The sequence below is a fragment of the Ananas comosus genome, linkage group 2 (genome assembly GCF_001540865.1).
Source record: "Ananas comosus cultivar F153 linkage group 2, ASM154086v1, whole genome shotgun sequence".
NCBI classification, from domain to species: domain Eukaryota; kingdom Viridiplantae; phylum Streptophyta; class Magnoliopsida; order Poales; family Bromeliaceae; genus Ananas; species Ananas comosus.
Window position 1 is genome coordinate 3,231,651 of NC_033622.1, and position 72,089 is coordinate 3,303,739.

The 72,089-nt window shown below is 37.1% G+C and overlaps 1 protein-coding gene, 1 long non-coding RNA gene and 1 pseudogene across 2 annotated transcripts in view; 2 read left to right on the forward strand and 1 right to left on the reverse strand.

Moving 5' to 3' along the window:
- The window catches only part of LOC109706930, a 979-nt gene extending 973 nt beyond the window's left edge, over window positions 1-6 (forward strand). The window contains exon 2 of the long non-coding RNA XR_002215380.1: window positions 1-6. This exon is cut by the window's left edge and continues 155 nt beyond it. This is a non-coding gene — a long non-coding RNA (uncharacterized LOC109706930).
- Window positions 14,550-32,957, forward strand: LOC109703991 (protein NUCLEAR FUSION DEFECTIVE 4). The gene is made up of 3 exons (XM_020224739.1): window positions 14,550-15,028; window positions 30,786-31,678; window positions 32,076-32,957. The coding sequence occupies exons 1-3, from the start codon at window positions 14,702-14,704 to the stop codon at window positions 32,560-32,562; spliced, it is 1,707 nt and encodes a 568-aa protein (XP_020080328.1). The 5' UTR covers window positions 14,550-14,701; the 3' UTR covers window positions 32,563-32,957.
- LOC109705929 lies at window positions 55,991-65,661 on the reverse strand (annotated as a pseudogene).

A 72,089-nucleotide genomic window follows, 5' to 3' on the forward strand; every position in this document is an offset into this window, starting at 1 on the left:
TGGATATCTGAGTTTTCAGTTTGTTTTGGAATGTAATAAAGGAATTTGTGTTTTCTTGAAATGGAAATGGTTTTCTACCCCTCGTGGTAGCGTTTTGAAAAGTTAAAAGTTCCTGTGTAGGGAACAGTTTTCAAAAGGTTTTCTGTGGATTTTGTATCTTAGTATTTCAAAACCTGTTTCTGTGGTTGGAAACATTGTAACTGATAGATGTTGATTTATATTTAAATAGCGAATGTAAATTTGTGAATCTGTGGTGAATGGTGTATGAATGTATATCTGTGGTTGTTTGTATATTCATCTGGTTGTGGTTGTTGTATGATTGAACTCTTGTACTTGTGCGACGCCGTGCAAATACAAGGGAGACTCTTTCCGTGTGAACAGTGGAACTCCTGTGTTTGTGGCGGATCTGGCACACTCTGGGGTCAGATTTTCAAAAAAAAAAAAAATTTCAGACGCTTTTCCGCTACCTTTTAAACTAAAAGGGACCCTGGGACGTGACAGTTTATTTCTAAATGTTTTTATACAATGGTTATGGGATTAAGGAAAAAATAAAATTGTCACTGATGACAAATTATCAAAAACAATAAATATAAGAAAAAACAATAAAAAAAGATAATTCTTATGTATGCTTATGATAATACTTTCTCGCTACCATAGTTAGTTAATTCGGATTCGGCAAAAATTCGGTACGGGTATAATTGAAATAAAATTCGTATCTCAATTTTTAAATTCGTTGAAAAATATAACTTAAAAAACGGATTCGTCAGTTATTTGGATATGCAATTTATACGGATATTATATGTTCAACAATTAACAATTTGGGATAAAATATTCGGCTATTAAACTAAGCTTTTTCTCTAGATTTATGTTACTAGCATACATAGTTATAAATTCTTAAAAATATAAAAAAAAGAGCTACAAAATAAAATAGATTAAGCAAAAAAAATAATGGCAAATTTTATTGTCGTCTCCATCTTTATCTTTTTCATAATCCACATATTTTGGAATTTTATGAAGCTTTTCAATAATTCGTGGATAATTCGTCAATAATTCGATAATAATTTGACAATAATTCGTCAATAATTTGAAAATAATTTGGAAAGAAATTTTATCCAAAATTTTGCACCTTTTTTGGCCGAATAATTCGGTATACGCGAATTATTTGCGAATAATAAATCTAATTCAAAAATTTGCATAATTATTCTAATTTTTTTGAAAATAAATCATATATGGATAGTTTTATTCGAATTTTTAATAATTAGTGAGTAATTAATACGCCAATTAACTAACTATGCTCACTGCACGCTTTTCCGGATACTTGGGCTGCTTTGGGAGAGCCTATCAAGTAGGAGTATATCGCACTTCTATGCTGTACTATTTGATGGATTGGAGCCAACTAAAAACCAAGTTGTGAATTGACTAATTCCTTATTGTTGGTGTTGACACTTTGAGGCCGTTTATTTGCATGCAATTAGGATGCAGTTGGGAATACAGTACAGTTAAAGATGCATACAGTTAAAGATATAACAGTTATAATATAGTAAAAAAATATTATAATTATAAATAACTTGTTTAGATACGTATAGTTGAGAAGTGAAGTTGTAAAATTTTATTAGTACCAAGCTCTTGGTACTATTGAGTTTTCTACCGTTAGATCTATCCTTTTATTATTTCCATCCGTTAGATTATACTATTAAACCAACCACTCACTCAACCCTAGGGAACCATTATCATCCTAACCGCACATCCTTTCATCCAACGGCCAAAAACTCAATAGTACCAAAGTCCTTGGTACTATTGATAGTATAGTAGTATAATTCTTTATATATATATGTATATATATAGTAGGGCTACTATACTCTTACGAGTATTGGGCCTTTCATATTCATAAGTTATTTTCGATGATGGGGCTTTCGAATCGACGACCACTCCGTTAAATATGATCTAGAGTATTTAAAATTTCTAAAATATAAATTTCGTAATTTTTCGAAATCATAATAAAGTCCATCAAACGGGCATAAAATGAACGGTCAAAATCGAACGACGTCCTAAAAATGGATGATCGGATCCTTTTAATTTAAGATCGGAGTTATTGATCTTTATCTAGGTAGTGAATAGAATTTTTTGTCAATAATTCAACATATTCTAATTCTTTTATATCATTAAACTAGCAAGTATCTCATACCGGCCGTTAAAAATTTATTAATTTTGTGAGTTTTTGATCGTAAGGTAAATGATGTCGAAAAATTATAAAATTTGATTTCTAGAAGTTTTAACTGCTCTAGATAATGTTTAACGGTATGGATCGTCGATTTGGAAGCTCTATCATCGAAAATAACTTATGAGTACAAGGGCGATCGTACTCATAAGAGTATAGTAACTGAATTATATATATATATATATGTATATGTTGGGGCTACTATACTCTTATGAGTATAGAATCCCTTGTACTCATAAATTTTTAACCGTTAGTTGATGGGATTTGTGGTTAGGATGATGGTGGTCCCCACTTAAAATGATAGTGTTCTCCTAAGGTTGAGTGTTATATAGAGTTGGTTAGAATACTATTAATAGCATTTGTCCTCTTTTACTATCAAATTTTAAGCTTTGGATAAATTGCTTTAATTATTTCTAACTATTGGATTAAATATTATAACCTAGTGGGGACCACTCAACCCTAAGAGACTGATATCATTCTAACCCTACAATTTCTCATACAAGGGTTAAAATTTAATAGCAAAAGAAGGGCCGAATAATATCAATAGTATTCCCGCCCAACTCTCTCTCTCTCTCTCTCTCTCTCTCTCTCTCTCTCTCTCTCTATATATATATATATATATATAAAATTTAAAAATTGATTAGGGAGGTAAGCTTACTTCTAGTTTAGAGTTACTTTGTCCGACTACTGTCGTTAGAACTACGGCCAATTTGGATATAATTTTAATTAATGCAGTTGGACCTTTTTGTATAGTTAGTTTAGTTTTTATCACCTATTTTTACCTAAAAAGTGAATTGTTACATTAAAAACTATGAGATGCATACAAAACAGTGAGGTGTAATGCACCAATGTTTAAATATATCAACTGTGAGCAACAATTTATCCAAGATGCAAATGAAACGAAACAAAAGTTCATGCAAGTATGTAAGCTCTTTAATTCTTTTTTATTTTAATTTTTACGTTAATCCTACAACTTTTTGAGAATAATAATCTCATAATGAATAAAATGAAATCACGACTCGTGCAAAATGCAGCCGGTTTTTTCACTTATTAGTTTGAGTTTTTTTTCTTATGTATAGTATTAAATTTTGGTTTACATTTTTTTATTTTAGCCAGCTCAGTGGCCGTGTGCGTAGCCTACTGCATTCTATTTTTAAAAATATTTATGAAGGCTCGTTTGGTATCAATGTTCTTTTTTTAATTTTTTTAGATAGAATTTCTACATAGAGTAATAAAGGTGGGAATGGTGGATTCTAAACAATGTTTATATACCTAAAATGCATGTTGGCAAAAAAAAAAAAAAAAAAAAAAAAATAAATTCTTTTCGTCAATATATCAAATTATATAGAATTAACATTTAAAAAATAAAAAAATAATAATAATACAGAAAAATTACTATTTTTCCCTTCAAATATGCTCTTTTATCATCAACAGTATTTCTTATTTGCCCTTGAGTTAAGGACAAAAAATATATTTTGACTTTTTGCCCTTTCAAATAAATCTTTCTGCCGTCACAAACTTTTCTTATTTGCCTTTAAGTTACGGACTAAAAAGGTATTTTAAATTTTTTTTAACTCTGATAGAAATTTAAATCGAGGTTAACTCAAGATGACTTAACAGGTATTAACAAGAGTTTATTTTTGAATAACAGATAATATATCCAAAGGATATATTTGAAATAAGAAAAAATATATATATATTTATAATCAATGCCATAACTGTGGTGGGTTATCATGGTCCTCTTGCCACTTGTAACATTAACATCACAAAAATTGGCAAAAGCATAAAACAAGAGCATATCCTACATGTATGATTCTCACAACATGTATTATGGTGACTAAACAAAAAACTCATAAAAAAAAATATGGGGACAGGTCAATTAAACTGGGAAACAATAGGAACCTGGTACCATAAACTATTCCTGGACCTGCTCCTACATGACCCATGCATCAGAGCCCTTAAAAAACTGTTACACAATAATTAAAAAGAGGATTAATTATATATAGGTCCCCGCAAATATAGTGAACTATAAATATATTCCTGTAAAGTTCAATTTTTATAAGTTATTTTTGTAAAAATTTTAATATTTTCATATATGTCTCTGTCATTAGAATCCGTTAGAAAAGTTTAGTTAATCATAGGCTAAATACTTTATCCGGATTAATTTTTGACACTTTTATCGCTCTTATATTATACTGTTGTAACTTTTGGAGGAATATATTTGTAATGGCAAAATTAAAAATATAAACAATTTTCTAAGGTTCTCTAACAGTAACAAACCATAGGGGCATATCTGAAAACATTATGATTTTTACAGGAATAACTTATAAAAGTTGAACTTTACAGAAATATATTTGCAATTCACTATATTTCCAAGAATCCATATACAATTAACCCTTAAAAAAAGTGTGTTTCTTTTCCTAAATAGTTTAATCAAAAGCTTAATCAAAAGTATAATCAAAAGCTTCTTTTCTACTTAACTTAAAAGCTTTTTACAAAAAAAAAAAGCTCCTTTTTTGCTTGCTTTGTTGTTTTTGCAATACCTGGTGGGTTTTAAAGAGTGGCACCTGCCCCAAGTGGAAAGATTTTTTTTTTTTTTTATGGAAAAATTTCCTAAATATCCTTACGAGAGGGTGTAATTTCACTGATGTCCTTCAAAATTCAAAATATCACAAAAACTTTTGTAAACATCAAAATTATTTTCAAATGTCCCTAGTAAATAAGAAAATATATTAGCACCTCTTAAAGTTTCTTTTCTTTTTTTTACCAACTTCGTAACTCATGACCTTCTAGAATTACATAATTTCAAGTAAACTAAAAAAATTTTCAAGTTCATTAAATTTTTTTCTCGAAATTTATTTATTTCTGGTAAATAAAACAAGAGTAGTTAACAATTAATAGCTAGTATAGTTACTCAACTTGATAAAAGTTGTAATTTAATTAATTAGAAATAACTCAAATAGATAAACTGAATTGAGGGGTTCCAATACATTTTTTTAAAAAATTTTCACAGTAACTGATTCCCTCTGATATCCATTTTTCATTTCTATAAATTTAAAAGAAAATAATTTATTAATGTGAAAGGTTTTGTCATTTACTGAATGAGGGAGATATGGACTAGAAATGGAATAAAAGGTAGATGTAATTATATTGTATTTTTAAAAAAATATATAACCATGGGTTTATTAGGAGAAATGGAAAAATTGAAAAAAAAAAAAAAAAAAATTTCTTCTGTGACATACCATAAAATAAAATGGAATTTTTTTAATTTTACTTTTGATACCGAGATTAGAAAAAATTTGAGGGAAATAAGTGTGGCTGAAAAGGGTTTTGACGTAAGATCCAAGTTTCGATATTTGATTACGAGGGGCTGTTTGGGTCCTCGCAAAAATTTGGAAAAGGATTTCCAAAATTAAGGTTTTCTATAAAGCCATACACCGTGTGCTGTTTACGACCATTCCGATCATAGACTCAACCACTTGCCCTCATTGTCGAACGTATCCCCACGTTGTAGTCTCTGTCACAAACAGTTAACATCTCATCTGATAAGTTGTTTCGACGAAACGGCTGGGTAACTCTTGATCTCGATCCATATTATTACCAGCTGAGATCTGAAAGGTCGACTATTTACAATTTAGTCATTATTTAGGGGCTGTTTGGTTGAATGTAGTTGCAGAAACAGTATAGTTGAAAATATATGCAGTTGCAAATGCTACAGTTGTAACTACACCTAGTCTGTTTAGTTTTACGCAGTTGCAACTGCTGTAGTTACATTTCTTCTGTTTGGTAATATGAAGCTGATAGTTGTATTTGTGAATTTTGTCACCTTTTCAGATAGAGTGGTGAGATTACCTTCACTAAACATAAAATAATTGTATAAGTTTATTAATCATTTAAATTTACTATTTATAAATAAATAAGTAGATATATATAATATTCTTCAACTTATTAATCGACACATTTAAAATTTTTAATTTATTTAATTTTAATATGTAAATCAAACTTTAAAATTTAAACGATTCTCTCATTTTTTTTATCAAATTTAATAATTATAATTAATTAAAACTTATTAAATTAACATACACGATCACATTCTATAAAAATTTTTAAAAAAAACTATATTTATATTTTAAATAAAATAAATTTAAAAAATTTAATTTTTTGCACAAAACTTTTATTGTCTAAAAAATTTTATTAGTATGAGTTTATTTACAAGTATTTTTATTTACCTATATACATATATTATTTATTTATTTAGCTATTTATTTATTTATTTATTATTGTTAATTTGTGGGTGATCCTATCCCTCACCAACTGCTGCAGTTGGAACTACGGCCAATTTGGATGTAGTTCCAACTGTAGCATTTGGACCTTCTTGTGTAGTTGGAACTGCGGCAATTGAACTCAACTATACTAAACCAAATAAAGGAATTGAGGCTGCACGCATTTGCAACTGCACTGCAGTTGCAAATGCGTGCAACCAAACAGCCCCTTAATGTATCGATATACCGGTCGGTCAAGCAGCAACAAGAGTTCAAGCTCAGTTCCCCGAACGGCATAACCAAAAAAATTTATCTCATGACGAATTTGAATTAAATTATTGCAAATTGGAATTAATTGAATTTTGTTTAGATTTGATTCTAAATAAACTTTGAAAGTTCTTTAAGCCCATTTGTAGATCGTGGTACATGCAATAATTTTCTCCTACATTTATTAAAGGGTCAAATAAAATTTTTAGTTCCTTTGATTTTACCCCTTGTACTAGCAATATGTCTTACTTAGGAATTTGCATTGCTTAATTGTCAATGAGTATGCGAGAACTATAATAAGAGATAGAAAAGTGATTGAGACATTTGCCCTTTTTTGCTTCTTGTAGATGCAACATGGTATTGAAAAAAGATCTCAATAATCTGCCTTTTTTCAGAAGACGCCCACTATTTGAAGGGCGATCATTTCGACCTACCTCACAATGGTGGAAGAACGTGTTAGACTCGAAAGACGTATTCAAAAGTGGTCTAAGTTTTGGGTTAGGAGATGGACTGCTCATTGATTTTTGGTTTGACAGATGGTGTGGTGACACGTCTCTTAAGTCTCGCTTTTTGGACATTTTTGCCTTTGTTGACCATAAAGAGGCGCGAGTCGGTGAATACTTCTCTCTCTCCGGATGGAGGTGGCGAAAGATGCTGAGAGGGGCGAGAAGTTACACGCAACACAGTAGACAGAGAATCAAGGAATTAAAGACCGTTCTCGCTAACTTTCGAGTTACCAATCAACCTGATATCATCTTCTAGAGATGGAACCCCGGATATAATTTTACTGTCAAATATGTAAACTCGGGGGTCAAAGATGTTGCAACGCCCGCCATTTGGAAATTGCAAATCCCGACAAAAGTCAAAATCTTTCTCTGCTGGTTAACCTTAAAAAAAAGACTACCTACTGTGGACAATTTGCTTAAAAGAGGATGGACAGGAAATAACTGGTGTGTCTTGTGTGCCGACAGTCTAGAGACAGGTGATCACCTGTTGCTCGGAAGTGTCATTAGCAAGTTCATATTTTTTTCGCTCCTTAAAGACTTCCATGTTTCCCCCTCCACTGAGGACGTCACTACTGCATGGGAGTTGTCAGGGAAGGGGTCACCGGCTGACATTGTGAAAGCTCAGATAACCGTGGCAGCCACGTGGTCGTTGAAAGAAACAATGTGATTTTTCGGATGCTACTAATGAATGCTATATCTATTGCCCATCGTGTCGAAGTACTAATGAAGGAGTGGGCCAATTTCTGTAGAGTTGGGCAATGACGACGTTTGTTGCACCCTTCCTTCGACGCTTGTTATCGTGTTTTCGTCTTTTCGTGTTTGCGTTGTTATATTACTCTTTTTTTTGTTTCTTCTATTTTTTTTCTTTCCATGTTGCTTTTTTATTGCCTCCTCGAGGCCTTGACTGCCTTACTTTATGTAACTAAATTCACTTACTTAATGAATGAAGCAGGTAGTGCTACTTTTCTCTCAAAAAAAAAAACAATCTGCCTTTTTAAAATAGATTTTATGTATTAGTAACAAATTGGTGTAAATCAAAAAATAGAAGTTGAAGGGGGCAATTTCAAACTATATATGATGATTAATATCTGAACATATTTCTTTGAGAAAAAGATTGCATGTTATCTGCTTCGTTCATTTTATTTTGAAATAAATTTAGCTAAAAATATGAAATGATTAGACTTTGATCTTAAGATTTCGGATATCAATAATATATGAGCATGTTATGTATTGAACATCAAATATAATGATTAGTATCATAAAATTAGTTCTAATTAATTTTATAAATATAATTTAGAAATTTGATTTTTGGAAATATATTATATAGGAATCAAGTTGTAACGACCCAACCTACTAGCAACAATAACTCATTGGGCCCAACCACCCGCCCAAAATGCTTAAGCTTAGTTATTATGTCTAGCCCAATCAAGCTTATATACTCCCACATTTAGCTATAACTATCCGATGTGGGACTATTGGAGTATCACAGACTTCTCCCGTTTAGGTCCTGACGTCCTCGTCCGTTTAGGCCCTGACGTTCTCGTCAGCCCTAAACACACACACACACAGCCCAAGATCATCAGGCAATGTGAGACTTGTCTTGCTGGTTTTTATCATTCCGACCCTGACTTAGTCTTGCCTTACTAGCCTTTGTCATTCCAATCCACCCGCTAGCAATAATAACTATTGGGGTATCACACAAGTTCTCTCCAAGGTTAAGAACAAAGAAAGAAATTTGGCATTCAGTATAGAAAATATTATCTGTATACCCTTTATTAGAGCATAAATCTTACATTGTTTGCTTCCAAAGTTTGATAAATACTTTAGATTTTAGGTGAAAAAATAAAAATAAGATAAGTGGACTAATATGGTCATAAAAAAAAACTATGGATATAAAATTTACATCCTAGTATAGAATGCATGAATGACATTGCTTATTTGATGTTCATAACCTTTGATATTTATTTATCTTGAATGTTATGAACAATGCATCAATAAATTAGAAGATAAACTTCAATTTGCCTTCCCATGCCATAGCGTATTTTTATTTGCCATCCCATGGTTTAAAAAGTTACATTTACTATTCCGTAATTTAATTTTTGTTTTAACGAAAAAAAATTACCATCAAATAAGATAATAACGAATTTATCTTGAAAACATAGGATGCTATCCTTTTTAACAATAGATTCTATAAAATAAAAATAAATTATAAAATAGTTAAGTTTAATTTTTTAAATCATGAAGTGACATAGTGTAAGTATGCTATACACTAAAATAGTTAAGTGCAATTTTTGGAACTAAGAGATGTTAAAATAAAAATATACTTTGCCACAAGGAAAAAATTGAAGTTTATTCTGAATTAAATCGAGAGAAAGGAGTTGCAACTTATACGATCCCTCGTCCAATGGCCTACGATATACAGTCTATTTGAATTTCTACTAATAAAGGGTGAGAAAAAAAGGACAAAAGTTATAGTAATAATATGGCCCTTAGATTGATAGCCAAAATTAATTATAGAATTACAATGCAATGTAGATTAGATAATAATCGTAGCATTGCTTTAAAATCCAATTTATTTTAAGGTACGTAGTAAGGTGCAGTACGTACGGCATTTATTATTATTATTTATTCATTATGAGACATCTTTTTCATTTATTAAAAGACCTTTTTCTGTTCGGTACGTCTTTAGCCGTGGTGTATTGCCGAAATATCTTTTCTATTGAAGCCCACGAGCCTCGATAAATAGCGAGCACTGCTATTTATACATTTAAAAATATGTATATATAAATTTTAAGTCACTGGATCAATATTTTACACTTATTAATATTATTTTTGATGTTTAAATTTCTTTTAAAAAATTTAATTTTAGAATTAGAGGGCGTAAGATATACATTATGTTTGATGTATAATCAATACTTATGATATATAAATTAGAATAATAATATCTACTCACTTGTAACGCATCTGTGAGATAACCATCATCATATATAAATGAGCCTTTTTTTTTTCCTTATAATAAATTAATAAGTGAAATTGCGGAGAAAGGGATTATGGTTGGACCACAAATTCAATAAAAAATAACGCCAAATTTTAGTGATGTGATTTGGTACGGATACAACGTTTATTATTCAGTGCTAGTTACATGCAGTCTCTGTTCACCGTTTGCTTTTGAATGGGGTATTAGAACAGGATAAGAATTATCCCCACCCCTTTAACGGCCGGACCCACCCCCGAAATAGGGATGGACATTTTTAAATTTAAATTTTAAATTTTAAATTTTAGAATTTTAAATTTTTAAGTTTTAGATTTAAAAATTTAAATTTAAATTTCATATGTTTGAAATTTAAGAGTTATATATTTAAATTTAAAATTTTAAATATAAAATTTAGAAAGTTATAATTCAAATATAATAAAAAAAAATAATATCATTATTTACTATTTATAACTGCTTATTATTCTTTTTATTCCATCTTATCTATTCAAATTCTTTTTTATTTTATTTTCAGGAACTACTGAATTTTCATCCAAACGTAAAATTGGTCTATTTCAAATTTATATTTGAACTTATACGTATTCCTGTAATAAGCAATTCTTACTTATACCCAAACCAAACGAAGCCTCAGAGTTTTTACTACAGGATTCAATTAACTAAAGTAGCAAATAAATATTAGAACTCAACAGTAAAATTTAAAAGATTGGAGATTAAAGTAAAAGATCTGATCTTTAAAAAGATTACAAATCAATAGTGCAATTAATAATTCCAAATTTTAGAAATTAGGTTCGATTTATAGTGATGAAAAAAGTTAATATTTCTATAATTTTTAACCTAGCGCTTTCGATAATGTTTACAGTGTTATAGTAGAGAAAATGTGTTGTATAAGTTGAGAATGTATATACGACAAAACTACTTTATTTGGTTTTGCAAATAATATATAACAGGCCGTGTAAATCATACTGATTTGGTTAAATTATAATTAAGTATTGTGACATCCCTTGATAAATGAGAAGCAGATTTTTGTCTATCCTTTTTTTAATTTATTTTAGGCCGACAATATTATACAGGTATCAAAGTCAAAATTATCCTTAATAAAAGCCTAAAAAAATTTGGAAAGCTTTTTGAAGGTCACTTTTTCTCTAATTTTATATGATGGTTATAGAAGCTGCCATTAGTTAAAATTAACATTTTCGTGGGTGCACATCATATTTTCAAACTAGCTCTTAAACGATTGCCTTCTAGGTTATATAGTGACCCTGATTTTAATAAACTCGCTCTACGGAACTATTTTATGTGTTCTCATTTTCTTTTATAATACCTATATAGGTAAGTTTGAAGGAGGATATTCAAATTCAAGTCCATTTGGCTCAATTTTAAACAAAATTTTCAAAATAATTAAGAGAGTTAGTAAATCAAAAATTAAATTGATATACAAATTAAATATTGTAATTTCATATATACTTCATATATATTTGGGTTTTTTGTACAAAAAATTTACTCGTGTTGCGTTTTTGCAGAAGTTGATCACTTTTTGGAATTTTGGAGATTCGTTCAATTCACCTTTTGAGTAAATTGATAAAAAAATTACACGTATTCCTATTTCTCTCTTATTTATCTCTGTTGTTCGTCTCTCTACTTTCTCTTCATCGACTTTCTCATCTTCTACCGCCCCAACACAACTGTGAATCCTCGCATTATAACATCTCTTCCATATCTCCTTCTCCATTTATGTCATCTCTTCCGCCCTCTTCACCTCCCCCGCTATTGCCGCCTTATGCGGTTTGGAGGTAGAACTGAATCCTGTCATCCTCTATGACCATGGCCGCAATGCCTTTGCCTTCGCCTTCATCTCAGTCCTGTGCTTGGGGAGCGAAGAGGATCCATGGTGCTCTCGCCTTTCTCCTTCGCGCCTTTGCCCTCATCGGGGACGGCTGAGCCCCATGGAGAGGGTTTAGGGTTTAGGGTTTAGGGTTTAGGTGCAGCAGTAGCATATCGCCATGCATCGAGGGATTCATTCAGAGACTATCCATAGATGCTCTCCTTGGCGATGGCTGCAAAGCCGTGGCGGAGGAAAAGGCGGAGGCATCGGCATAGTAGCAAAGTAAGGGGTTGCGTACTATTGGACTATATGTTGCTTCTTCACGGTGTGCAAATAATAACAACAATAATGCACAATAAGAAAAGAAAGAAGATGAAGAAGCTGCACTATTCGAAACTAATTTGTACCATTTAAGATAGAAGTACACTATTTGAGATTGGTCTATACTTAATGTTGTTAAAGATCATTTGAAACTAGTCTAAAACAGTCTCAAATGATGTATCTTCAATCTAAAGATAGGCTATTGCACACCTTATCACTGCATGACTAGTAATTTACTATCCAAACATACCACAACTATCTAGGACAGTTAGTAGGTGCCATCGTTCTTGACGCTATAACTGTAAATTGAATCTCGCTTCAACGAAAGAGTGTGTATATGTGGTTTATGAATATTTTCAACCCAAATATATTATTTATTATTTTGTAATCACCTCCAAATACCTATCATTTTCGATTTGAAGATTGAAGCTCAGAGCTGTTAATTTAGGCTCACACGGATACTTACAACTCTCGACCTATGCAATAATGTTCATGAAGAGCTGGGGGAATAAAAGTTCGATAGGGAACTCCCTAATAATGTCTTGTTGGGGAGACTTAATCTGTTGCCACATGTCAATTTTACTTCCATTCAAGAGTGTGTTGGATGTTTTAACATAAAATTGAAAAAAAAAATCGAGAGAGAAAAGAATTAGAACTTTTGAATACAGACGAAATTGACATATAATAACAAATCGGGGCTCTCCAACGAGATTTTATTGGGAAGCTTGGGGAGCTTCCCATTGAAGTTTTTTTTTTGAGCCGTAACTAGGGAGAGCGCACAATGACTTAACTTGAGCAAGTGAGTGGAGAGCAGAGGAAACTACCAGAGGGCCAATCAAGTCAACCAACTAGGGTTGCTAATGCTAAGGCCATCACAGTTTTCATTGATCATTTGTCTTAGGCGTAACAAATAGAGTTTCCATGCGATAATAACATCCATAGCATCTAAAAGACCTATGCTATCTGTACACCCTTAAAGTGAGCGTATATCTTACACTCTCTCATCTAAGGGTCAAGAATAATCCTTTTCCTTGTTGATTTTTTAAAACTAAAAATTTATAAAATTTTGTGAACTTCAAAATGTTGGTTGTAAGATCTACATTCCCTTTTTGGGATATACAAATAAAACCTTTTCATCTAAAATAAAAAGTCACTAGCTAAAAAACTTTGTCCAACTGATAGATACTATCTCATTTAGAATAGTTAATAGGTATTCACCCTTCAAACACTATGACCCCAACTAAATTTTACTTCAAATGACAAGTGTCATGAATGTGGCCAATAAATATCTTAAGAAAAAATTCGTGTACAAATATTATTTATTATCTTAGCAACATTTGAACAATTAGGACAAAAATAATTCTTCATGCATATCTATACATGTATGTGTAAATCTGACCCCTCACTTATGCTAAGGTTCACAATCTTTTTTTTTTTTTTATAGTTTTTAGCACTAAAATATGACTAGCAAAAAACTAACAATCTTTAGATAAGTAGGATGCAAAATTTAGGATTAGTTTCATATAGGTCCCTGCAAACATAGTGAATGACAAATTAATCCCTACAAAGTTCAACTTTTATATATTGTCCTTACAAAACTTTTAATGTTTTCAAATATATTTTCCTGGTTTGCAATTGTTAGAGAACCGTTTATAATTTCAATTTTGCCATCATAAATATGTTCCTAAAAATACCATAGCAGTATAATATAAGAGGCGTAAAAATGTCAAAAACTAACCAAGTTTAAATATTTAACCTATGATTATCTAAAATTTTCTAACGAATTCTAACAGCAGGGATATATTTGAGAATATTAGGACTTGTGTAGATAATATATAAAAATTGAACTTTTTAAAGATATATTTGCTATTCATTATATTTGTAAGGACATGCACGAACTTAACTCTAAAATTTATATCTAGTCTAGACAATAAATACGGAGATACCATTGCTCTCCACAGAGCATGAAGAGTGCTGCTTGTGCATTTTATTATAGGATGTGCAGTGTACATCTTATAATCTAAAAATTTAATTTATTTGTAAAAATTTTAGTACTAAAATAAAAGTTTATAAGATATGTGAGTAATTAAATTAATCTGAAATTTTATGCTAATAAATAAATACATATTATAGTTGTATCAACAGTATTGTCCTCTGGACAACTCCCCCGTCATTGCGGTCGGCGGTGTACTATAAATAAATTAGTGATACCGCCTTCGATGGGGGGAGTAGGCAGTCGAGAGGTTATAAAAAAAAAACAAGGGATAAAAGACAGACAGAGAGAGAGAGAGAGAAAGAAAGAAGGAAGAAGAGATGGCGGGGGCGGTGAAGGCGGGCAGCCGGCCGCCGTGGGTGGGGCTGGCGGCGGCGGTGTGGGTGCAGGTGGCGGCCGGCAGCGGCTACAACTTCCCGCTGTACTCGCACTCGCTGAAGTCGGTGCTGGGCTACAGCCAGCAGCAGCTGACGATGCTGGGCGTGGCGAACGACGTCGGCGAGAACTTCGGCATGGTCCCGGGCGTCCTCTGCAACCGCCTGCCCCCCTACCTCGTCCTCCTCATCGGCGCCGCCTCCTCCTTCCTCGGCTACGGCCTCATCTGGCTCGCCGTCAGCCAGACCCTCCCCGGCATCCCCTACTGGCTGGTAATCTTTATTATTATTATTATTCAACCAACCCTCCCCCCTCCTTCGCTTCACCTCCTTTCCTTTTCCTTTTCCTTTCCCTTTCCTTCACACCTTTTTTCCCAATTTGGAGCTCAAACAATAGCAACAGTTTTTTTCTTCTTCTTTTTTCTTTTTATTGAGGCCTATCTAACATTAGCATACTCAGAAGTGATACTACATATTAGGAACTTGGTGCATCTTGCATTAGTTCACTGCTTCTTATAGTTACTCACTGGATACAACAAACAAATTTGGCTGCAATCTAGCCTGGAGAGATCTAAGAGACCACCTTCTAGGATGCCCATTTTTGGATATCGAGTTTAAAGAATCCTCCTCTCTCTCTCTCTCTCTCTCTCTCTCTCTCTCTCCCCCAATGGATTTGGTGCGCAAATTGAGTAACAATAGACGTTTTATTGCAATTAGGAAGTTGCTGCATCTTGGTTTTGTTAGGATGAAGAAGAGAATCTTCTTAGTTCGCCTGGGTTAATATTCAGTTGGGTTGTTTCAATCAGTAGAAAGATGGCCTTTCTATGTTTCTAATACTGTATATCTTTAGTTATTGGTTAGGCCTTATCCAGACCATTAGCAACTTGTCCAATTTGGTGGCAAGATCACTTTTTTTTTTTAGCATTTCCTCTGTGTATTTCGTGATTTGGTGCTACACTTTTCGGAGAAGATTAAAAATTATGTTTCTTTTTTTTTTTTTTTGGTTTTTCCATGGTTTTTGTGACCGATTTGAGTTATAATGAAGCTTTTTGGTATTACATTAAGTTTAATGGTTTTGTTTCCTAATTGGAAATTCTAATATCTTAATTCTTGCTTGGAGGTGAGAATGTCGGTTCACTGGGTCTTTTCAGTTAGTAGAAAGTGTGGCCTCTCTATAATCTAAATTCTAGAAATAGATACAGTTTCTTGTATCTATCTGTGCTGATTTTCTACTAATTTCTTACAACAAACGAAGTTGGTTGCTTTCCAATTTGCATAAAACAAACCTGTATTTCAGTAAGCCGGTGGCTCCCAAAGATCAGCTGGCTTAGTGTTGGCCGGATTGTTCTTGGCTCCCCCTAGAGGGTGGTTTTTGTTTAGCATCTCCTCTGTCTATTTTGTGATTTGGTGTACGCACTTAAGAATATATTTCGCCTCGGTGGAGGCATTTTTCGTTAGATTTGCTCTGTAAACTGAGATATGAGGAAGTTATAAAGTTATGATTTGATTGGTTTAGTGGGTTTATTTGAAGTAGGAAGCTCTAGCATTTTATTCTTGCTTGGAAGTTGAGAACCTCATTTCATTGGGCCTCTTTAGTTGGGAAAAAGAACGAATTCTCTGTGTTTCATTTTATTCTTGCTTGGAAGTTGAGAACCTCATTTCATTGGGCCTCTTTAGTTGGGAAAAAGAACGAATTCTCTGTGTTTCATTTTATTCTTGCTTGGAAGTTGAGAACCTCATTTCATTGGGCCTCTTTAGTTGGGAAAAAGAACGAATTCTCTGTGTTTCATTTTATTCTTGCTTGGAAGTTGAGAACCTCATTTCATTGGGCCTCTTTAGTTGGGAAAAAGAACGAATTCTCTGTGTTTCATTTTATTCTTGCTTGGAAGTTGAGAACCTCATTTCATTGGGCCTCTTTAGTTGGGAAAAAGAACGAATTCTCTGTGTTTCATTTTATTCTTGCTTGGAAGTTGAGAACCTCATTTCATTGGGCCTCTTTAGTTGGGAAAAAGAACGAATTCTCTGTGTTTCTTTAATCCTGAAAAAAAGCTTATTGTGTCTATCTATGTGGATTTGTTGCTAATTTACACAAAAACAAGTTGGTTGCCTATTGCCTTCTAGCTTGCAGAAAAAGAAAAAGCCACATTTTAGTAAGGCATTGGTGCATAAAAGAATAATCTGAGCACTCTCTATGCTGGATCAGGTTGTACCATAACAATAGAAAATCATTGCTAACATGGTGAAGGTATTTCACGTACAATGTAGGGGTGGCAATCCAGCTCGCTGTTCGTGAGCCAGCTCGTGTTCGGCTCGTTAATAAACGAGCCAAACACGAGCTGAATTTTTTGGCTCGATACTTTAACGAGCCAGCTCCTGTTCGACTCGTTTATCAAACGAGCTGAACACGAGCCGGCCCAGCTCGCTCGTGTTCGGCTCGTTTACACCCCTAGTACAATGTAAGCAATCATAGGGAGTCTAGTTTTTGAAGACAAATTATCTTCGTCCACTATAAGTTCACATAAGTTTGAGATTAGTATTTTAGATTGATCGGGTCTGCAGTGCTCGGAATTCACAACCTGCTCTGATAACAATTGCTGTAAATTCGGTGCTCACTTCGGTACCGGTTGTTGGGATTCCGCAATGGAAGTGTTAAATCGGATTTTTATTACAAACTAGTCTCCTCAGTAAAAGTTGGCGCAACCACAAAAAAAGAGAAAAACCAAATGGCAAATATAAGTGAAATAAGATGCACTAACCAAAAGAAGAATTACACTCAACTCTTCTTTTTTAATAGAGTAGTTCCATTCCGATTCCTCTTTTTGAATCTTCTCACCACTCTCTTGTCTTCTAACTCCTAGAAGACTACTCTTTCTTTCTCTCTCACATGTACCTGTACATCCAGTGCATGCAACTTGGCCTAATCTCTCTCTCTTGCCGTACGGATTACCCACCAGAGAGCACTTACATTGGCCTTACCAATCACTCAGGAGCACTTCCAGAAAACACATTATGTAAGCTTATACAAGAACATACCCCAAACTGATATGTAGCAATGGATCGGGACTCCCAACAAGGCGTTTCTGGGAAGCTCCTCGCTAAACTTTCTTTCGAGCCGGGGAGAGCACACAACGAGTTAGTTGGAGCAAGTGAGTTAAGAGTATCGGATCGTTAGCACTAACCATTAATCCCAAAAGCTCGAGCTATTAGAAATATGCAACCAATTCACTTAAAGCATACAGACACAGCGCCCACGGTTCTCGATTGTGATTCGGCCCAACCAACCTCACACCATTTCGAACATGACTAGATCCAACCTAGCCTCACGCCATTTCAAACGTGACTCGGCCTAACCTGGCCTCCCGCCACAGGGCAGGATGCTAGCCCCTTTAAGCCAACAAAGAGCAGGAGAGGAAACAAAGGGCCAATCAAGTCAATCAACTAGGGTTGCTAATGCTAAGGCCATCACAGTTTTGGTTGGATCATCTGTCTTAGGGTAACAATTGAAGTTTCTATGCAGTAATGACATCCATAGCATCTAAAAGAGGGGAAAAACTTCAGTGGGGAGCTCCCCAATGGTGCCTTGTTAAGGAGCCTCAATCCATTGCCGCGTGTAGTTTTTATCTCTATCTGAAGGTTACAATCCTTTCCTCTAGGTTTTTTTTTTGGGTTTTAGTATTAAAAAAACACCCAACGAATTATTGGATGGAGGCAAAGCTAACACGCGGCAGCAGATCGGGGGCGCCTCATTGGTGAGCTTCCTACTAAAGGTTTATCTCTAAAAGAGCTTTGTTACCTATACATTCCAACGAGGGTGGTGTGTATCTTACACCCTCTAGTCCAAGGGCCAAGAATGATTCCTTATCTTGTCGAAGATTTTTTTTTTAATACTAAAAATTTATTGGATTTTGTAAACTCTAGAATAGTGGGTCTATGATCCACACCCCCCATTTTGGAGTGTACAAGTAAAAATTTTCCATCTAAATTGAAGAAGTCACCACCAAGGAAACCTTGTCAAATTGATCGACACTACCGTCTAGGACAGTAAGTAGTATCCTCCCTTCAAACACTAACCCAAACTACATTTCGCTTCAAACGACAAGTGTTGTGCATGTGACCTATAAATATCTTAAGAAAAAAATTGTATACAAATATTATTTATTATTTTAGCAAGATTTGGATAGTTTGGACAAAAATAATGTTACGTGTATATCTATGTATATATGTGTGTAAATCTTGCACTTCATTTATGCTAAGTTTCACAAAATCTTTTTAGTTTTAAGTACTAAAAATGTGGATAGGACGAGCAAAAACATAATGGGCTTTAGATAAGTAGGGTGTAAAATTTATATCTAGTTTATAAGTATGGAGATACCATTGCTCTTTAGACAATGAAAAATGCTACTTGTACATTTTATTATAGGATGTGTAGTGTATATCTTACACTACATCATCTAAGGATTAATTTTTTTAAAAAATTAGTATTAAAATAAAATCCTATAAGATATGTGAATAAATCCGTGTTATTGAAAGCTTAGGACGTAAAATTTATGTCAATATTATAGGTGTACCGATAGTATTCTCCCTTAGACAACTACTCAGTTATTGTGGTCTGCAATGTTAAATAAATTGGTGAGACTGCCCGTAAGAGAGGAAGTAGACATTAGAGAGGTTAGAAAGAAAGAACAGAGGGATAAAAAACAAAAAGAGAGAGAGAAAGAGAGGGGGTGGGCAGAGGGCAGAGAACTAAGAAAAGATGGCGGGGGCCGTAAAGACAGCTTGCCGCCGTGGGTGGGGCTGACGGCGGCGATGTGGGTGTAGATGGTTGTCAGCAGCGCCTAGAACTTCCCACTCTACTTACAGACACTCAAGTCAATGCTGGGCTATACCCAGTAGCAACTCACCATGCTAGGCGTTGCCAACGACTTCAGCGAGAACTTCAACATAGTACCTGTTGTCACCGGCGTCCTCTGCAACCGCCTCCCTCCCTTCCTCCCTCGCTCTCCTCATCGGTGCTGCCTCCTTCTTCCTCGGCTTTGGCCTCATATAGCTCGCTATCAGCCAGTACCCTCCCTCGAATCCCCTACCGGCTGGTAATTATTATTCAAATAAACCCCCCCTCCCTCTTTCAGTTTTATTTTTTTCCCTTTCCTCCATACCTTTTTTCCTAATTTGGAGCTCAAACAATAATAAGATTTTTTTTCCTTTTTTTTTATTGAGTCCTATCTAACATTAGTAGGTAGATAAAACGGAGATGGGGCTCAGTGGGACTGTAGAAAATATTTCGTAACCCACTCATTGTGATATGTAGAAGTGATATTACATATTAGGAAGTTGTTGCATCTTGCTTTAGTTCACTACTAGTTAGTTTTCAGTTTTGGTAGAAAGAGTGGCCTTTCTTTGTTTTTAATCCTAAAAGTAGATTTAATTGATTGTGTGTACCTGTACTGATTAGTTACTAATTGGATACAACAAACGAACTTGGCTACAATCTAGCTTGGAGAGAACTAAGAGACTGCCTTCTAGGAAGCTAGTGATCCTTAAAGATCAACTGGCTCATATTTGCTCAGATTTTCTCTGTTTATGTCACGATTTAATGTATGCCCCTTTTTAGACATGGGGTTTAAAGAATCCTTCTCTTTCATTCCATGGATTTGGAGTGCAAATTGAGTAATAGCCGAAGTTTTATTGCAGTTATGAAGTTGCTGCATCTTGGTTTTGCTAGGATGAAGAAAATCTTAGTTCGCCTGAAGTAATATTCAGTTGGGTTGTTTCAATCAGTAGAAAGATGGCCTTTCTATGTTTCTAATACTGCAAATAGATATAACTAATTAAAGGTGTATATCTATGGTTACTGGTTACTACTCGCATGCAACAAACAAAGTTGGCTTTTATCTAGCTTGCGCAAAACAAACAATCCATCTTTTAGTTAGTGATCCTTCAATTCAATATGTATAGTCAGCTATATACATATACATCAGGTGGTCCTTCTCTAGCACACATCTGGGTAGTAGATGCTATCTAGTTCGCAATCCCCTTACCTTGATTAGTCACCGGCATTGAGGGATTTGAAATAAAAACAATAATTAGGGGGCGTGAGAACTACTTAAAAATAGTTACTAGTGGGTATATTTAATGACAGCAACGACCTACACCACTTTGTCTATCAAAAGCATCGATAGTAAAAACTAAACTGAATAAAAAACGATTACTAAACTAGAATAAACAACTGTTATCATACCTCTACAAATAAATTCTGGGAACTGTAAATCAGGTATCATACGCATCAACTGAAATAATTGATAATAATAACCAATGCGATGTCACCCAATCACACCGATCGACTCATAAGTCTGGCCAAGCCTGCGCCGCCTCATTTCTAGCCTCCACCTATAGTGGTTTGCTACATGTAGACTATTGTTTGAACTGTCTCATTAGGCCAGTCTTTGGAGGGCCACTCGTAGGGCGCGACTCCAATCGAGTATCAAATATCATCTCACTGTCAAGCTTAATTTGCCTTTTGTAGGCTGTAGTCGTATACGATGATCAACAAGACATAATCATACTATCCACGTGCCTCTTGGCATTCTCATATCAATTGTCTTTTACAGTTTATTTGCCTTTTGGTATTTTTGTTTCCAATTTTTCACGTCTATCGTGTCTCCTGACATCTTTTACATTTTCTCACATATTGCAATACATAAATATGACTCAGAAAAATTGGTCTTAAATAATAGAACATGCAGGATATCTACATATAGTATATCACTTGCTATATTCACATAATCTCCCTATTATATTTTCCAGCACAATCAAGGTAGAAGTCTCAGTGATACTACCATCACAATTATATCAATAGATCACCTATATCTCACAGAAACATGCATATATAGACATAGAGATTAGTGTGTTGGTTTCAGCAACAAAATACCCACCTGAAAACGCTCCAAGGAAGGTACGAACACCCCATGTCTCCATAGCACCACCAATCCCAACAGGAAAACTCTGTTAGGATTTTGGTTAGATTTGTAGTTGATTCCTAGTTGAATCAGGATAAATATTTAAATCCATTAGAGATAAATTAATTTGAATTTAGATATTAATTAGAGTAAGATTCCTAATTATATTAGGATTGGGTACGTTCTAGTGGATGCATTGTATATAGCATAGGTGGAGTTGAAGCTTCATAGAGAGTACAGCCAAGTTGAGGTTACTCTCAGGGGTGTGTATGATTGAGTCTTGAAGCCTTGGTGTGTCCGTACAGGAGAGGGAGCTTAGGCCGGGTTGCATGCACTTTGTGGATGGGTGCATGTGAGAGAAAAAATAGAGTAGTCTTCCTTTTGGGTTTATAGAAGATGAGAGAGGGGTGAGAGATTCAGAAAGAGGGCTCGGGTTGAAGCTACTCTGTATAGAAGAGGAGTCGGGTGTAATTTTTTTCCTGGTTAATGAATCTTATTTCACTCGTATTTTTTGTTCGATTTTATCTCTCTTTTGTGGTTGTGCTAGCAGTAGCTTTCTGTTGAGGAGACGGGTTTATAGTAAAAAATTCGATTTGACGTTTCTGTTTCGGAATCCCAACTACTGGTGGTGGCGGAGCAAGTACCGGATCAACAACAGTCTGTATCAGAGCGGGTTGCGGATTCTCAAAATCTGGTATCAGACGAGTATTAGATTCTCAACAAACTCAACCCACTTAGCTCCTAAATCAACAAGTATGATCTTCAATCACCAGTTGCTATATCATAATTAATTAAAATTCCATTTTCAAACTTTAAACACATCCATTACTTATCTCAAATCCAACATAAAAATGGAAGAAGACCTCAGCTAAAATCACCCAAGAGTCTCCTTCTTCTCCTACATTAGCAATTTTAGCTACGATGACTCCCCAGATCAAAGTAAGGATCAACTTCTAGGCCCTCTCAAGATAAGTCCTAAACTTAAGTAGGAGGAGAAAGAGAAGAGAAATGGTAAAGAACAAAGTCTCTTTCAGCTGTAATATGAAGGAGCTGAGAATGTTTGGCGTATTTGTAGGCTTGTAATATTAGCAAAACAGCCCTCAAACAATCCTAAACTCACTCTCAGCCCGAAACACAATTCGTGTGCTCGGAACCACAATCGGGCGTTTGAAACCTCATAGTCCAATGGTTTCGGGTGTCTTGAGTTTGCACTTGATTGCCCGAAACTGTCGTAACATTTCTAGCTTAGCCTTTTGAGCTCCCGGATGGTGTCTGAAACTCACAAAGTGACTCACCTGCTCACCACTTGTCGCTTTTCACAGTCTCATCATCAGACTTTGGGGCTGCTACAATACCTCCAGGCGCCCGCAACATCGCTTGAGCAGTGACTTCACCTTTTTAGACCAACGTGTGACGCATTTGGGCGTCCGGAACCTTCATACAAGCATTTCGAGCGTCCGGACCACTATCTGGATCTTCCGAATCCACCTACTCCTCAGCTCAATACTTCCAGGCGCCCACAACACTTTTCGGATGTTTGGAACTACTCTGAAACCCAATTTTCAGTGGAATCCACTTTCAAGTTCTGTTTTCGCATCCATTTGCACCAAAACGGATCAAACTCAACCCAAAGCTCTTCAGAAGTGCTAATCAGCATCGCATACTGGGACCTTGCCAATTTGCGAATGTCTAGCATATTACATGAATATTGAATTTAAATGTTCGAGGAGCAAAATATAAATTTCCAAAAAATTTAGGAACTAGTAGTGCAATTTACCTTTTCTTTTCCTTCAAATTTCTGCTGGTATGATCTAGACAACTACCATAGTCACTCTCCTTTCCTCTGTTATAAATAAATTGAGAAGCTGGGGACGGAGAGTGGGTTGGGGGGGTGGGGCGCATTTTTTTTTTTCTTCTTTTTGGGTAGCTGGGTGGGGGAGGGTGATTGTGGGTGGGTGGCTGGCGCTGGGGGCGGATAGTGGGTTAGGGAATAGGGTTGGGGTAGGAGCTCGTGCGGTGGTGAAGGTGGGGAGCCAGTCGACTTGGTTGGGTTTGGTTTCAGAAGTGTGGCTATAGGTGGTAGCAGGTGGCTTCGATGCTAATGCTGTTGGCTATAGGATGGTCTCCAGTGTGCTTTGCAAGTATGTACCCCCAGCTCATCCACCTCATCAGCACTGATAACTTCTTACTTAGGTTCAGCCTCACCTTGCTTGCTATTGGCTGAACTATCGACAAAGTATCAGTCAAAGCCAAAACTATCAGTCAAAGCCAAAACTTTTTTTCAAAAGTGCGTAGTAACATGCTTAATCCTTATTTTTAGAAATCTACAAAAACATGATTTTTCTTATACTCAAAATATTTTTCTATATTACTTTGCAAAAAACTAACGGGTGTCTGGTCACTTACTTCCAAATAATCAAAGTATTAATTGGTCAAATTGCCAAAAATCAAACTATCAATTGGACCCTTCAAAGACGGTGAAGAAAAAGACGACGAAGAAAAAGACGGCGATCAAGGTGCCGTTGATGGTGAACAAAAATAGCGCCGACAATGATCATGAAGCACAATGGCGGGCAACGACTGCAGCAACACAATGTAAGAGGACGAGAGAAGATCAAGAGTCCGAGCGCGCGGGTGCGCGTGAGACATACGGCGCACGGTGAGAGAGAGAGAGAAAGAGAGAGAGAGAGAGAGATTAAAAAAAAAAAGGATGGAGCAGATCAAAAATGAGAAAATAAAAGGCGGCTAGGTCTCCACTTAGGAGAAAAGAGAGAGAGATGGCCAAAAATTAATTAGGGTTAATATGCACAAAATGCTACCGAGCCACTCTACTAATACAAATTGCCAAAAAGTCCACATTTCAAAATTAAGGGGCCTAAACAAATTATTATTAAGTTTGGGGTATTACAAGATTCCCATTCTTGTTTCCTTTGATATTCTATGACCAAATGTAAATTTATTTTGGTTTTTTGCATGGTTCTTGTATCCGAAATCCAAATTGAGTTGTAATGAAGTTATTGAGTAGCTTATTCTTGTTTGGAAGCGAGTGTGTCAGTTCACTGTCTTTTTAGTTAGTAGAAGGTGGCCTCTCAATACTCTAATTATAGAAAAAGATAGAATTACTTGTGATATATGTCGTTTGTTATTATTTTCAGACCTCAGACAAAGTTGGATTCTTTCTATTTTGCAGAAAACAAGCAAACCATATTTTAAAAAGCTTATGTTCCTTAAAATTCAAAAGAAGTAATCATTTTTTAGTATCCTTAGTTATTTTTGTAGAAAATTTAAGCAATCACTCTGTCACGCCCCGGGACCCAGCGAAAGCCCGCCCAATGCGTGTTCAGACCCGCGATATGCCTACAACATATAAGGCGTCTACAACAAAGCGATAATTAAAGCAATAATAACCAGCATCTAGAGATATCAGAGCATGATTACAACTAAATTCTAATGGCAAGTATAATAGTAAAAGAACTAAACAACTAACATAAACCACAAAGGTAAATACATCAAATTCCAAGTATAAGAGCTAGATATGCAAAAATGGTGGTCTCTACATAAGGTACAAAACTCTCAACCTCTCCAAATAAAACAAAAAGAGAGGTGAACCACCTAATAGTGAAGCTCCTCACAACTAGCTAGAGGCAATACCTTTGTCGCGATCCCGAGCCTCTTCCGGCGTGGAAGGCTCTGAAATAAAAATAACAAAACAGAGGGCGTGAGAATTATTAATCAATAGTTCTCAGTGGGCAAGCCGCTGACTTCAGCGAAATACACCACTAGGCGATGGAGGCATAAGTGGTAAGTTCTAACATTTAGATGAAATGAACGACATGTATATTAAGCATGAATAAAACTTGCAAAACTACTATGCCTCTACTTAACATGATTTTTGCACAAGTATAATTGCTATTCTAACATGAATGAGCATACATAGATATAAGTAGCATGATGTCCACAATGCAACTAGTAGAACGTCAACATTTACAAATAGTCTAATGTCCATTTTGCATTTTAGTTCAACGTTGTTCCAATTATATAGGATCTACTCAAGGTATTCCAGCTTGCGCTGTGCCTAATGGCCCCGTGATAGTCAACATTCCCACCCTAGGAATGAGCCTCTCCCACGGCATCCCATTACGGCGCCCAATCCCGCACGGACGAGCATATGTCGCGATGGCTATCTTCGGAGTGCCAGCTTGTGGAGAGCGACCCTCACAAGCATGTGCGAATGAGCACAATGGCAAGCAAGTGTAATCATTCGTCTCGAGTCCAATATCATTATGTCTAAAATATGGTATAAAGGCTAGTGACCCAAAGGCCTATCACTATGTCATAATGTAGAAGTTTAACCATTCACTAGGTTGCATGTCTCTTTATGGCATTTTTTGTCCACTAGGTTCAACATGAGTTCTATGTCCAAGAGCATATTATTCTAGTCATTTTTCTTACATGAAACATGATTCCAAGTCACATAGAAGAATGCTAATCACATGCATGATTTCTATACACAACTCTACCACATAGAGGTCAAATTTTCATGTTACATAATATATGCATTTTAAGTATTGTAAAATTCACATGTGCTCTATCTAGCGTGAATATGTATGAATTTTTATTTTTATACCAAGAAAAACAACATATGGAGAGTTCACCCATTTTGATGAGGTCAAACCCGCCAAGAACTCCTCGCAACCCTTTCGTTTGCGCCAACGAAGGTGTCTATTAGTCTCCTAGCTCTCTAAAGGAAATTCTAAGAAAGTTAAATGCAAGGAAAGAACACTCCTAGGTTCAAACATTAACCAACCCAAGAAGAGGGCAAAACTCACCTTGTATGGTGAAAACCTCTCTCAATCTCCAAATGAGAGCTAGAACCCTTCAAATCCAACCCAAGTGAAGGTTCTAAACCAAATAATTGACCTCCAAAAGCTACAAATCAAAAATCCCCAAATAAACCCTAGATTTCTCATTTCTAGGTTTATTCACAAAAATCCTTCAAAGATATGATCTAGAGAGAAGATCAAGCTTACTAACCTCTCTTGAAGTCCCAAACCTAGCTAGGAAGGTGCTAGAGTTGAAGTTTTCTCTTCCAACAAGCTCCAAACAAAGCTCCAAAGTTTCTCCAATGGTGGAAACCCAACATGAAGCAAGGAGGAGAAGAAAAAAGAGATCAAAACAAGTTAAAACCAAGAAAAATAGGAGAAAAACCAAGGGAGAGGGTCCTCACCTGTTTCTCCACGTACTAGGGCTCAAAAGAGTCCTCAACGAGCTGTGGAGGGGTTATATAGAATTGCAATATTTGCAAAAACACCTTCCAACAACGTGCAGTCTGTACTGCACTGTGTACCGGTGACACGGGGAAGTGTCACCGATTAACAAGCAGCAGCCTGTGCAACCCGAGCCTCGGGTTGGCGTAAAAATACACCGGGTACCGGTACCAGCCCGATGCAGTACCGGTACCAGGTCCAGTACCGGTACGGGGCCGGTACTCAGCCCTGTAGAGGTAAACCCGAGAGCAGCCCAATTTCCTGCACTTTAGAGGTTTGGTGCTAAGTTTTAAACCTCGCTCCTCGGGATGCGAGCCATAGGTCGGAACATAGTCTACGACCCTCTAGAATATCTGGAAAAACTCGAAACACAGATCAAACACTCGAACTTTGCAATTTGCTAAAGTTCAGTGTGTTACACACTCAGACTCGGATTTCTTCATCAAAGTGCGTGCCTCTAATAGTATTTATGTTGATTTATAATTATTAAAATTTTTAGATTTCTCAACTAAGCTTTTGGGCGATAATATGGTCTAGTGACAGCTGAAGAGTACAACTAAGCTGCTATTATGTGCAAAAGAAGTATAGATATTTTTTGCTTGCCATTTGGCCATTTGTTGACTTGTAACCCTTTGACCTCTGATGTGTAATTAAATTGTTCCATCTCTTAACCCCATATTATGATGATAAACTATAGGCCTTTGACATGTCACATACATCCAAAATTGAATATTACAGTATGATCTTATGTTGACCGGCTGGGTACTTCTTTTTTTTCTTTTTTTTTTTTTTTTTTTAAAGGAANTATATAATTTTTTTTTTTTTTTTTTTTTTTTTTTGAAAGGAATGTAAAGGGTATTTCCTATACATTTCATTGAATGAAATAAGAGTTACATGTAAAACAAGTATAAATTATAATTGTTGGGGGCTGAGTAGGCCCGCAGCAATAATTGATCCCCCAAATTGAACCCCCAGTTACAAAAATTTGAACCACATTAGTGCATCATTGTGAGATACTCGAGCTAGCTCTTCAGATGATCTATACAACCCATTGAAAATTCTATTGTTGCGCTCCTTTCATAAGTTCTAGCATATAGCAGCAAATGACGAGTCAATTTTACGTTGCAGTTTAGCCGATACTTTTCCCCTCATTTGGATCCAAGTGGAAAGAAAGACACCATCTGACTATAGTAGAGGCCAGTGGGTATATTTTGAGAGTTTTCCGCATTCGGCCCAAGCGAGCTTGGAATAATCACAGTAATTAGAGAGGTGTATAGCTGTTTCAGGTTCTCTGCTGCATAGCGGGCAGCTCGGTGGATGTGGCCATCCCTTCCTAATTAGATTATCGGCCGTTAGTATTTTCCCTCTAGAAGCCAACCACATAAAGATTTTTGCAGAGAGTGGGGCTTTAGTATTCCAGATGATGGATGCAGAAAAATCCTTAATGCCGCCAAAACTTAGGGAATTATATGCAGACTTGGCAATAAAAATCCCATTACTTGTCCTTCTCCAAATAATTGTGTCCTCTTCATCAGTTAATGTTGTAGCCTCCAAGATGTTGTTGAGCTGCATTAGTTTCAAGAATCCATCCGAAGAGAGGGGGGCTCTGTATTCATGAACCCAAGCCTCATGTTGGAGAAACTGTGCGATGGTAGCTTCTTGATCAACAACAAAAGAGAATAGAGTTGGGAAAGCTATGCAGGGGGAGTTAACGATATCCAAAGACCATTTATTATACCATAGCGAACATAGATTTCCATTACCGAGATTCCAAAACGTAGAGGTGTTGAACAATGGGCTTAGTTTCATGATGTGCTTCCAAAAATGAGATATTCCACACCCTGTGGTGGCAATCGGGTTGGAAGGGTGTGTAGAGTGATAATACTTGTGCCTAATCAATTTTGTCCAGGGTAAGTCTGGCCGAGAGTGGAGTTTCCACCACCATTTGCAACACATTGCCGAATTTTGACTGGAAAGGTTTTTAATACCTAGCCCACCCATTGTTTTGGGTTGACATACAATGTTCCAATTTACGAGGCAATGGCCAGCGCTTGTAGTGGGTCCGCCTTTCCAAAGAAAATTCTGTCGCATGCGGTCAATAGTTTGTACCACCTTCATTGGGAGTTGAAAGAAAGCCATATAATAGGAAGGCAAAGCTGAGAGGACTGAATTGATGAGCGTTAATCTACCTCCTCTCGATAGGATCTATTTTTAAGCTTAGATGTTTAAATTAACTGTCATGATTTCATCTACAGTAATGATCAATTTGTATTGATTGACTTGGTTTTGGTTGTTTTGAATTCTGAATTCTGTATCTGCAAGTTGACTCAACTCTTTTGCAATATTGGCCTCTTAATGTATTGTATATGTCCTAAGGCTAGTTAATAGGGTTTGTTGGGTACTATGAGATCATTGAGATGCCAAATGATATTATACTCTTTAGGACTCAGTAGATGAGTAGAGTGAACTATGCTATACTTATCAGAGAGCCAATTTCCCAATCCTGTTTCTTAGAAGCTCTTGCTTCAAAATGCACATTTAAGAAACTTCTAAGTATACTCAGTGGAGTCTTTGTTGTCATCGGTATGCGACTTAAAAATTTAAAATAGAGGTTAGTATCTGCTGTTGAACTACTACAGGTTAGTTGTTTAGGCATCCTTCTGTAGACAAGTTCTGGCACCTTCCATTTGGGTGGAGAATATTGGTCTACATTTGATTTATTTATAGATGGCTATATTTCCTCCGGTTGTATGAGGGCTTAACGTTACTTGTCTTTGATTACCTTCCATTTGTGTTGTCGGATCGTTGGCGCTAACCATTAATCACAAAAGCTTGAGCTGTTAGAAATACGCACTAATTCGCTTAAAGCATACAGATATAGCGCCCACGGGTCCCATTTAAGCCAACATGTGTCACTTCAGAAAACTCAGACTTGGTTTTGCTTTTTACATGGCCAGGCAAAAATGGAAAATACAATGAATAACCAACGAACTTGTAGCAACTCCACAGATAAGTTGAAAACTCGGAGTTAATCTTATGTAATGTATCCATTCCACCTACAATTTGGAATATTTGACAATATTAGGCCTTTGCTGGAATAAACACTTTAACTAAGTTGTTCAATTAACTAATAAAAAATAATTATTCTTGGTTTTGTATCAACTGCACCAAGTCCTCCCTATTTCCTTGCAAGTCTTTTGTTTAACTGTGAATTATAAGTAACAAATGTAACATTAAAGTCAATTATACAGCAAGCTATGCTAACAACATTTATTAAGCTTTTTTAATCTGCCTGCAATGATTTTCCCTTAACACACTTCCATTTGCTAGTTCCAGGAGTCATCTGTTATTCTATATTACTATGTCACTTTGTATGTTGAGAACAACATCTCAAATGAACTTCTCCTTTGAACATGCAATTTTCTTGCTGAGGAACACACATGAATATCATCCAGTTTCATAGCTGTGTTAAGCTAGAAGTAATTTCCTTTGTCCTTCCTAAATCAATTTAGTGCTGACAGAGTATTCCAGATGATGAAGTTGGTTCTACTTGTTACTCTTTTTAAGAAATTTATTCCTTTTTTTTTATTAGTAGTCGAAATCATTTGCTTGCTTCCCTGAATCTTATTCTCCTTTGCTTGAAATTGGAAAAAGGAAAAAAAGGTAGAAGACATGTACTACAGCTGTTAGCAATTTGATTTTATTGATGTAAGAATCAACATATTTATTAAGAATTACCTTTGTATGCAACCTGCATCTTGGTTCTAAATGATGTAACTAGCACAATTCTTCTACCTGTTGTGGCAGTTATGGATTGCGTTATGCATTGCTACCAACAGCAGTGCATGGCTGGGCACAGCCGTTCTTGTAACCAACATGAGGAACTTCCCTCTTAGCAGAGGCGCTGTCGCCGGCATCCTCAAGGGATATGTTGGTCTTAGTGCTGCTGTATACACCGTATTATACACCGGAGTGCTCCACAACTCATCGACCAAACTTTTACTGTTTCTTACTTTGGGGATTCCTGCTATATGCCTCGCGATGATGTACTTTGTGAGGCCGTGCACCCCGGCACTCGAAGATGACTCAACAGAACACGGCCATTTTCTTTTTACACAAATTTCAAGTGTAGTTCTTGGTGTTTATCTTCTCACAGCTACAATACTGGATGATGTTCTCTCGCTAAGTCATGCTGTTACCTATGCTCTGTTTGGCGTGATGATACTCCTCCTCCTTGCTCCCCTCGCAATTCCAATTAAGATGACGCTCTATCGAAGTACTCGAAAAAGAGCTAGTTTGATCGGACCGTCCAGCTCTTCAGATCGTTTATCGGCTGGAGACCAAGACAAGTCCGAGCCGTTGCTTGCTGCCTCTTCTTCAACAACAAATCTTGGGGACCCTGATGATTCTTCTGATATCGATATGCTTTTGGCTGAGGGGGAGGGGGCGGTGAAAAAGAAAAGGAGACCTAAAAGAGGAGAGGATTTTGAATTCCGTGAAGCTTTGATTAAAGCTGATTTCTGGCTTTTGTTCACAGTATACTTTCTTGGGGTCGGCTCAGGCGTCACCGTTCTCAACAATCTAGCGCAAATCGGGATTGCGACGGGTGCAGACGATACCACTATCTTGTTGTGCCTCTTCAGCTTTTGCAATTTTGTCGGCCGGCTTGGTGGTGGTGTTGTCTCTGAGCATTTTGTGAGGTATTTTAATTTTATTTTCAATGTTCAAATTTTGCAATTTCATTTTATTTTTCAATTGAAGTCTGTCCACAAGACCAACTTCTATGTGGCCTGGTTTTCGAACAGCTTCTCTATTCCAAAAGGAATAAGCTTTATACAAACCAAGATTTTAAGTAACAAGAGATTTTGCCGTGGAAGGAAAGTTAGATTTAGCTTTTGGACTCTAAAAGCAGAAGCTTCTATTTAAGTTTCTGCTTCTGCTTCTGCTACAGTAAGTTGTAGAGATGACTTCAATAAAAGAACTATTAATGCCTTTTCGTATAGCTCTACTCAGATAGTAGTTTTCTAAAAGCTCCAGCAGAGCAAAACAATCCCAAAAAGTGATAAGAAGCTGATCGATGGGTCAAATTTCATGCAGGTCAAGAATGCTTCCTCGGCCTGTTTGGATGGCATGCGCACAAGTAATCATGGTCATATCTTACCTTCTCTTCGCTTCTGCTCTCAATGGTACTCTTTACGCCTCAACTGCGCTACTCGGAATCTGCTACGGGGTGCAGTTCTCCGTCATGGTTCCAACAGTATCTGAGCTGTTCGGGTTGAAGCACTTTGGAATGATGTACAACTTCATGCTACTAGGGAATCCGCTCGGCGCGCTCTTGTTCTCTGGATTCCTCGCAGGATACGTGTATGATAAGGAGGTGGCGAAGCAGAACCCTGGATTATTCGACAACTCCAGCGTTTCCTGTGTGGGGCCAAATTGCTTTCGGCTCACCTTTTTGGTTCTAGCTGGTGTTTGCTCGCTAGGAACTTTGTTGAGCGTAATTTTGACGGTGAGGATAAGGCCAGTCTACCAGATGCTGTATGCAGGTGGATCATTCAGACTGCCGCGAAGTTCGCTGCATTGATGATAGATTCCGTGTCTTGCTACTCATTTAAGTGTTGTAGTATAACCCTTTTTGTAGTAGTGTGGACTATGATGTGTTTGCGTTCTTTTATATAACGTGCATTAGTTGAGAAACTTCTTTACTACCCAGGAGATAATTTGCAAAATCTCGGGAGAAGTTTACGGCAGTGATTAAAGAAGCCTTTAACAGTTTCTCATTAAGAATCACAGAAATTAACGGTATAGTAATACTTGAGGAGTGATATTAGTCTATGTATTACTAGCGTGAGGCTGTAATAGGACGATGCGGACCTTATTATTGTGTAACAAAGATGTGCAACCGTATATTAATCAGCTATTTTGTGCGTTTGCAACTTTGTCAAACTAATTGCATTATGCGTGCTATTTATTAGTTTCTTTGTTGCTCATGGCCTCATTAGTACATGTGAAATCTTGATATTTTGTAAGTACATTTTTGAGTGTTGTGAGTTTGTTTCAAGAATGTTGTGTGTTGAAATTGTTTCAAGTTTCAACAACTTGTGTCCCAAGATTTTTAACTTCTAAGACTTTTCTGGGGATAAGGAAGAGACGGTAGGCATTTTTGGTGACAACAGCGATCGTCGTCTTCCATCTGATGGTTTATAAAATGATGCTTTTGGAATAAGAGAGGAGATTAAACATAAATAATTGAGTTCAGATATCAACAAATCATAACTTAATTTCTTGTGAATCATTCATGTGTTTGTTGGGAAATACCTGTTTAATTGATGCTTGCTAAAAACAGCAGCAGAAACAACTGATCATTTGTATTATTGTGTGTTTGTGCATGATATAACAGTTATTGTGTATCCTATCCATGTGTGATTTTATAGTTCTTCCATTGAAGTTGCACTATTTTCTTCATCAATCTATCAAGGAAATTGGGCTGTTTTTTGGGTGATTTAAAAACCACCCTGCATCATGTGTTCATTTATTGTAAGACCGGAAACCGAATTTCTTTTTGTTCCTAATGAAGCACTTTCTCCCTAAGCCATTTTGAGAGAGATGATTTATTTGGCATTTGAGTTGTGAAAATTTAGTACAATTTTCGTTCTGCGATCTTGCGTTTGATCCACTGACGCCTATTTTAATTGCATTCATTCAGACTACAACAATTTATACTTTTATGTAAGTTCCATGATACAAAATTAGTTTGTTGTGGAACTTGAGTATCAAAATATGTAGAGTTTAGTGAACTAATTTGGCCTACCCATTGCTTCTAACTACTTAATGATCTCACAAGTAGGCAGGGCAGTTAGGTTACAGCTTTAAACAATGAAAGTTACAGGTACTACCAACTTGTACTCTCTTGTAGCTAGGGAGCTGTTAAGAGGAATCCTAACAAATAGCTGGTTCACATGATTGAGGAGCATTTGGTTCTGTATTAATTAATCTCTTACACCTAGTAAATTAGGTTTAATAAAATAAAAACAGAGCTATTGATTATCTGCATCTTTTCTCCTCAGAATTTCTGATTAGCATTGTACCGTTGTAAAACTTATTTTAATCTCTCAAGATTTTCAGAATTTGTCGCATAGTTCTAGTTTACTTTTCAAATTTTGGGCGAAGAATTCTTCTTGCAGAATTAATGCATAGAAAATTTCTGTACACTCAAATAACAGTTTGTTAAGTAAAACTCTAACGTTAGATAATAAAGAAAAAATCTTATTGATATTTTCTACAATCTATTAAATTAGCTTACAGTACTTCAAGGGAATCAAATTTTATGCATACAAAAAATTTTCTACGTACTGAATCTGCAGAAAATATGTGCCCTAATTTGTGTAGCTAAATGTGTTATGAAAAAGCCACATCTATGGATTGGACTATTCAAAAGAAGGTTGATCAACCACACAGCAGTAGTATGTTGAATTGCTTTTATTATTGTCCTACATTTGCAAAGACTAGGCAAAAGATTCAACACGGCAGTGTATAAAGAGAAATGCTAAATCTACTTTGGTTCTTCAATTAATTCAGGTATAAATAGCAGATGCCCTAGGTGTTTTTTGTCACTTTGGTCCTTCAATTAAAGATAATTTGATTCAGGTTCATTGACCAATTATTTTTAGTAATTTGAAGATTAAAAAGTGCAGCAACAGGCCCCTAGTTCTTAGCTGGAGAAAACTTTGTTGCAAATTAACGCATCCTTGTTTTAATTTGCTTTGTTTCAAATACTTTTACTTGTTTAATCATTTTATATTCAACACTTTAACTCACTTCTGAGCTCGAGGTTTTATTTTAATAAAATCCAGGACATGAATTAAAACAATTAGTAATAAATTAAAGTGACTATGCAAAAGCTCAAGCTTAGGTGCTAATACTACATGAAACACCAATTAATTACTTTGAATACTATAATTATTTATATTCAACAAATTTTGATCCAAAAATTTTGTCTAATTTTAGTTATTATTTTCTTGTTTACAAGTTTTGAGAACATATGAAACATACGAATCAAATCAACATGAACCCAATCTGGCGAAAACAGACCCATCAATCTCTGAATTTATTGGGGATGCAAACTTATTAGATATGTCTTGAATTTTTTTTTTTTTTAAAGCTTGATATTTCTTTTTCAACGAATTAGATTTTTGCGAACATTGCGGGCTTTAAACATAAAATGGAGCATTGCTTTCATGGAAATTTTAATAAACCCATGGGACTATTGTGCAATTAGTCTCATCACAAGCCGTCCACAATTAAAGAAACCTATTTAAGTGGACGGTTGGATGCAACCACCAAGCTAGTGCACCAAACATGTCCCATGTTCCATTAAACAATCCCATTAAAAATTGTGTTGACTAAAAATGGATGTATTTTGACCAAATCTTGAGGCTACATAAGTAATTAATGATAGGGGCAATACAAATTTGTAGAAGAAATTAATGTACAGAGTGGTAGAGGGATCTGGAGAAAATTGAAACATGTGAAGTGTTTTCAATTAAAGGCCCGTTTGTTTTGGTGTAAGTGAAATGATGAAACTCAAGTTCCATCATTTTCGTTATTTATTTTGATGTAAGTGAAAAATATAATGTAACTCAAGTTACGTTAGAGCTCCACTTCACCTACTCTCGACTTCCTCCTTTAAAGTGCCGAACTCGACTTTCACTACACTCAACCTCCTCTAAAAAATTTATTAAACAGTAAAACCTAAACTCTACTTCCTTTATAATGAGTTAGAATTACCTTATTTATAATAAATTAGGATTATCTTTAAATAATAATAAAAAAAATAATTATATAATAGATTAAATTTTATAGTGGTAAATTTACTACTATATTTAGGAGATAATGAGATCTATTTACTTACATCAAAACAAATAACGGAACTCAAAAAACTAATTTTACCAGCACCAAGTTACATCAAAACAAATAACAGAAGTGATTGAATTTAACTTTCAGGCGGTACGAGTTACGTCAAAACAAACAATAAAAAAGTAATCACACTTCAGGAAAATTCAAACACCACTACACTTGACTTACGTTGAATCTACAAATACGTCAATCCAAACGAAGCATCAATCAATAACTGCTGTAACAGCTGATTTGACACTCTATAAGAAAAATATATATTAATTAATTTAAAAAGAGCACTCCTGGTGATACACTTAAAAAAAAAAAAAATGTAAATTTTGTGCCCTATCATCCAAGTATCACTAATGGGTCTTTGCCTTAGCTATTATTTTGCAAATTTTATTTAAGAATTGTAAAAAAAAAAATAATTGATTGAAATAGAATTTATAAATTTTATTTAAAAAAATTATAAAATGAATTGATTGAAATAGAAATTAAGGTTTAGCGATTCACAGTTAACTAAGCCATAATAAATTTTAAAGCACTGCTAGTAGCACAGTCGAAAAAGAATGTAAATTTTACACCCCCTCTTGTTTCATCCAATTGTATGTTTCGTCCACTAACTATGAAGTGAGATTTTGGTTCTTAAACTTAAGTTTGTTGTAATTTCTGTTTCTACTTTTTAGAATTGTTGCAATCAAATTTCATAACCCATGCAATTTAGTTGAATAAATGTTGACACATTACTCATATAAAAGTAATGTACCATCTTAATTACTGATGCATCATCAATTACAACACTAGTACATTACTCCTACATTAATGATTTATTAATATTTAATTAGTAAATTGGCTTATAGGACTATACTTTTGAAAGTTTGAGCTAGAAATTATAATAAATTAAAATTTGAGAATCAAAATGTCACTCGCTTAAGGAACAAGCGTGCAATTTATCCATTACAACACTATAAAAAAGCGGTCCAAATTAAAACTTAGAGAAATATTACTTATAAACCCTAAATAAGGATGCATGATATATATATATACCCTTTATTCTTAGGTTTATAATTTTTTTTTGGAGTTTTTAGTATTAATTTTTTTTTTTTATGAGACAAGAATCCATTATTAACCCTTGAATGATAGGTCTAAAATTTACACCCTTTTGGGGTGTATTACTAGCAGTACTCATTTTAGTTACGACATTGTGATCTGATATATATGAATTTTCTTTTAGATGATATAATAACTGTATAATAATAATTTGAGATAAATAACAGTTAAAAATGACTGTTAATTATTATTGTCATATTACAATTTCAGTATTTGAATTAAAGCCTGATGGCTTATTCCGTTACCATATTAAATTATATTAAGTAATCATTTATCTCCAATAATTTAAAATACCATTGAACTATATTTTAACATTATATATTCTACAATGACTTCATCAAATAATTGGCTGAATTAAAGTTGAGTGACCCAATTAAAACACAAATCAAAATTTAGTGAATTAATTAAGAGAAATTAATTAACCGATCGTCCTAGCACAAGTGGTAAAGAGCCTGATGATTAGTATCTTAGATTTCAAGTTCAAAGTCTAATTGCTTTACGTGAAATTGTGAAGAGAACGCATTTTATACTATAAAAATAAAAAAAAAAGTTATTTTTTATGAAAAATTTTATATATTTTAGATTCTGATGATTCAATTAGAAGATATATTTATGTGAAATTAAGCTAGAATACTTCTAGAAATAAACGATAAAGCTTACTTCCGCATCTTTCTCATCTATAAAGGAATTCAAATTGATGATCAATACTGCTAAATTTAATCTTAGACTATATGAACTTTTTGAATTTCAAATTTTGCAGTTATATAGTATCAATTTCTTAGTAATCAAATGGTCTCAAATTCACTTTATATTTATAAAATATTAATTTTGAGGCTATTCTATTAATAGATAAATGATATCGCAAAATTATAAATTTTAAAACAAAAGAAATTAAAGTAGCCTAAATCAACCTTAAGGATTGTCAAATTTGATTTCCCATTACAAAAAAAACGTCGCAGAAATAAACTTTCATGTTCACTTCTAAAGCAATTAATATATATTCCAGCTGAACCGTAATTACTTAATTAGTCTCACAAAGAAAAAGTAAAAAATATATTTTACGTGATTTTATCATAACAGTTTTGAGAATCACTACTTTGTACACCCAGAAATAAGGATAAATCTTACACTCAACCTATCCAAAAGTTTAGACAATATTTTTTAGTTTTTAATACTAAAAATACAAAAATGTATAGAAAAGTTATAAAACTCACATTCACTTTTAACTCAATTCCGTTAAAAAGTCATCTAGAGAAATGAGCAATACTACTAGTATATAATTAAATCCAAAAATGGGGTACATATATGCATCAATCTTATTTTGTTTTTACTAAAAATTGTTTGAATTTTTATAAATTATAGAACGGAGCGAGGGTGTCCGGTGCAAGATCTAACGCCACTTTTTCGTGTGTACAAGTACAATATATTATTTTTTTTTTAGAAAATAGTTGATCTACAAGGACATATATGTAAAAATGTAATATGCCCCACCAATCATCATCAACCTCTCACTAAATTAACCAACTCTCCCCTCCCCCTCTCTCATTACAACGCACCTTCGCTCACACCTCTCTCATCATCTCTCTACCTTTCCCCAGCTATACCCAAAAAAAGAAAAAAAAAAGAAAAAGAAAAAGAAGAAGCAAAAGAAGCAGCAGCAGCAGCAGCAGGATGATGGATTGGTATTCATGGCTGTCGAAATCGAGTTCCCTGGACCCGTCCCTCGTGTACGAGTACTCCGTCCTCTTCTCCCGCAACGAGCTCGACGCCGACGACATCGCCGACTTCGACCACGACTTCCTCCGCAGCATGGGCGTCTCCATCGCCAAGCACCGCCTCCATATCCTCCGCCTCGCCAACAAGCACAAGAACGACAAGAAGATCAAGATCAACACTACCACCACCACCACCACCACCAAACCAAAATCCATCATCAACAACCACAACAACAACAACAACACTATTACTACTACTACTACTAGTACTACCCCGCACTACTACTACCGCTACTACCTAAACACCAACACCGGCAGCAGCAGAGACTCCCCCTCCTCGCGTCCGGCCGTCAGCCGCCTCCTCGCCGCCATCTCCAAGACCACGAACTGCCTCGCCCGCTACATCCGCTCGTTGGCTCCCTCGCGGGCAGACGACGACGCCGCTTCGGCCATCGTCGCCGCAGCCCCGCGGCACGAATCGCGCGGACGGCGGCGGACTGCGGCGATGCTGAAGCGGGGCCGGTGGGGGGCGGCCTGCAGCGGCGGCAGGACCGACGCGAGGCGCAGCAGACAGCCGATGATGATCACCGACGGGACGGCCGCCGCGCGGAGGTTTCACGACGGCTGCGGGCCGCCGTCTTTGGGAGGGGTGGAGATCAGGTGGGATTGCATGTTTGAGGGATTGAAGCCTACGTAGAGTTGAGTATATACTACGTACGTACGTAACTATACTGGAATTTATTTTAATGCACAAGAAGAATTAATCGTCTAAAATTTGATGTTTTTGTCGAAACTTCCAAATCTTACAATTACACCGGCCCGCCGAGTTTTTACGTCGAATTATATATCTACAAATTTAATTTAGCCTATCTGTCGATATTTATTACAAAGAGGCTAAAATTTGGATCGTTCTTGTGCATTTAATTATTTATTCCTAGCTATTTAATTTGGCTTTGTGACTTGAAGCTTCTGAGACTTATTAGGGAGCATATGCAGTAGATTTTGTTGAAGGATTTGTCCACTTAGCTGTACAGTGCTAGCTTTTTTTTTGTTGAATGTATGTGTAAGCCATAGTGGTGGTGGTGGTGGTGGTGGTGTTGGTTGTGGTGTTGGCACTTTTGCTGTTTAGTAGTGGTGAAACATGATGAGGATAGTTAGGTATTGATTTGATGTAATTATATGGATATAAAAAGATATTAATTAAAAAAGTTAAAAATAAGGGGTCTATTTCATAATCATCTATACTTTGGGTTTCTGTGATCCTTGCTCATTCTGAAAAAGGTTAAATTGGTTCAATTAAAGCCTACGGGGAGTAGAGTGAATTTGAAGCCACAATCACTACACTAGCTAGCAAAAGTAAAGTAAGAGAAGGACTACAACTTTTTTGGTGGTTCATAATAACCAACTGGGGTGGTTATTCTTCACACAATCTGCGTATTATGAGTCAACAGAAAAAATAGACAATTTTTTTAGAATTTGCATATTAAGTTTGTTTAATAAATTTGTAATGTACCAAATTTTGACTATGGCAAAGTGGGGATTAAGTTATGCTAGACATGATTAAAATAGGTCCGTGAGGTTTATACTAAGTTTGGATCGAATTGAAAATAATTCGGATCAAAACAGAGTTCTGAAACTCAAAAAATTAATGAAGTTCCAAACCTTTTAGGACGCCAGGAAGAAGAGGAATTCGGGTGTCCAAAATGGTCTCGAACAGTCTATTGCAGTGGCAGAAACAATCGAAAACTCTACTAGAGAGCATGGTTGGCGAGGAGTCCAGCTTTCAGGCGCCCGATTTGCCTTGTGGGTGGCCGGATCTTTTCAGACCTCACCTGAGGGCATCTGAAAAACTTTCTGACTCCCAACTCAAGCATTGGAATATTTCACTGGTTTAAGGATATTGTGACTGGATAGATAGATAGAGTGGGCATTCGATTTCTTGACTGAACGCAGCTACGATGAATTTGGGCACCCGAGAGTTCAGGCAAGTGGCCGAAACTTGGCGTGCAGATGGCAGTTAGTGACCTGTTAGTGACTCGTAAAATATTAAACATAATTTTCTGTATATAAATATAAGATGAAAAATATAATAAATTATGTAATAATATATATGTATAAGGCTAATTTATATTAAGAATTTATTGATTTATTTTTTTTTACCAAAAAAAAAGTCTATTTTTTTATTTTTATATATATTGTGAATTGGCTAAATTACAGAAAACCCCCCTGTAATAACCCGCTTTTCACTTTCCCCCCTGACATTTAAAAACCTACACTTTGCCCTCCTGTAAAATGAAAAATGTTCACATGGGGGTTACGGTGTGTAAAATGACCATTTTGCCCCTCGCCATTGTCGTCTTCTTCCCCATCTTCCTCAGCCGCCCCTTCGTTTGGCCGCGATTCCTACCTCAATCGACCGCGATTTCTCTCCATTTCCTTCTCCACCTGCTCCCCTTCTCCTCCTGCACCCTCGCCGCCCTCGATTTCGGCGACAGTAGGAGAAAACCGAGGTGGGCGACAGTAGGAGAAGGGCAAAGAAGGCGAAGGTGAAGGCAAGGTGGCGGAGGACGGCGAAGGGGATGTGGGTGAGGGCGAGGCAGTGGAGGACGGCGAGGCGGCTAGGCGGCGAGGCGGCGGCGAGATGGCGAGCCGGAGGGAGTCGAAGCAACAGGGAGATGGCGGAGGAGTATTTTCGGTATAAAAATATATTTTTTAACGGAATCCTGACGGAACCCTAACGGTAGGGGGTGAAGTGCACATTTTTTATTTTACAGGTGGGCGAAGTGTAGGTTTTTAAATGTCAGGGAGGGAAAGTGAAAAAGCGGTTTATTACAATGGAGTTTTCTGTAATTTAGCCTTATGAATTTCCAGTAAAGTGACAAATTGCTCTCATTCCTTTCTCTCTCATCCGTCTTTCTATCCCTCTTTATTCCTCCTCCTCCTCCTCCTCCTCCTCCTCCACCACTCCCACATTGCCGATGCGCTCTTCCCCCGCAGCCACTGATGCCGATGGCAGCGGCGTAGACTTGAATTACGGTATTGATCGCAGAGGCGCCTGCGGGGCGATGCACTTTAAGGTGGTGAGGTTCTGCATCTACCGGCCGGCGGTAGCATAGTTCCAGAACGCTGACGACAAAATGCACCCTACTTCCTTTCTTCCCTCTCGCTGCTCTCTCCTGCACCTATCGCCGCTAGAAGCGCGGTATCTTCCACTGAAAAGCAATATTTACATTTTTTTAATAGATTAAATCCAATCAAACTTAATAATTAAGTAATTAAATTCAATAATTTTTTTTTTCAACAGTAAGGTTTAACAAGAATATGCGAATTAATTCATCATTGTGCAAATTCCTTAACATACAACAGTTTGGTAATTTCGTGTTAGCAAATTCACCTATAGAATTTTTAGGCCTTCTCAAATATTCATTCAATTTTAATGCAGAATTTTTTTTATTAAAGGACCGCATAGATCATATCTTGATCGAATCAGTATAATTAATTTGCATTACGTTTTATAAATTATTTAATCAATAGAATATTTTACTATTTTATTTTCTCATCAAAGTCACATTTTAATGTGACTACCTGACTTTTAAAAATTTTAGTTTTGTCTTCTAACCTTCTATTAATTTGACTTGAATCAGTTGATAACTCTTTTTACACTCTAGAATTGGAATGTGTCATTTTTTTATATTACCTTTTCCTGTGATGACCCAGATTCTCAATGCAAGTTAATTAATTAACCAAATCCTTTCTAAAATAAGCCCAAAAGAAAATTAAATGAATAGTCCATTGATCCCCAACTACTCACAAATAATTTAGACTCTGTGGATCACCAAAAATGTAATACATTACAATATAATTAAGCACCTAACACATATATGCTCAATAGCTAACTCGATCCCTCTTGTAGCTTGTAATTAGTATAATCACAAAGTCAATTTGTTAGAAGCACCAATAATTAATTAATTGTATATGTTGTGATTCCAACTACTTAGGAAGCCTTATTTTAATATTTTCCATTGAGGAGTTGTGAAGTGTTACATGCATGTGTGGTAAGAAGGGAAATGAGCAATAAATACTCGTAACAATTTTGGTTTTTACGTTTTATTTTTGATGTTCAAGCATCGGAATCATCATTACATATGATCTAGGCACTTGTAGCGCAACGAGACTAAATTTCATGATTTTTCGACTGTATTTTTTGAAGATCAAGTGGTCACACAATTGGCATTTTGAATAGATTAATTATGGGAGGTATTTTTCTCGCTTAACTTAGTTGAATAATCTCAAGTGATTGAACTCTTTATAAAACAGTTTCAACTATTTAGATTAGGACCTACAACTTCGATACTATTTTTAAAGATTGTTCAAATTTGATTGGGGCCACTAATTGAAGAAGTGGAAAATAAATTTAAACATTTACAATTGTTTTAAGATAGTTTAAATAATTTAATTCATATCTTAATAATATTGAGCGTTGATTTTGATGCCACATCATAAGTAAAAGAATATCAATTTCTTGTTGTTTCAAATAGTACTGTAGCTGTACTGGCAACTAACACTGTCCAGGAATACGTATATAGGGATGTAATATAAGTTGTACCGACATAAACACTAAAAAACTAGCCAGGGCCGGCCCGGTGCGATCCAAGCCCAAATCAAGCTCAGCTCTGCCGGCCGGACTTCTCAAATCCGTGGCCGGCCGGTTTGGATGGAACGGGTCGGCTTCTTACCGACCCTTTATTTTTTAATTTTTTAAACTATATACTTTTTTTAAAAAAAAATAGAAAAATAAAATACTTCTCTTTAAACTGATAATTTTATGAAAAAGTTAAAAAATTATAAAACTTATTTATAAAATAATAAATTTTCAAATTCGTTTAAAAGTGTATGCAATTAAAAATTGTAAAAATTATTTGGACCAAAATATCTTCTCCAATAATAATAAAGAAAGTGTGACTGTTAGGAGGGTATTTTGGTCAAACGCTTGGACCAAAATATCCATCTCTCTAGGGTTCACCCTACCCGCCAATGGCCAGGTCTTGGGGGTCGAGCCACGGGCCAACTTGTCGACACGTCACAGATCAGGCTTGTTTCATAACGTGTCATGCTGAGTCGGCAAGAGTGCTATAGTACCTGGCCAAGCCGCCAGCGAACTTGTCAGCACGGCGTAGATCAGGCTTTTTTCTAACCGTGTCACGCAAAGCCGGCATGAGTGCTATAGTATCTGGGCCAAGCTGCAAGAGAACTTGTCGACACGATACCGATCAGGCTTGTTTCGGACTTGTCGCGCCAGGCCAGCATTGAGTGCTCTAGTACCTGTGTTGTGCCTTGGTCTGGTCCATAGTCATGCCGAGCCGAGCAGCACTCGAATCGCTCAGTCCATCTTACATCGCTATAAGACTATACAAATTGTTGATACATTTTTAATATTAAATATAAAGTTTTTTGATAACCTAAATTCTTGCATTTATAAAGAAATGCAAGTTACTCTCTTTAATACTAACTTTGTTTTGTTTGACTGAAACCTAACCTATGCTTTTGTAAACTCCTATACACTATGAACTTACACTAAGGGCATGTTTGGTTCGAAGTCGGAGTCGAAATCAGAATCGAAATCAAAATAAGCTGGAATCGGAATCGGAATTACTCATTACCTAATTTTGTTTGGTTTATCACCTGAATCGGAATCGAAATAAATCATTTCCATTATCGCTGTTTGGTTTAGGTGGATATAAAAAACGTAATCAAATTAATATACTAACATTATCTTTATAATATATTAATTTAAATTCAAATTAAAAATTAAATATTAAAAATTTACTTTAAAATTTTGAAATAATGTCAAAATTTTAAATCTATTTTTTTTTAAATTAAACTTTGAAGTTGAGTGGATAATTCAAAATATGAAACTAAATTTTGATTTATTCAAATTCAAACTTAAAATTACAATTTAAATTTTAATTTGAATCCATAAATTTAATTTAAGTTTGAAATAAAATTTGAATAAAACTTTATATAAATTAAAATTTAATTTAAATTCAAATTCATAAGTTAGATTCGAAATACTTAATTAAATTTTAATTTTTAATTTAAGTTCAAATTAAAATTTAAAATTATATATTTAATTTTTAAATTTTAACTCATATTTTAATTAAAAAAGTTGAAAAAATAAATTTAATCCGAATAAATATCCATTCCGTTCGGATTCAACTTCCAATCCGGCATCTTAGGTCGGATTGAAAAAAGAGGTGATTGGGGGATTTCCATTCCACTCGGGAATTGGAATCGGAATGGGACTCCTGCGTACCAAACACCCACAAACGGATTTACCCATTCCGATTCCGATTCTAAGGTGAAAAAGAAGCGAACCAAACATGCCCTAAATGCTATGAAACCTATGGCTTTTTAATTCTTATAACTCCTATCCAATGAGCCTATATATAGAAGGCCTTTTCTATACACTTCAACACACAATACAACAATGAAAACTACAATATTTATATTCTACTTGAGAGAGAGAAGGTCAAAAAAAGGTATTTCTTTTGGTGGAGCTTTGGGCTCATCGACTTGTGCAGAGTTGGTGAAGCCACACAACGAGGATCGAGTCGTTGTATCCTGGAGGGGACAAGTTAGTGTTCTGCTATATCGGTTCAAAGGCTTTGCTAACCGCAGAGGGCTTGAATCTCCTTAAAGAGAGCGAGATTTTCGTGCCTCGACTTGATCGACTCGTTGACACTTTTTATATTATTTTGTAACTAACCACTATTTTTTGAATAGGTGGGTATTTCGGTCCGAAATCGGTACAGTGGTGCACACTCGGTGACGTTCTCTCCACCCTCTCTTTATTACCTTGCATACCATGTTATGAGTCTAACACCCTTTGACTTCTTACTTATTTCTCTACTTGGTTACTTTTCGCATTTATCATCATGATCTAGAAGTAGAGTGGATTATCTGTGATGACCTATTCGGTCGGTTATGTGACTCTTATACTTGATGACCTATACGGTCGGCGTACCTTGAGGGATAGGATTTGTCGGTTAGTTGTCGACGGTTGGCTATTGAGCATATTAGCATCGATCGTCACTGCTCGTACGCATTTCATGTACACCAGCGGTTTAGCCACCGCAACGATGTACTTTTCCGAAAAAGTGGTTGGGAGTGCCAGCCTGTGAGCCCAGGAGCTTATGTTATATGCAGGTTAGAGCGGTAGTGGCACAGGCCTAAGGTCTGCAGACCGATATGGCGGTTGCTGGATTGGATATTTTGGGATTGATCATCCGGTTGATGTATTCATATATAATAGCGGTAGTTGCATTCTATATTTTGCTTTCCTATTGGCATTGCTACTGTATTATTGTTCATAAATATCTTTGGTTACCAGTGAGTATGCTCTCCTTCGTCGGCTTGCGGTACCCACTGGGAGACCCTCGTTGGTTTCTCACCCCTCCATTTTAGGTGACGTTGCTGGTCGGAGTCGGGACGACGTGTGAGGCGCGTACCTAGAGGTCATAGAGTTTCTAACCCGGTTCATTTGGTTTAGTTTCTAACCTTGTCTTCTCTGAATAAATGACTTAGATATTTTATGGTTCAGTTTACTTTATTTTATTTGGATATATCGGCTTTATGATATTAAATAAAGTAATTGTGGTTTTCATGTAAATTTATGAAAATGGTTTTCTACCCCTCGTAGTTGCTTGTTTTTAAAGAAAAAGGTTTCCATGCGGGAAACGGTTTTAAAAAGAATTTTTCGCTTTTCATGATTCTAGTCTTTCAAAATGAGTTTTCAGGTAGGAAACGTTTTAAATTAGGAAAAACTTCAAATAACCCCCCTGTGGTTTCGCACTTTCTCACTTTAGTACCCTGTGGTTTAAAGTGTATCAAGTTAGTACCCCATGGTTTCACACTTTCTCACTTTAGTACCATGTGGTTTCAAGTGTATCAAGTTAGTACCCTGTGGTTTCGTACTTTCTCACTTTAGTACCATGTGGTTTAATATTTCGTTAAATTATATACCCCAAAATGGATAATGAAAAGAGAAAATTAAAACCACAGGGTACTAACTTGATATAAAAATAAAACCACAGGGTACAAACTTGATACAACTTGAAACCACAGGGTATTAAAGTGAGAAAGTGCGAAACCACAAGGTACTAACTTGATACACTTTAAACCACAGAGTACTAAAGTGAGAAAGTGCAAAACCACAGGGGGGATATTTGAAGTTTTTCCTTTAAATTAGTAGATGTGGATTTATGAATGAAACATTATAATCTTATGATTGATTGAATGTGATATTGTGAAGTGGTGAATGTATATGGGTTATATATATACTATGGTTGTATCTTGTACTTGTGCGACGCTGTGCAAATACAGAATAGACTCTGTCTGTGTTAACAGTGGTTTCCTGTATTTGTGGTGGGTCTGACATCCCCTAGGGTCAAGGTTTTCGAAAAAAAAAAAAAAGAAAAGGCAGTTCCGCTTTAATTCTTAAACTTCAAAGGGACCCCGAGGAGTGACAGAGAGGTTGTTGGCAGTCGTGGGATCTTCAAGGTCGCGAGGTCGTGGAGATGTGATGGTCATGAAGCAGGTTCTGACGACATATATTTGCGGCGGGTTTTGTGGGATTTGAAGGTACAGTGTAAGAAGGAACCATCTTTGAGCAAGCGACGCCGCGCGGTGCCATTAAATGCACCGAAGAAGTACTAACGCTATGCAAACATAGGTTTTCGGAGAGAGAGAGAGAGAGAGAGAGAGAGAGAGATGCATCAAGGGAGATAGCATAGGAAAGGAGAAGGAGTGGGCAAATTGAGAGATATGGGCAAGCCACGGCGCAGCCGATATAAACCCTAGGCGAACCTAGGGTTTAGGGGGGGTGGTGGTTAGAGAGTGCTTGCGCCCAAGAGAGAGAGACTCTCAGAGACCCACATGCGAGTAAGAGAAAGAGGCTATGAGGGACCCACGCGTGAGCGAGAGAGAGAGACCCGAAAACATAGAGAAGCTGTAGAAAGGGTTAAGGGTTCACCCTTTAATGTATTTGTATAGATGCTCTTGCCCTTTAGTTGCTGAGCCCTTTAGCTCCTAACTAGGATTGTTGCCAATTTTATTTTGGTAAAAATGTGTAAAATTTACCTAAACTATAGACTATTTCAATTTGACTATCCGATTTTTTTATTTTTTATTTTGGTACTCAACCTTTCAATTTGCTTAAGTAATTGATGGTTGTAGTAAACCGAACTTTTGCAAACAGCAGAATTTTGATGAGAAAGTATTATTTAATAATTTTTGGATGATTCTGGTTGAGTTTGGGGAATGTTTCAATATTTTCGACATGTAAACGACACGAAAACGGACTCCGAAGACCAAAATATACAAATTGCAATTTTGGTCAGGTGTATCGATACTAGGGATGGAGTACTGGTACTTGGTTGTAAGTTGACTAAATTAGCTCTCGTATTTTGCGAAACTTTAGGGTGTACAAGTACTGATGCTGATGTTGTGAGTACCGGTATTAATGTTCGCGAATACCAATATTGTAACGCCCCCGCCCCGAGGCCGATACCAATTTGGTCCGATTCGGGTGCGGCGAACGGACCGCCGAACGGACAGCACCTCCCCTATCCGCCCAAGGCTCAAACGACTAGATTGTGTACAACAAGCTCCCAGGAAACAACTTGAATACATACACAATCATACAACACCCACGAGAGCACAATCAGTGCTATACTGTACGAGAGCAAGCATCACAAGTAATACAACCATATAAGTGAGAAAAAGAGAGATACTTAACCATTCTATTACATCCATTCAACTTAATACAATTATTACAACTCGCATTCTTCCAAACCTGTACGACACATACAATCCTCTCAAAACCTCACCCTATACATCAATCTACTTTCAAAATAGGTACAGGGTGTAACTAATGCATAAAGGAAGGTAAACCTCTACTAACATCACTAGGGCGCTACGCCTTTGCCGCGATCCTCGCCGGGGGCGCTCGAACTCGGACCTGCAACATGGTGGAGTGAGAACTACGAATAGTTCCCAGTGGGTTCGGCCGCCGACTCCGCCGATCTCCCCATTAGGTCTAAGCAGGCACAGATAGATATACAGATAGATAGGTATACAGAATTGAAAGCATTAACAGTAATAAGCAGCTATGAACTAAGATCTATCAGTGCCTCAATCCAATGTGATGCATGCATGGAACTCATAGTAAGAAGGCCAGCTATCGTACTACTATGTTCAACAGCGAAGTCATTCATCTGATTACCCAATCTCTCGGCGAACGCAAGGCTCGCTCACAGTCTCACGTGTGTAAGTCTCATAGGGGAGGAGGCTAGCTATTTACCTACCCCGAGACCACCTGCGGACACTACATTGGTCCAAGGGCACTACACTGGCCCCCTCGCGTGACAAACTCCGGAGTGCACTACCTGTGAGGAGCTACCTCCACAGATGCAGACAGGCTAAGTGAGCTCGATCCAATCTCATGAACTGGAAACACCCTAACCAACCAGGGGTGATAGCAATATGGAATCAAGTGTTCTAGTAGTCAATCACATAGTATCTCAACTATACTAGTGTTCTCGTGCCACTCTTGAACTACTTAATGCCACTCGTTCAATGTTTAAGGTTAACTAGATGCCACTCGTTCCCTTGACAAGTTCTTGATACACTAGTTCACAATATACTAGGTTCTTATTCACATAAACATATTCATTACATATAGGGTTAACTATCTCATAGTGTTCAACTCATGCATACTAAGTTCTCATTCATTGTATCCACAGCCCGAACTATCGCTAGCATGCAAGGATGTGTACAATCACATTTAACACCCTATAATGCTATATTACAATATGTAATCGATCGACAATAGCACTCAGACATAAAGAGCAGTTCGACTCCTTCGGGATGGCACTCCCCCATCTTTTGGTAGCGCCGTGAAGCTAGAAAATTCGACGTCACGGCCCACGCACGTCGCTTCAACTCCTCGGGGCAAAACGAACCCTCAAGTACTCGTCTTGGCGATAACTCCGCACTCGCTCGACGGATCGACGAACCGTCTTCGCCGACGCGTTCAGGGACCTAGCAATTAGATTTGCGACCCATCAAAATAGATCAAAACCCTAGATTTACCAAAATCCCAAATCGGTGCCCTAGGTCTCAACAATGGAGAAATCCGCGGTGTGTGCTTCAGTTTCGAGCTCGAGCCTTCTCCCTAGCTTCAATAGGTTCCATTCGAACCATTTCTAAGCTATAAAACCCTATTGCAAGAAATCCACCATTATAGGGCTAGAAGCTTACCTTCAAAGCTTAGCCCAATGAGAGGAAGAAGATGAGGAAGACGATCTTCACCCTTGTCTTCTTCTTCTTCTACTTCTTCTTCTCCTTCTTCTCCTCTTCTTTCTTCTCCTTTCTCTTCCTTTCCTTCTTTTTCTCCTTCTTTTTCTTTCTAGAGAGAGAGAGCAAAAGAGTGTGAGAGGGAGAGAGCAATGAGAGGGAGAGAGGGGTCCCCCAGCCTCTCTTATAAGCCATTTTGCAAATAAGTCCCTCAACTTTCCATCCATTAAACAGCCTTCACTGGACTGATTTCGCAGTGAGGGACCAGTCCCAGCTCGAGGAGACCGGTCCCCGAGAGCCTCCCATTCAGGCAGAGGGGATTTCACGTTCGGGAACCGGTCCCTGCCTGAGAGACCGGTCCCTGGGAGACCGGTCCTTGTCCGAGAGACTGGTTCCCGAGAGCTGGATTTTCGGGACGTAGCCAAATTTCAGCCTTTTCTCGCTGGGTTAACGTTCGGGGACCGGTCCTTACCTGCCAGAGATCGGTTGCCTCATGGGTCCCCGCCAGTCCAGCCAGATGGGACCGGTCCCTCCCTGTCAGGGACCGGTCCTCGAGAGCAAATTCTGCTTCAGTGCAGAATTGCACTGTTGCTCTCGCGGACTCTTCCTTAATGCACTTTACGCGTTTAATTACCTCCGGACTTTCCGAAGCTTCTACCCTCGACAATTAGTCGATTCCAGACGAAGTCTAATCCTCGAATTTCGAGAATTCACTTCCTTACAAATATCCATTAGAGAGAAATTGCGTACTAGAGTTCGGGTTTTGCAAAACTAACCCCAAGTATTGGAACACAATAGTGATGTAACGGTACCTTGGTTCAAGTACTAGTATTCAATGCTGCAAAACATAAAATTGCATAGTTTGCAATTACCATGAGATGAAGAGCTTTTGGGTATATTGTTACACTCTATATAATCCATCCTTCCCTCTCCACTCACTATGTTCATAGCAACTTGGGGGAGAATGTGGGCTTCTTCGTCTACTTCTTTATTTCTTCCATTTTCATTTAGGGTCTGTTTGGTTCAACATAAAATCGTGAAAAATAATCTTTCGTGAAAAATAATTTTGGTGGAAAAAATTTTACATTTTATACTATATGGTTTGTAGGAAAAAAGATAGTCTTCCATCAACATTTGTTTGGTTGAAAGGTAAAAAATCCACATTTGATGAATGAAGAAAGTTTTACCCAGCTTGGGTTTTCGGTCGAAAAACAGCATAAAACAAAAACTTCAATTTTTCTCAAAATTTGTAAAAAATGCATATATGCTTTTAAGAAAAAATATTTTTACGTCGAATCAAACAAGTGAAAAAACATTTCTCGTACCAAAAATATTTTTTCGGTTCGTTTTACGCCAAACCAAACGCCTCTTAGCATCTTCTTTCTTCTTCCTTCTCTCGGATTAGGAGCACTTTAAGCTAGGTGTGAAGCAAGAGGCCTAGAAAAGGAGTTGCTTTGAGCTTCCAATCCTCAACTCTAACACTCTGGCTTCGGATTTGGATGTGTATTAAGATTAATAACCTTGCTTAAACTCTTTAATTAGTTGGATTGAGAGGAAAATTGAGAAATTTCTAATTTTGAAAAATTAGGGTTAGAAATTGAGGATTTTAAAATGAGGAGTTTTGAGAATTAATAGGTTCAGAACTCTCTTGTAGGTTAGAATTGAAGTTCCAATACTTGATTTTGAGAAATTTCAAGAAATTCTTAATCTAAGGTATTTTTTTACATATTTTTCATGTGATTTTTGGTATATTTCCGAAAGAAATTTCTAGATGGTTGTAGCCAATTGAAAAATTCTTTTGGGACTAGAAGAGAAAAGGAGACAACTTGATTTGAGGAAACGAAAGGTTTTCGTCGATTATTCGGTAGGTTTAAGTCTCTGAAATAGGTGATCTCCTCTTATGTCTTCTTCTTTTTATTTTCATGTAGTGTTCTTATTCTAGGTTGCATGAGCTGAATCTAATCAAAGTACAAAATGCTTGTTAAATAATAAACTTTGAACAAAAGTAGAAAACGCAACTATTTGAATTTGAACTTTCGTACATGCATGCCTTGTAGATGTTGTTATCTATATTTCTTGAGTAAAACATATTAGCAAGTTTGATGTCTCGCTATAACATCAAGCTTTCATTTGAGGGTTGCTCTCTACAAGCCGTAGCCCTCCGGAGGAGTAATCAAGTGAGGATGCAATTGTTTACCTCGAGCTAGCTGTTGAATGCCGATGTGGGTTCGTGTGCGATTGTTCGATGTCCAATTAGGAAGCACAAGCTTGATGGGATCTTGTTTGATCAAATATATGGAAATTGTGTAGTTAACATATTCATGTACATTGATGCAAGTAGGGGTGGAAACGAGCCGAGCTCGAGCGAGCTTACCTCAGCTCAAGCTTGGCTTGAAATTAATTTCGAACCTAAATTTAGGCTCAAGCTCGGCTTGAAATTAATTCGAGACGAGCTCGAGCGAGCCTAATTTCGAGTCGAGCGAGCTCGAGCCCTAAACGAGCTGCTTGAAATTCTTAACACCGTGCAATCTATAGTTTAATTTTTATAAAATATTATCTAAAATTCGATGCAAAATATGTCTAACAGCTCAACATACAAAATGAATGCATGAAATACGATATTATAATATTAAAAAAATCAGAAAAAACAACTCTATGAGCGAGTGAAAAAGAGAGAGAGCAATTAAAGTAGGATTTTGCTGGTTTGGTTTTGTGGGCCCATTAATCTAAATTCTATACACATTGAGTTGGGCTACCATACTCTATTAGTATAGACCCCTTTGTACTCATAACTTTTTTATCGTTAGATCTATACTTTTGACCATTTCCATCCGTAAATCATACAATTCAACCAACCACCCACTCAATCCTAGGGGACCACTATTATCCTAATTGCACATCCAATGACGAAAAATTTATAAGCATAAAGGGGTCTATACTCATAAGAATATAGTAGCCCTAGCCTATATATATAGAATTAGGTTACAATATTATTAATAGTATCAACTACTTGCTATTAGGTTTTCGGCCCTTAGATGAAGGGATGTGTGGTCAGGATGATAGTAGCCCCATAGAGTTGAGGAGGTGGGTAATTGAATAGTAAGATCTAACGGATGAAAATGACCAAAGGGGTAAATCTAACGGCAGAAAGTTCGATAGCACAAACGATAGGATAGTAACCGAACTCTATATTTATAGGTAGATCTAACGGCAGAAAACTCGATAGCACAAAACAATTAGTACTATAGATAGTATAATAGCCGGACTATATATATAGAGAGAGAGTTCGGCTAGTATATTATCGATAATACTAAATGCTTAGTGCTGTCGAATTTTGTGCCGTTAGATCTATCCGTTTGACCAGTTTCACTCAATAGATCATACTATTCAGCTAACCACCCACTCAACTCTAGGAAATCACTATCATCCTAACAGCACATCCCTTCATCCAAGAGTTGAAGACCTAATAGCAAGTGGTTGGTACTATTAATAATATAGTATACTTTTTCTATATATATATATATATATATATATATATTTCGAGCTTTTCGAGCCTAATTCGAGCGAGCTCGGAAATACTTAAGCTTGGTTTGAAATTAATTTTGAGCCTAAATTTAGGCTCAAGCTCGACTTGAAATTAATTCGAGCCGAGCTCGAGCGAGCCGAATATCGAACCGAACGCGAGTCGAACACGAGCCGGCTTGCTCATTTGCCAGCCCTAACGAAACGAACCCTAAATTAAAAACAAAAAAACAAAAAAAGAGCAACGGCATTTTCGTAAATAACAAGAAAACGAGGGGCAAGAGTGGAAGAGAGCTAATATATTGTGTCACACTTATACTATATCATCAAAAATAAGATAATTACATATCTTCTTTTGAAAAAAAAGTATTATAAAAATATTTTTTCATACTCATAATGAAAGAAATAAATTCAAAAAAATATTTAATTAGTCAAAAATATTATATCACTAATGTAACTGGTGTATTCTAAAATTTTTTTATGATAATAAAGAGCGGTAAAGGATNTTGAAATTAATTTCGAGCCTAAATTTAGGCTCAAGCTCGACTTGAAATTAATTCGAGCCGAGCTCGAGCGAGCCGAATATCAAGCCGAACGCGAGTCGAACATGAGCCGGCTCGCTCATTTGCCAGCTAGCCCTAGATGCAAGTAGAGGTGATAGCTGACACAATTGATATAGTAGAGACATGATAGTAGACTTCATCTATTGTTAGTATCTATTTCTTTTCTGTATCCACTATCTATTGTTTTCATATTGTGCCTCTAGAAAACCTAGTGTATAGAATGTTGCTTACGACAATTGCATCCGCCAAAAACTATTTTGTATAGTTCTCACACTTTTTTGTTGGTTTTTTTCTTCGGAGTTTTCCAGTTCCTCCATGGGTGATCAAGGCAAGGGGGTCGCGCAGTAGCTAGTTCTCCACCCTCACTTTTGGTGCGTCTAGAGGTGGACTCGTGAAGAATATTGGTACCCTGGGATGTTGTACTATTTGACTAATATTGTAATAATTCATTTGGATTAGTGGTTGCAAAAGATAGTAATTTTACATAATCCAACTCATAGAAAACTCTTATTGTTTATATGAATTGATTTGTTGTCGTCGCTTCGCATGTGCGAACGAGTGGTACTTACGCACACAGCAGATCTAGGACACGCTGCCGTGGGAGTGCTCCACGAGCCTGAAGCATCAAGCATGACAATGACTCTTCAAATACAAATTTAAGCTAAAATAATGAATTTATAATTATGTGAATTGTATAAAATGTATTACCTAAATTGATAAAGATAAACGACGCGTCCAAAATTTGTTAGCTAAACCCATAAAGGTAAACGGCACATTCAGATTTTAGAATTAAAGGATCATTTAATAACTCAAATCAAATAAATTAAAAACTTAGATAGTAAAATCAAAAGTTTCTACGTTTTCATCCGTCTACAATTAGGCAAGCTCCATCAAACAATCAACATTCTTACTCCGTGAAGCAGCATCATACAAGACACATGAGATATGAGTCATCAGATAACACTCCGTCCTGTATTAATCTCCGAAGAAGATTAGATACTATCTGAAAGCACATACCAAAAGTAACCGCGCGTACGATGGATTAAAAAAAGCAACAAAAATTTTGCCGAAAGATTGCAGCAGCGTCTAAATTATATGTTAAAGAACAAAAACATTCATCTAACATATATTTGGCTGATATGTTTTAGAAACCAACAGGGAATATTGATACTGCAGAAAACACCAAGCATTTGGCTTAAAAGGCCCATTACTGTAAGAAGGCTCAAAATAAATTCACCATTCACTTTATAATGGTTGTTCACAAGACTAAACTCCATATCTAAATATCTTAGTCCTACAGCATACTTCTTATTTCAGAGTTTCTGGGTTTTCCAGCAAGCAGTTCCAACAATATTATGATTCAACATAATTAATCAAATGAAAGGGAACCATCATTAACTAATCATGCATCCATATCTACTAGACTAGACCTGCTCAATATTAGCAGCAAGATTAAAAATTAGTGATGCACAACAATCCAACTTCCACCACCATGCATGTATATCCGGTTCTAACGCGTAATAAAATTCCGAGCATGTTTGCCCCTGCTGTAGATTGTCATCTCCATAGTGCTTTTCGGAGAAGCGCTATATCAAAATTCCTCCAACAACTTTCCTTTGCAGCAAAAATTGAAGCGCAGACTTGAAACTTCTACTTCAAGTAGTAGCCCGACTGAGCAGAAGCTCCATCTTTTGCCTGTCATATGCTCTACTTGGGGTAATTGCAGGTGAAAGAAGCAGCAGAGGTGGAGCCAAACATGCACTTAGTCCAAAATAGGAGGGGCTTCATCCTCCCACTGAAGGAAATTAAGTTCAGTTGTTCTAGTAAAGAATAACATCACTGAGATGACGGAAAGATAGAAGCCCAAAACATAGGAACCCATATATATATCACTCAAGTTGTTTTCTAAGTGCCAAAAGGGGAACAATCTAAACAAGAATATTGAGACCCCTGTCGCAATAACAAAAAAGTTCCAAACTGACAATGAAGCAAAACAGGACATATACATTGTCAGAAAAGTTTAGAAAGGAAAGTACATATGATACACTAGTAGGAAAGCTCTCCAAATGGTGAATGCACATGTGCAATAAATCATGTGAGTTGGGTCCAAATCACATGATACAGGACCAAAGCAAGTTTCAAGCAATTGTCCGTGCCTGCAGTAGCGCTCCACATTTTTGCAACGACCAGCTTCACCATTATGAATCATGATGATCCTGCAAGCTGAAAATACAAGAACAGAAAACAAATATGCAGTAACAATAATAAACTGCTTGATCAAGTAGTGAAACAACTAGAACTTTAACCAGTTTGCAAACAATATTATGCATAGCAAAAACCATAGCAGCAGAAGAAAAGAAGTTACCATAAAATCTAATGGTGAAGTATATTCCTTTTGAGGATATATTTTAACCTTAACCAATACTCAATACTACTAAACCGTCATATCATCATTTAATAAGAACAAATTTCTAAGATCCAAAAATCTAAACATAAGTCTAACTTTCCAACTGCAGGGTTCAAAAAAATAATAGCAGTCTGAATGTAATTGTAGCACAGAGCCCTGCAAACACATTAGTTTAAAAAAAAAAAAAGAAAAAAAGAATTGCATCACACGGTCAGTTTAAGCATTTGTTAGGAAGTTGTTTTCAAAAAAAATTTATTAAGAGTTGAAGCACCATGAAGACAAGATTCAGACTATTTTAGATTTCATAGAATTGCATCACACGGTCAGTTTAAGCATTTGTTAGGAAGTCGTTTTCAAAGGTTGGGTTCAGTAGTGAAACAAATGATAGTAAAGGGACTCGAGGTTCTTCTTCGTCATTACATTGAAAAGAAAGAAAACAAAATGGAGGCCCATGTATCGAAAGCACTTATGACGTGAATTTGGTAAGTAAGGAAATCCAGGCATGAATAGCAACGAAAGAATATCATGGAAAAATGTTAGGTAAAACTGCATTTGGAATAAGATTAAATCGAAGCATTGCTAACCGAAAAGTACATACAAGGGATAAATTATCAAAAGTACAGATAGATAAAAGATCTGAAGAGATATGGAAAAAAAGGACAAACTTAGGTAATAGTAGTACCATTTCTGAAACATATCGCATGCTTAGAGGGAGAATTTTGATGATCTGTCCATAAAAGCTAATAGATACTTATACAACCTCATCATGATGGTCAGACAGCAGGGAAGGTGTTATGATATATTTAGTATAATTAGTCTACGTTTAGTATGATAGGATTCTGCATATTACTGTCATATATAGTATAGGATTATATGTTATGTAATTCTGGTTACATTATTATTATAGTAGGCTTGTCTCTTGTACTATATATTTTCATCAATACAACTCAAAAGGATATGCTTTTTTGCCCATCTTTCATGGTATCAGAGCAGAACCCTAATTTGGAGATATTGATCTATAGCCGCCATCCACCACAAGGCTCACCTTCTTCCATAGGTGTTTTCTTCTCGGAGTTCTATTACCTCTCCTTGTTGCTGGTTGTCTGGGGCCGCTTGGACCTCTCTAGTGCCACTCGGTCCCTTGCTGGTTAATTGCCGCCAGTCCTTTCCCTGGTGCTGCTCAATACTCCCTAGTGCCGCTTGGTCCCTTGCTGGTTTATTGGTGCTGCCCAGTCCTTCCCTGGTGCTTCTCGGTCCTTTTTTGACTTCGTGGTGCCACTCGGCTCTTCCCTGGTGCAACCCAGTCCATCTCTAGTGCTTAGTAGTCCTTCTTTGGTGCGCTAGGTGCTGCTTAGTTTTGTGGACGCCTGGTTCTTCTTTTTCTCATCTACTACTCTCCGATTTGTCTTTTTTTCATCTCTTGCGGTGGATTTTTCTTGCAGTGGTAAACATGTCTTCTTCTATCTCAAATTTATCAGTTGTTAACATCAAAACTATCATACCATTAGAACTTACTGATTCTACATATCTAGTGTAGAAACAAGTCTTTCTCAATGTCTTGGAGAGCATTACGAAACATCAAGAAAAGCTCGATGAGCATGAGTACATGCAAAAGATCAAATCAATTGGTAATGCTCTTAGGCAATTGGTGCAACCGAGTCAAACCATAATTTGGTCAAGACTGTTCTTCTGGGGCTACTTGAAGAATATAGGGGTTTGTCAATGCCCTTAACACACATAGAAGTAAGCCCAACTTCGAACAACTTAATGCACTCTTAATGCAAGAAAGAATAGAAGTTCAACATCATACTAGCTTGACGACATCACCTGCTACTCCCACTATTGATGGTGAAGCGCTTTATGCAAATCGTGGACGCAAAAATCCTAGAGGCCATAGGGGTAGACATCGCAAAGGTTGAGGATAGCGCGGTAAACACAACTCTTATCCTGATCGTGGATCTCTTGGAACCTACCCACATCCTCAACCTAATAATTTCCATCTAATCAACAACCTTACATTCCAAAGCCTGACACACAATGTCAGATATGTAGAATGTTCATTCTGCTCTCCAGTGCAGACAACGCTTCAATCATTCTTTCGTTGCTGATGGCGTTCCTCAAACTTTGCTGCTATGAACCTTCATGAACCTGGTGAGAAAGTGTGGTATCTTGACACTAGAGCGTCTAATCATATGACCGTCAGTTCTGATATTCTCTCATCTTTTAAACCTTATATTGGGCACGAAAAAATTCTTATTGGTAGTAAAATTTATTTAATATTACTCAGACAGGTAAAACTCAATTGAATACGTCCTCCAACTCCTTTGCTCTTAAAAACATTCTTATTGTTCCTTCTATTAAGAAAAATGTACTTTCAGTGTGTCAGTTCTGTCATTATAATAATTTCTTTTTTGAATTTGACTCTTTTAGTTTTTCTGTGAAAGACAAGAAAACATGGACGGAGGTTCTTCGATGCCCTAGTTCAGGAACATTACTCTAATTTCTTCTAAAGTCGCAAATGTTGGGAATAAGCAACAGCTAGCTCTTGTAGCATCTAGGTTTAGTGGAGATGTTTGACATAAACGGTTAGGTCATCCTAGTCTTCCTATCCTTTCTATATTTTTTGAAAACAAAAAATTATTTCTGATGGTAATTCCGCTTTCAAATTATCTGTCTGCAATGCTTATAATATGAAAAAATATGTTAAGCTTTCGTTTCATTATTCGAAATCTCATTCTGCTTTTCTCTTTCATATTGTTCATTCAAATGTATGGCAATTACCCGTTCTCTCAGTTTTTGGTTATAAATATTATGTTATTTTATCAATAATTACTCTCGATTTTCTTGGCTTTACCTTTTAAACATAAAAATGAAGTTTTTGACAAACTTCTCGAGTTTAAGACAATAGTTGAAAACATACTTCATAGCTCAATCAAAATTTTCCAATCGAACAATGGTATGGAGTTTGTAGATGACAAGTTTTCAACCATTTGTTCACAAAATGGAATTATTCACAGATTCTCTTGCCTTATAATCCTCAACAAAATGGCCTCGCCGAGAGGAAGCATAAGCACTTATCTAATATTGTTAGAAGTATGCTATTTCAAGCCTGCTTGCCTCCTCGCTTCTGGGGTGATGCCATTCAAACTGCTATTTTTCTTGTGAACTGAACTCCTCTTACTACTTTGAAAGGGCGATCACTATACGAAGTTCTGCATAGTTGTGCTTTTCCTGACTTACAACTTGTTAGAGTTTTTGGATTTTTGTATTATTCCGATGTACAGGACATTACAGCTCACAAGCTCTCTCCCCAATCACTTCCTTGTGTCATCTTGAGAATCTTTGATAAACATAAAGATTTTTGCTGTCTTTATTCAAGAACTAGTAAAGTTTTTATTTCTCCCCATGATACTTTTGTTGAAAATATTTCTTTTTATTCGTCTTTCTAAATCTTTTTCTTCACCTTTCTCTACTATTTCAAATTTTTAACTGTTTCAAAATTTTCTTTCTAATCCTCCCTTACTGTGTGACTTCTTCTGATGCAATCTCTGGCTTCTCCTTCACACACTCCTCTACTTACGTTGGTTTTACTGTTTCTGCTTCAAATGCCCTGTCTACACCTATTTCACTATCTAAGGATTTATCAACATTTCCTTCCATCTTGAATCATGATACCATACGGGTTAGTAATGAGAATGACGCCGCTGCTGCTGGTCAACCAGCACTCTGGGTCTATTTCAGACAACACACCCTCTGACATGCTGGTTCACTTTCCTGTTGACCTAGCACCTTCCACCTCTGACCATCCATCTTTCTCTCAGCCTGATATAGTACCCTCTCCTTTGCCTTCTGAGCCTCCTTTACCTTTCTGTAAAAACTCTACGATCACCCGATTCATAACTAAGAGTTTATCAGGGTCTACCTTCTTCCTGGCTTCTGCGAGTTATCTTCTTCCCACTAAGCCTACCACTTATCATAAAGCTTTTCAGGGTGCAGATTGGTGTGCTGCCATGGCTGAAGTATTAGACGCCTTATTGACTAATTGTACTTGGAATCTTGTTCCTCCTATATCTTCTATTAATCTTATTGGCTGTAAATAGGTATACAAAGTCAAGCAGAAGGCAGATGGTTCTCTTGACTCTTGAGCATCTCAAAGCTCGGCTTGTGGCTCAGGGCTACAAGCAGCAATAGGGTATTGATTTTGATGAGACCTTTTCTCTAGTTATCAAGCCAACCACTATTCGTACTGTCCTTTCTGCTGCTTTCTCCTCTAGGTAGTCCCTTCAACAACTTGATGTGAAGAATACCTTTCTTCATGAAACTCTCTCTGAAGAGGTTTATATAAAACAACCACCTGACTTTATTTCATCCCTCTTTTCCTCATCACATTTGCCATCTCTGCAAAGCGATCTATGGACTCAAGCAGGCACCTCGGGCCTGGTTTCTGTAGTTTACTTCCTTTCTTTCTAAAATTAGTTTTGTTGGAAGCATTGCTGATCCCTCAATGTCCATTTGTCATTCCTCTTTTGGCACTCTTGTTCTTCTTTTACATGTTGATGACATTATTGTCATAGGAAGCTCCTCTCTTTTAGAGGCTCTTATCGTCACCTTCAACGGGAATTTGCTATGAAGGATCTAAGGCCGCTAAATTATTTTTTACCAATTGAGGTTAATTGCTCAACTTCTGGTCTTCATCTTACTTAGCAAAAATATGTGCATCAATGCTTCAGCGACATGGCTTTCTTGATAGTAAGCATGTTTCCACTCCTCTCTGTATAACCTCTCGTCTCTATTCTCATGAGGGGCATCCTCTTAAGGATCCCTATACTTATCGTCAAATAGATGGTGCTCTACAATATGTTACCTTCACAAGACCAGATATCTCGTATGTCGTCAATTCTGTTGCTCAATATTTACGTGCACCTCATGAACCACACATGCAAGCGGTCAAACGTATTCTTCGTTATATTCGAGGGACGGTCTTATGGTATTCCGATCTCCCGCAGTGTCAATCCTTCACTTGTAGCGTTTGCAGATGCTGATTTTGCTGGTTGTCTAGGCACACATCGGTCTACTTTCTGGTATTGCATATTTTTAGGGCCTAATCTTATCTCCTGGTCGGCTAAAAAGCAACCTACTATTTCTCGCTCCAGTTTTGAAGCGGAGTATCGCATTGTGGCCTGCAAGCTTGCTGACATAGTATGAATCCATCGTCTACTTCATGACCTTAGTGTTGTCTTATGGTGCTCCATCAGCATCTATTGTGATAATCTTAGCACCACCTATCTTGCGGCCAATCCTGTTCTCCATGCTTGAACGAAGCATATTGAACTTGACCATCAGTTCTTGTGCGAAAATATCGAGTTTGGTGATTTCGAATTGGTCCATATCGCTTCTGATAAGCAACTTGCTGACATTTTCACCAAATCTTTGTCACCCTCGCAGTTTTCGGTATTGCGGCTCAATCTTCGCATCCGACAACTGGATGCTTAGCTTGCAGGGGAATGTTACGATATATTTAGTATAATTATTCTATGTTTAGTATGATAGGAATTTGTATATTACTGCCATGTATAGTGTAGAATTATATGGTATTTAATCCTGATTGTATTATTACTATAGTAGGCTTATCTCTTATACTATATATTTTCATCAATACAACCCCAAAGGGTATGACATGCGGAGCTGGTCCAGCTAAGTATCTAGTGTTACTAAATAACGTCAAGGCACAAAAAGAAACATAAAAATTTTATATATATATATATATATATAGAGAGAGAGAGAGAGAGAGAGAGTAGGGCTACTGTGCTATTAGGAGCACAGCACCCCTTGTGCTCCTAACTTTCTAACCACCCATCAAGTTTGATGGGCGGTTAAAATAAGAGAGGGAGGAGATATTGGGGAGAAATTGGGTGTTTCAATTTCTCTTCTCCTTAAATTTCTCTTCAATATCTCCTCCCTATCTCATTCTAACCGCCTATCAAACTTGATGGGTGGTTAGAAAGTTAGGAGCACAAGGGGTGCTGTGCTCCTAATAGCCCAGCAGCCCTGCTCTATATATATATATATATATATATATAAGAATTGATTAAAAAAACAGAAAAATGATATGTGATTTGACATTAAGAAACCGAAAAATGATAGTACAGTTGCAAGTTCCTATTCGCAAACATTAAGAAATCCATCTTCCTATTCGCAAACATTAAGAAATCCATCATAGTACAGTTGCAAGATAAGAATAAACCGAAAAATGATATGTGATTTGACATAGAAAAATTATCTACCACTCAAGTTAGATAACTATAGTTATAGTACATTGTTATTACAAAGTGTAAAAACCAACAAAAGAATTGATTAAAAAAAAGAGATGTGATTTGACAAAGAAGATCTTAGAATACATAGTAATTATGAAGAATAAATCAAAATGATATGTGATTCAAAAGAAAAAAATGCTTAGAGCACTAGAATTCAAGTTACATAAACAAAATTTTAGTTTAATTATAGGAAACACGGATATTTTGAAAATGTTATCGTGTCTGAGTTGTCTCACATTGCACACCATGTTCTAGAGGATCAGCTCTACAGACAAGCGTCCATTGTGTGTCCATGGAGTGTTCCCTACTCCTACTCACTCATCACATGTGTATTGCATGCCAGTTGCATGTTCCTCAAAACCTTATACATTTATTATGTGCATCCATTATATATCCAAAATATGTCAATTGAATATCTACTATAACAAAATGTAAGATAATAGTAGTAAATTTTTTATTCTGTTATAGGTAAGTTCAATATGATTGTTGGCATATATATTCTAGTTTCTCATAATGAAAAGTTATTTCATAGAACTAAAGATACAAACATTGATTTAGTAATTCTTGACCAAATTTCATATAATTATTGTTTAGCTTATATATCATTAATTAAGGAAGATCAATCGCTTTTGTTAGTGACGGAACTACCAGAATTATTATTTCTTTTGAAAACATATGAGAATGTACTTAAATAAATGCTTTCTTCTCAAAATTATTATACTAATTTGCGATGTCCCCGTCGTGTTCGTGTCCTAACATTTGCAAAGTTGACAAGTTATTGTGTCCAAGTGGTGTCCCGACCTGTGTTTCCTGTCCATGTCTTTTTAACCTAACAGAACGTGTCAACCAGATAAGTAACAGAAATTAAATAGGAAAGTACTTAAATTCTTCTGTTCCGCAAATTTTCTCCTGTTGTACATAACTTGAACCGCCAAATAAGTATAAATAAAGTGCTTATTCACCATGCAGTCTCAGTGCATGATGAGGTTCCTTTTTTCCTTAGTCTATCGCCTATGATCATCTTGCATATTTTAGATTTCTTTCACGTCATAGACAATGCATTATAAATATCACAACCAATGTTTTTCTTCAATAAGGATAAAATGGTTTATCATTTAGTTACCCTAACATGCTTCAGATTTTGTGAAAGTAAATCTTCGTATGACATAGAGCATAAGTGAAACATTCAACAGATTAAATTTAGATAAGCATTTCTAAACCGACGAAACGGCATCATAGTGACATCACAAGTACATTACGCTACACAAAATGTAAAGCAACAACGGCACTCACCACTATTGGCTTATCGCGTTTAAGTGTGAAGCGATCACCTCCCTGATCCTCTCGCCAACCTCATCCCCCCTCTCTTCAAAATCCGGAAACCCTTCTTCCTCGACACCCACCTCCACCTCATCCAGTAAAGGCTCGTCGCGCTTAATGAGGTAATTATGCAGCAAACAACCAGCAATCACAACATATGGCAAAGCATCCGCACACTCCTCCTTCCAAGTCGTACTCAGAAGCCGCCACCGAGCCTTAACCAACCTGAAGGCCCCCTCAGCCAGCTCCGTCCCACGCGCGTGTACATGGTTAAAGATCCCACATTTAGAAGAATTTGGCTCGGAATCATGCTTTCCGAAAGGAGTTACGAGCCAGGGGAGGAGGGGGCAGCACGAGGGCCCAATAATATAGCGCGGCACGGAGCTCCCGCTGAGCTCGACGGAGGGGCCGGTCGCGAGGATGGCCGATTGGGCTTTGTAAAGCTTGGTCTGAGGGACGATCTCGGCAGGGGTCATCGAATTGGGCCAGCCGACGGAGACGTCAAGGAAGCGGCCGTCGGAGTCGACGAGGCCCTGGGCGACGACGGCGCCTGCCTTGACAGCGCCTTCGACGGGGAAGCGCGCGAAGCCAAGGGCGCCGCAGCAGTTGGGGAGGGCCATGTCGGAGAAGCCAAGGACAACGTGAGGGAGGTCGTCGGCGAGGTCGAAGAGGTGGCTGATTTGGTCGGCGACGGCGCGGCAGACCTCGTAGAAGGCGCGGCAGGCGACGGCGGGGGAGGGGAGGCCGAAGCGGCGGGCGACGGCGCGGAAGGGCGCGGCGTGGGCGAGGCGGAAGAGGGCGGCGCCGAGCTTGTGGTCGGGGGGGAGGGGAAGGGAAGGGGAATTGTGGGAGTTGTGGGAATTAGGGTTTAGGGAAGGGGAGAGGGCCTGGAGGAGGAGATAGAAGGAGAGCTTGGACATGCGGAAGCAGTCGAGCCATGGGGAGTCGGGGGAGGAGAGGAAGCGGAGGAACCAAGAGGAAGGGAGAGAGGGAGAGGGGGAGGGGGGGACGCAGGGAGAGAGGGGGGGCGAAGGGAGAGAGTGGTTAGGGTTAGGGTTTGGAGGGAGAGAGGGAGGAGGGAGAGGAGGCGGGAGAGGGAGAGGGCGGCGGCGTGGAGGGAGGAGTCGAGGGAGAGGGTTTGGGAGGGGAGGAGGAGGAGGTCGTGGAGGGAGAGGAAGCGGAGGGAGAGGGAGACGGAGGAGGAGAGGAGGGAGAAGAGCGGCGTCAGCTGCGACGCCGTCAGCTGAGGAGACGAACACGACGAGGACGACGCCGCGGAGGAGGCGCGCTTCTTGCTTTTCTTCTTCTTCTTCTTCTGCGTCGTCGTCGTCGTCGTCGTCGTCCCGCCGGCTTTCATTTTTCACCCTTTTCTCTTTCTTTAACTGAAGTTTAGACGGGGCGGGGCGGGCGGGGGGGGCGGGGTGGGGAGGGACAGACGGCACCCACGGCAGCGGGCGCGTGAGAGTGATGGCGACATGAGCAGCGATTTCTTCCGCAGATAATGCCGCTGCACTGAAAAAAAACGTACGGCGACCCCCTCAACTGTTTAGTTTTTTGAAATTGCCATTCAATTTTAAATTATTTTGACAGAAAAAAAAATGTTTAAGATTTAGCTGGAGTATAGATAATTTTAAATCAAACATTTAATATTTTAAATTTTCAATTTTACTATCTAATTTTTTATTTATTTAATATGAATCCGTCAACCACAGTTCGTTTTTAAAATTCAAATGCATCGTTTATCTCATATATTTAGTTAGTATATTTTATATAATTTATCTTTGCAGGTTTAGTTAGTATATTCTATACAATTCTCACAATTATAAATTTATTAAAGTAAAAAATAAATTAGCTCAAATTTTGGAGTCGAAGTGTTATTAACTGACTCATATCAAATAAATTGAAAGATTGAATAACAAAATCAATTTTTGAAAGTAGTAAGTTCAAAATAGTTTATAATTAATGTAAGTTCAATACATTTTTTACCAAAATAAAATCTAAAGACTCCCTAAATGTTTTTATAAATAAACATTGAACTTTTAATGTTGATAATTAAACCCTTAAATTCTGTGAAAGAGTTTAATAAGCGATTCTCATCGAGTGAAGTTACTAATTTAGCAAACATTTTAATCACATTCCATGCGCGTGATTTTGTATATATAACTCCAAAACATGGAAAAGCCTATTTTTTCTCTCGTAGTTCTGATAAGTATGCAGAAGGATTGAATATCATGCATATTAGACATAATCTAAGTACCACAATCCAACTAGTCCGACTTATGACACTCAACTCGTGATCCCACATATGAGGACAAAGAAGAGGCGTTATCGTGATCCTACTACATTTACCCGCCAAAACCATAGCATCCTACCTCCAAATATTGAGTGTTATTCCATAATAGCTCATCATAACGTAATCGGTCACCCAAACGTGCATTATGTATTCACATTAACACTCCTCGTCGTACCACTCTAGTCCCGTATGTACCTAGTGATCTTGATATACAGCAATTATCCTAATTGATCTAAAGAGAATGTCTCCTAGTATAGTATCCCTACGCGATGTACAGTAGCCCTTCGGCACCTTGCTAATATCTGGCCATCCAAGTGTACGGATGCTAGGATCAAGTCTAATCTTGTCTCACTCGCAGTGTGTGACGCCCAACTTTTCAGGGGGTCACTCATTCTAAAACTACTCTAGTCCTAGCATGCTTAACCCTCTTAATCTTTTCGATTAGCCATCACCTAAAATGCTATAGCTGGTTAAGAGGTTTAGCGCTATTATACCTTATATAGGATTATTTTAAATCCTATTGGTGTCACATTCCTTCCCCTTTAAACTCTCACCTCACTGGCATTAGCTGACCTTGTGGAGAGCCGCACTCCACCCAAAACGATCATCAGCCAGGGAGTTGCCCTCTACCCGCTGTATGACTCTAACTTAGCAGAGACTCATCTGATATTTTCTTCTAGTGATTGGCTCTAATAGACGCCCCACATTTCAGTGGTTGCCCATTCTAACACTACTCTAATCCTAGCATGCTTAACCCTTTTAATCTCTTGGGCTTAGCCACCATCTCAAATGCTATATTCGAACTAAAAAGTTTAGCCCTATTATATCTTTTATATAAGATTATTCTAAATCCTAAAGGTGTCACAGAGCTAGGTCATTTTCGGCTACTAAAGTCAACATACATCAACTCACACATATTCTACTCTAAATCTCTATTTGACATACCATGACATCAGTATTGTAAGCAATAAGCACTGGATTAAGTCCCTAGCTCGTTTAATCATATATAAGTATACAACTCTTTGCTTTGAGTTCTTGACTTGTTCAGCAAAGCCTTAAGTCTTTGCCCGGCATGTAAAACCTACTGTTTCTACCGGTTATACCACCGATCACTGCTCTGTCCACATGTACGTCTACTGTCTAAGGGAAAAAAAAAATCCAATCTATTATTTATTATGAAAACAACCACAATACCATCACCAAAATTGAGGACAAACGTAATCAACACAATATCACATAAGATGTCCCAACTAGGCCATGAACACTAGACCAACATGCACCTCATGCATACTAGACAGAATCTAAGTACTATAATCCAATCACTCCGACTTGGGACACTCAACTCGTGATCCCATATATAAGGATGGAGAATAGATGTTATCGTGACAAGTCCAACTGCCCTAGATGGATAATACTAATAATACTAGAGGGAAAAACTATAATGCACCTATTCATATGACATTTACGTCGAGGGCACCAACAATTAGCACAAAGTATGACACACACGCACATATGTATAGTGGAGCTAGAATGTTATTGAAAGCATGGGAATAGCATTAACTATCAACTTTTTGACTATTGGATGTCTAAGGTTTACTAAAGGTTGGTGAAATAATAACAATTCAAGAATGGAATATTTTTTTTCGAGAAAATGTAGCACTCTACCCACTTCATTAATTTGAAAAGTAAATTTAGCTACAAAATGTAAGGCTACTAGGCCTCAAGAGAGGAAAAAGAAAAAAAAAGGTTTTAGGGTGCAAAAGTCGGTCTACTCAGTATCGCCAAAAAAAAATAGTCTACTCAATATCGACAGCTCTCCACCCATTGCTTCACCAACCCCTTGCAAATTCTAACAGCCTCCATTGGAATTGGAGCTAAATTTTTGAAAATTACATTATTTCTCTCTATTCAGAACACCCCCCAGATTGCCGCTAGGGAATATAGCCTCGTCACTATCGCATGATCGTTCCCTCTTTTTATCTCCTTCTCCCGAAGGTCTCTAACATTATTGTCAATCTAGACTTATATTGCCTTGTCAAAAGTAGTCACCATAAGAAAACTAAACACACATTTCGAGTAGATAATCAATTGTCTCTTACGCATACGCACATAGAACACAGAATTGATTACTCGTCCACCCCCTTTTACTTAAGTTATCTACAGTGGAAATTATTTCCTTAAGCACTATCCAAATGAATATTTTTACTTTCTTTAGTATGCGTAAGCTCCAAATCGTAGCTGGTAAAGCATCTCTAGCTCCCCTATCATTAAGCATTTCATACACAAACTTAATTGTGAACGCTTGCCCCTTGTTCCACTGCCAATATAATTCATCCTGACTATTCACAGTATGAAAGTTAGAAAGCTAATCCCTAACTCCTAAATTGCCCGTCCAAGTCATTGACTTTCTAATTCAGTCCTTTTCAACATTTTTTGTCACACCCGAGTTCTAGCGGAAGCCTACCCGGTATGCACATAGACCCGCCATATACCCAAAGTATACAAGGTGTCTACAATAAATATGTTAGAAATAGTACAAGGGAATAGTAACATCGAACATAATATCAAAGCTTATAATACATACTATACTCTAAAAGCAAATAGAACAAAAAGATGAACTACTAACGTAAACAACTTCCCAGTAACTCATACATCCAATATAAACAATTGTATACAAGTGGTGGTCTCTATACAAGAATACATAAACCTCTCCAGCTCACTCAAAAAGAGAGGTGATCACCTAGCGGTACTCCGAGCTCTGCCTAGCTAAACGCGAACCCCTTGCCGCGATCCCTAACCTCTCCTGTTGTAGATGGCTCTGAAAATAAAACATCAGTAAATAGGGCATGAGAACTATTAGTCAATAGTTCCTAGTGGGTAAGTCGCCAACATCAGCGAATTACACCACTAGGTTCCCGAGGCATAAATAGTAAACATGTATGACTATAACATGATATGAACAATAAGCAATAATAAACACTAGGACTACTATGCCTCCAATGTAAATCATAATATGCAGCGAGTATAGAACTACTCTAAGTGAGTAAGCATGCTATAATATATCCATGAATGTACACTATCTAGTAGTGACCATTTAATTAACACATTTAGTTATCTTTACTTAATTTATATGGACATACACAAGTGTAGTCCGGCTTGCGCCGCACCTAGTGGCCCCGTGGTAGTATACACTCCCCACGGCAATCCACTTCGGCACTCAAATCCACACGGGCGAGCATGATGTCGCGTAGGCCAACTCCAGAGTGCTGGCTTGTGGGGAATGACCCTAACAAGCATGTGCAAATGAGCACAATAGCAAGCAAGCATGATCCATAATACAAAGTTCTCGATCCTCATGTCTAAAATATGGAATGCCTCTACCGACCTATAAGTCGGATCTAAGTCCAATATCAAGTGCTAGTCATTAACTAGTTTATCAACAATAACATAAAATTCATACTAGTTTTAATTATCATGTATGTACCAATTTCCAACTTGTCTATACAAGTATGCTAATCATCATATAATGAATTTAATGCATCTAACTCTCTACTTTACAGAGATATGACTTGCCATATGATGTAAATACATCTAATACATCCAACAACTCAATTATAACTAGCATAACTATGCATGATTTCCAATTTCATAAATAATAATAAGAACATAGGGGGAGTTCACCTATTTTGGTGAGGTCAAACTCACCGAATACTCGTCGACTCCCTTCACTTGATCAAATGAAGAAGCTTCCCAGCCTCCAAGCACCTTGTATAGAGCAACACTCTAGACCACACTCCACCTTAGGTTGGGCACTTCAAATCCAACCTAAAAAGGAGTTAAATACTCAGCTAAAAGAGTTCTATAACTTAGCCAAAAGCTGATTTTAAACTTAGCTCCGAATCAACCAAAACATACATAGGGTAGAAATAAAGAAGCTAACCTTGTCAAGCTCACCCTTGAGCTAGGATTGGAGATTATCCTTAGAAAGATCTCTCTCTTATTCTCTTCCTCACAGCCCCCTAGAGTTCCAAACCAGCTAACATGGAGAAGAGAAAAGAACAAAGCTTAACTTCTGAAAGGTCCATCAAGTATTGGGATGGAACTTAGAGAGAGAAAGAGAAGACTTACCCTGTGTACTCTCCACTTTTAACCTGAGGGAGAACACCTGCTGGGGCAGTTTGGGGCTTAAAAGGATAACCTCAACTGCAAAATTACCAAAAAATCCCTTACCAACTCATTCTGCCGTGTTGAGTACCGGTACTCGGGTTGAGGTACTGGTACCGGGCATTTAAACAGCTAAAACCCGAGAGCTAGTTAGCTGGGTTTACTGCAGTGTACCGCTACTAGCTCAATATAGTACCGGTACCCAGTTCCAATACCGGTACACCCACTCAGTACCAGTACTCAACTCCAGTTCTCAAACTCGAGAGCTACGCAATCTGGCAACTCTCTCAGGTACCGGTACTCAACACTCAAAACTTGAAATTTACAGATTTTAGTATTAGTATCCATTCTAGCACTTAGAACACTTAAGTTAAGTGCCGAAACAGTCCTGTCAACCCTCAAAACAGCTAGAATAGCTCCAATTACTATTTTAACACTAGAACCTTACAATTTGTTAAAGTTCAGTGTACTATATTTTCCTCCATCTCTATCCGTCAGTAAAAAAATAATCTTTCACATTGCATCCATCCCCTAGGTTATAACTAAGTCCGCATTTAAATACATCCCTAAGCCTAACCATGCTTTTCCACCATTGTGAGGCAGGTCAAGAGATCTTCCTTCTCACAATGGTTTCCTTCTATAATAATATAACATGTTGATAACCTTAGTCCAAAGTAGGTTTGGCTTAGTTAGCAACCTCCACCATCATTTTGTGAGAAGAATGTCATTCATGATGGCCATATCCTTAACCCCTGTTGGTGCCAGAAAAATAGCGTCATGTGATAAAGTGGTTTGAGCCATGTGAGCAAACAACTGCAGCGACACAAAAGATAACACGTAGTACACTAGGAGTCAGGGACAAGAATGTCTAAAAAGAAGGGCGGTTTAGGCAGAAGCGGTTAGAGACGTGGAGAAAGAATTCCATGGCCAGTAGGGGATCAGCTGAAGCGTAACCCAAAGGAATAAGGACGTGGCCGAAGAAACCTCCATAATAAGATTCATCTTATGACTGTAGGTGGGAGAAAGTATCACTATAAATAGGAAAAAACACGTCTGTGAGAGAGGTTCTTTACACGAGCAAGATACCACAACAAATTTTAATTCCTTTCCTTACCAGCATTTACGACTTTCTATGGATAATCCACAGATTTTCCTGTTATTTCTTTATTTAAGAGCTTAGTTAAGAGCGCAATTAAGAGCGTAGTTAAGAGCATAGTTAAGAGTTTAATTAAGAGCTTTTTTAGTGATAGATTTAATTCCTGCAAATAGCTTTCATAATTTCATTTTTTCGATCAATATAAATAGCTTGGCTCATTTAGCCGAGCTTGCCTTTTGATTTATTGTGAATATTCGTGGTGGAACTTAGTTGAGCCGATCCCTCCTCAACCCAGTCGCTTGAATTGCTAATGGTGCATCCGAAGGTCATCTTAGGAGCCGACATGCATTCTGAGGA

Coding starts and splice junctions, on each gene's coding strand:
- LOC109703991 (XM_020224739.1), top strand. CDS start 14,702: ATGGCGGGGGCGGTGAAGGCGGGCAGCCGGCCGCCGTGGGTGGGGCTG. Junction 15,029..30,785: donor CCGGCATCCCCTACTGGCTG/GTAATCTTTATT, acceptor CTGTTGTGGCAG/TTATGGATTGCGTTATGCAT. Junction 31,679..32,075: donor GTCTCTGAGCATTTTGTGAG/GTATTTTAATTT, acceptor AATTTCATGCAG/GTCAAGAATGCTTCCTCGGC.